This window comes from Mustelus asterias, chromosome 23, assembly GCF_964213995.1.
Source record: "Mustelus asterias chromosome 23, sMusAst1.hap1.1, whole genome shotgun sequence".
Taxonomy (NCBI): Eukaryota; Metazoa; Chordata; class Chondrichthyes; order Carcharhiniformes; family Triakidae; genus Mustelus; species Mustelus asterias.
Window position 1 is genome coordinate 3,197,614 of NC_135823.1, and position 72,089 is coordinate 3,269,702.

The 72,089-nt window shown below is 44.3% G+C and overlaps 1 protein-coding gene across 1 annotated transcript; it reads right to left on the reverse strand.

Moving 5' to 3' along the window:
- Positions 1 to 17,787: 17,787 nt before the first annotated feature.
- LOC144510472 (immunoglobulin gamma-1 heavy chain-like) lies at positions 17,788 to 33,338 on the reverse strand. The gene is made up of 7 exons (XM_078239920.1): positions 33,198 to 33,338; positions 32,119 to 32,457; positions 31,733 to 32,035; positions 30,833 to 30,946; positions 30,639 to 30,697; positions 20,487 to 20,575; positions 17,788 to 20,374 (listed from the first exon to the last, which is right to left on the reverse strand). Exons 1-6 carry the CDS (start codon positions 33,238 to 33,240, stop codon positions 20,531 to 20,533), a joined length of 903 nt encoding a protein of 300 aa, XP_078096046.1. The 5' UTR covers positions 33,241 to 33,338; the 3' UTR covers positions 17,788 to 20,374; positions 20,487 to 20,530.
- Positions 33,339 to 72,089: the final 38,751 nt, after the last annotated feature.

Here is a 72,089-nt window from a genome sequence, read left to right on the forward strand (position 1 = left end):
CCATTCCTGCCCTCACCTTCCCGTGGTACAGGCAGTAATCCTGAGATTACTACCTTTGCTTTCCTCTTTCTCAGCTGTCTCCCTAATTCCCTGTACTCCCTTTTCATGACCCCTTCTCCCTTCCTACCCACATCAGCGGTACCAATATGTACCGCTACCTCAGGATCCTCTCCCTCCCACCTCAGGATTTCCGGGACGCGACTAGCGACATCCTGGATCCCGGCCCCAGGGAGGCAGACCACCATGCGAGAATCCCGCCTACCTCCGCAGAAACGCCTGTCTGTCCCCTTCACCATCGAGTCCCCGATTAATACCGCCTTCCTCCTCTTTTCCTTAGCCCTCTGAGTTACAGGGCTGGACTCCACTGCGGAGACACGGCCACTGCTGCTTCCCCCAGGCGGGCTGTCCCCCCCAGCAGTACTCAAGCAGGAGTACTTGTTGTGCAGGGGCAAATCCACTGGGGTGCTCTCCACCACCCTAGCCTTACCCTTCCTGGCCGTCACCCACTTGGCCTCCTCCCGTGGCCCTGGTGTGACCACCTGATGATAGCTCTTGTCTATCACCTCCTCATTCTCCCTCATCAGCCGAAGATCCTCGACCTGCAGTTCCAGCTCCCTAACACGGTCCCTCAGGAACCGCAGCTCGACACACCCCTCACAGATGTGGATGTCCGGGAGGCCAGATGCCTCCAGGACCTCCCACATCCTACACTGGGAACAACACACTGGTTTCACACTCATACTGGACACTTTATGTCAAGTAAGACAGTGAAAAGTTAATAAGAATGTAAGGAAACAAAAACTCACCCCTGCTCGTCCAAGCCCTGTGAGCCAAAGCCCTGACAGCTCACTCAACTTCCCACTCACTCTGCTGCCCGCTACGATGCTGCCCGCTGTATACTTTGGTGCGCTTTTAAACCCTCCAAAAACTTCCCCAGGCCACTCCTGGCCCTACTTCCGGTTTTGAAAAAAACCTCCGATTTTAAACCCAAAATTAACTGAAAAAATAAATAATTAATTAAAGTCAGAAAACCAACTCTCTTACCCTCAGCCTGCTCCTGGGAACAATGGTTTAACAAGACGTTAAACAACACCAGGTTAAAGTCCAACAAGTTTATTTGGTAGCAAAAGCCACACCTTCTTTGACAAAGCCAGTTTTGTATCCACCTGGCCAGCTCATCTCTGATACCATGCGACTTCAATCCTACAGCTGCGATCTCTCCCCACAGTCAGGTATCAATCGTCAAACTAATCCCGCTGCCCTCTATCTCCACACAGCCTTGTATCAATATCGAACGAATATTATTGCACCACTCTCTCCATCGCCCAGTATAATTGCTAAAACGATCCCTACGGCAACACTCTTTCCAAATAGTGTGGTACCAATCCCCAAAATAATTCACTCTCTCCCAATGCCCTGCACCAATTCCCAAACAATTTCCTCTGCCCAGGTCTCTTGCCATAGTCCTGAATCAGTACCCAAATTAAACATACTGCCACTCTGTCTCCCCAAGGCCATTTGTCCAAATTAAAACAATTTCAGTGCGCCCTCTCCACACAGAAATCCGTATAAATCCCCAAATTAATCCAACTCCCCGCTCGCCCCCAAAGCCCCACATCAATCCATAAAATAATCCCACAGATTTCCCCCCCACCCCCATAAATTAGTATGAATCCCAAAATAGTCCCAGTGCCCCAGACTCTCGCGGTCGCCCTGAATAAATCTCAAACAAGTCCCAATGGCCTACTTTCCCCAATAGCCCTGTACCAACGCCCAAACTAATCTCACTGCTCCTCTCTCTCACCAGAGCCCTGGATCAATCCCAATATTATCGCAATTCCCCTGATAATGATGATATGCAGTTGTGCAGACTGGAAGACGGCTCCCAAACTTTCCTTTCCTGTTTCACAATAAAAAACTTGGTGGTACCAGCTTCTCGGTCCACGATGGACAAGAACAACGAACAAAGAATCATACAACACAGAACAGGCCATTCGGCCCACCAAGTCTGTGCTGGCACGGATACCTCCCTTATCTCATACTATTTTGTATCTATGTGGTCCATATCCCTCTATTCCCTGCCGATCCATGTATCGAACCAGATGCCTCTTGAACGTTGCTGTGGAATCTACTTCCACCACATCCTCTGGTTCGAGGCAGTCACCACCCTGTGTGTGACAAAAAAAAACTTGTCCCTTATATCTCTTTCACTTTAACCCTATGCCTCCGAGTAATTGAACCTTCGACCCTGGGAAACAAAAGACACTGACTGATCAAAGACACTCGATCCAACCTGTCATAATTTGTGAACATCTATTATGTTCTCCCGCCAATCCTCCGATGCTCCAATGAAAACAATCCAAGTTTGATCAATCTTTCTTCATAGCCCATATCCTTGATACCAAGCATCATCCATGAAACCGCGAAACGTCCTGGTAAATCTCTTGTGCACCCTATCAAATGCATCAGCATTCTTCTGGTAGCGTGGCGACCAGAATTGTACACAATACTCCTAATACGGCCTAACCAAAGCCTTGTACAGCTGCAACATAATTTTCCAATTCCTAAACTGAACATCCCGACCGATGAAGGCCAGCAGGCCACATGCCTTCTTGACCACCTTGTCCACATGAGTTGTCACCTGTGTACATTATTTCTGCAGTCGACCATCTAAATCACGTCACCTCACATTTTTTCGGATTAAATTTATACTGCCAGCTTTCGGCACAGGTCTCCAGCTGATTTCTATCTTCTTGTAGCGTCTGATAATCTTCCTCAGTGTACGCTACTTCCCCATTTTTTCTATCATCTGCAAATTTCCGACTCAGACCGCCTATACTTTCCTCCAAATCATTTATATATATTACAAACATCGGAATCCGCAGCACTGATCCTTGTGTAACAATGCGTGTCAGATACAGAAAAGTACCCTTCCACGACAACTCTCTGCTTTCTTTGCCCAAATCAGTTTTGTATCCATCCTACCAGCTCACCTCAAATCCCATATGACTTCACATTCTGTATCAGCCAGCCATGAAGACCTTATTGAAGGCTTTACAAAAGTCCATGTACAGAAAATCTACTGTCCTGGCCTGGTCAATTTATTTGTCACTTCCTCAAAGAACTCAATCAAGTTAGAACATAGAACATAGAAAAACTACAGCACAAACAGGCCCTTCGGCCCACAAGTTGTGCCGAACACACCCTACCTTCTAGACCTACCTATAACCCTCCATCCCATTACGCTCCATGTACTCATCCAGGAGTCTCTTAATGGGCCCTATTGAGTTCGCCTCGACCACCACTGACGGCAGCCGAATTCCACTCGCCCACCACCCTCTGTATCAAAAACTTATCCCTAACATCTCCCCTGTACCTACCCCCCAGCACTTAAACCTGTGTCCTCTCGTAGCAGACATTTCCACCCTGGGAAAAAGCCTCTGAGAGTCCACCCGATCTGTGCCTCTCAACATCTTATACACCTCTATTAGATCTCCTCTCATCCTTCGTCTCTCCAAGGAGAAAAGTCCGAGCTCCCTCAGCCTATCCTCATAAGGCATGTCACTCAATCCAGGCAACATCCTTGTAAATCCTTCCAATAGTGAGGCAACCAGAACTGAGAACAGTACTCCAAGTGGGGTCGGACGAGGGTCTTATATAGCTGCATCATTAACCCCGGACTCCTAAACTCAATCCCTCGATTGATAAAGGCCAGCACACCATACACCTTCTTAACCGAGTCCTCCACCTGCGGGGCCCATTTTAGAGTCCTATGGACCCGGACCCCAAGGTCCTTCTGATCCTCAACAGTACTAAGAGTCTTTCCCTTTATATTGTACTCCTTCATCCCATTTGACCTACCAAAATGGACCACGACGCAGGTATCTGGGTTGAAGTCCATCTGCCACTTGTCCGCCCAGGGTTGCATCCTATCTATGTCCCTCTGTAACTTCTGACATCCCTCCAGACTATCCACAACCCCACCAACCTTCGGGTCGTCGGCAAACTTACCAACCCATCCCTCCGCTTCCTCATCCAGGTCATTTATGAAAATGACAAACAGCAAGGGTCCCAGAACAGATCCGTGGGGCACACCACTGGTGACCGACCTCCATTTAGAAAAAGACCCATCTATTCCCACTCTCTGCCTCCTTTGAGCAAGTCAGTTCTGGATCCACCGGGCAGCAGCCCCTTGGATCTCATGCCCTCACACTTTTTCCAGAAGCCTTGCATGGGGGACCTTATCGAACGCCTTGCTAAAATCCATATAAACCAGTTGATGAGAAGTTGATGAGAACAGCCTCCCCGTCACAAAACCATGCTGCCTTTCGCTAATAAGCTCATTCTCTTCCAGATGTGAGTGCATCATGTTCAATAATTTCCCCACAACAGATGCAAGGCTGAAAGACCTGTAATTTCCAGGATTGTCCCTTCTGCCCTTCTTAAAAAGAAGAATAATGTCAGATGCTCTCCCATCCTCTGGTATCTTGCCCATGGCTAGAGAGGACACAAAGACTTTGGCCAAGAACACAGCACTTTCTCCGCTCACCTCTCTGAGCTAGCTGGGATAGACCCTATCTGTCCATGAAGACTTGAACAGCTTAACGTTTTTCAAAACCTCCAATTACTCCTCCATTTTTATCTCAACATAGAACATAGAACATTACAGCGCAATACAGGCCCTTCGGCCTCCAATGTTGCGCCGACCATTGAAACCAAGCTAAAGCCCCTCGAATCTACACTATTCTCATATCATCCATATGTTTATCCAATAACCATTCGAATGCTTTTAAGGTTGACGAGTCCACTACTGCTGCAGGCAGGGCATTCCACGCCCTTACTAATCTCTGAGTTAAGAACCTACCTCTAACATTTGTCCTATATCTCTCACCCCTCAATTTAGAGCTATGTCCCCTCGTGTCAGCCATCACCATCTGAGGAAAAAGGCTCTCACTATCCATCCTATGGAATCCTCTGATCATCTTGTATGTCTCTATTAAGTCACCTCTTAACCTTCTTCTCTCTAACGAAAAAAACCTCAAATCCCTCAGCCTTTCCTCATACGATTTTCCCAGGATACCAGGCAACATCCTGGTCAATCTCCTCTGCACCCTTTCCAATGCTTCCACATCTTTCCTTTAATGCGGCGACCAGAACTGTAAGCAATACTACAAGTGCGGCCACACCAGAGTTCTGTACAGTTGCAGCACGACCCCAGGGCTCCGAAACTCAATCCCTCTACCAATAAAAGCTAACACACCGTTTGCCTTCTTCACAACCCTATCAACCTGGGTGCCAACTTTCAGGGATCTATGCACATGGACACCCAGTTCCCTCTGTTCATCCACACTACCAACTAACTTACCATTAGCCCAGTACTCTGTATTCCTGTTGCTCCTTGCAAAGTGAATCACCTCACACTTTTCCGCATTAAACTCCATTTGCCACCTCTCAGCCCAGCTCTGTAGCTTATCTATGTCCCTCTGTAACCTGCCACTTCCCTCCGCACTGTCTACAACTCCACCGACTTTAGTGTCATCTGCAAATTTACTAATCCATCCTTCTACGCCCTCATCCAGGTCATTTATAAACATGACAAACAGCAGTGCCCCAGAACAGATCCTTGCGGTACACCACTAGGAACTGAACTCCAGGATGAATATTTCCCATCAACCACCACCCTCTGTTTTCTTACCGGGAGCCAATACCTGATCCAAGCCACTAAATCACCCTGAATCCCATGTGTCCGTATTTTCTGCAGTAGCTTACCATGCGGAACCTTATCAAACGCTTTGCTGAAGTCCATAAACAACACATCAACCGCTTTACCCTCATCCACCTCTTTGGGCACCTTTTGAAAGAACTCAATAAGGTTTGTGAGGCACGGCCTACCCTACACAAAACCGTGCTGACTATCCCTAATCAAATTATTCCTTTCTAGATTATCATAAATCTTATAATCCTTTCCAACAGTTTGACCACAACAGAAGTAAGGCTCACCGGTCTATAATAACCAGGGTTGTCCCTACTCCCCTTCATGAACAAGGGGACAACATTTTCGATCCTACATTCTTCTGGCACTGTTCCTGCAGACAATAGCGACACAAAGATCAAAGCCAAAGGTTCTGCAATTTCCTCTCTAGCCTCCCAGAGAATCCTAGGATAAATCCCATCCGGTCGAGGGGACTTATCTATTTTTACTCTTTCCAGAATTGCTAACACCTCCTCCTTATGAACCTCAATCCTGTCCAGTCCAACAGCCTGCATCTCAGTATTCCCCTCGATAACACTGTCCCTCTCCTGTGTGAATACCGACGAAGAATATTTATTTAGTGCCTCTCCTATCTCTTCAGACTCCACGCAAAACTTCCCACTACTATCGTTGACTGGCCCTAATCGTACCCTAGTCATTCTTTTACTCCTGACATACTGACAGAAAACTTCAGGGTTTTCCTTGATCCGACCTGCCAAAGACTTCTCATTTCCCCTCCTGGCACTTCTTCACTCTTTCGTTAGGTCCTTCCTGGCTAACTTTTAATTCCCAAGCGCCCTAACTGAGCCTTCACGTCACAACTTAACATAAGTCTCCTTCTTCCTCTTCACAAGAGATTCAACCTCTTTCATGAACCACGGTTCCCTCACACGACTGCTTCCTCCCTGCCTGACAGGTACAATTTATCGAGGAGGTGTTGCAGCTGTTCCTTGAACAAGCTCCACATTACAATTGTGTCCATCCCCTGCAGTTTCCTTCCCCAACCCATGCCACCTAAATCTCGCCTAATCGCATCATAATTCCCTTCCCCCCCCCCCCCTCGCTGTAACTCTTGCCCTTCGGTGTGTACCTATCCCTTACCATTGCTGAGGTGAACGTAATCGAATTGTGGTCACGATCACCAAAGCGCTCACCTACCTCCAAATCTAACACGTGGCCTGGTTCATTACCCAGTCCCAAATCCAATGTGGCCTCGCCTCTTGTTGGCCTATCTACATACCCTGTCAGGAAGCCTTCCTGCACACATTGGACAAAAACTGACCCCTCTAAAGTACTAGAACTCTAGCTTTTCCAGTCAATATTTGTAAAGTTAAAGTCCCCCATAACAACGGCCCTGGTACTTTCGCTCCTATCCAGAATCGTCTTTGCAATCCTTTCCTCTATATCTCTGGAACTTTTCGGAGGTCCATAGAACATTCCCAAAAGGGTGACCTCTCCTTTCCTGTTTCTAACCTCAGCCCAAACTATCTCAGTAGACGAGTCCTCATCAAACGTCCTTTCTGCCACCATAATACTGTCCTTGACTAACAATGCCACACCTCCCCCGCTTTTACCATCTTCCCTGCACTTAATGAAACATCCAAACCCTGGAACCTGCAACAACCATTCCTGTCCCTGCTCTATCCATGTCTCCGAGATGGCCACAACATCGAAATCCCAGTACCGACCCATGCTGCAAGCTCACCCACCTTATTCCGGATGTTCCTTGCGTTGAAGTATACACACCTCAAACCAGCTTCCTGCCTGCCAGTACACTTCTGTGACCCTGAAACCTCATCCATGATCTCACTACTCTCAACCTCCTGTCCGCCGGAGCTACAATTCAGGTACCCACCCCCCTGCTGAATTAGTTAAACCCTCCCGAAGAGCATTCGCAAATTTCCCCCCCAAGATATTGGTACCTCTTTGGTTCAGGTGCGGACCATCCTGTTTGTAGAGGTCCCACCTACCCCAGAAAGAGCCCCAATTGTCCGGGTATCTGAAACCCTCCCTCCTGCACCATCCCTGTAACCACGTATTCAACTGCTCTCTCTCCCTCTTCCTCTCTTCACTATCACGTGGGACGGGTAACAAACCAGAGATAACAACTTTGTTTGTTCTCGCCCTAAGCTTCCACCCTAACTCCCTGAATTTCTGACTTTCATCCCCATCCCTTGTCCTACCTATGTCTTGAGTGCCTATGAGAACCACAACTTGGGGCTGATCCCCCTCCCCCTTAAGGATTTCGAAAACACGATCCCGAGACATCATGGACTCTGGCTCCTGGGAGGCAACACACCAAACGCGAGTCATTCTCGTTCCCGCAGAATCTCCTATCCGTCCCTTTAACTATGGAGTCCCCAATGACTAAACCTCTACTCCTCTCCCCCCTTCCCTTCTGAGCAACAAGGACTGACTCCGAGCCAGTGACCTGTGCACCATGGCTCACCTCTGCTATTTCGTCCCCCCCAACAGCATCCAGAAGTGTACTGTCCCCAATTTAATGTAAGGCAGGAGAACAGTGACCACGACACCACACAACCCTGCCACAGGAACCTCTGCAAGACGTGCCGGATCATCGACACGGATGCCATCATCTCACGTGAGAACACCATCTGCCAGGTACACGGTACATACTCTTGCGATTCGGCCAACGTTGACTACCTGATACGCTGCAGAAAGGATGGCCAGAGGCATGGTACATTGGGGAGATCATGCAGACGCTACGACAACGAATGAATGAACACCGCTGGACAATCACCAGGCAGGAGTGTTCCCTTCCAGTCGGGGAACACTTCAACAGTCACGGGCATTCATCCTCTGATCTTTAGGTAAGCTTTCTTCAAGGCTGCCTTCACCAAACACGACAGCGCAGAATCACTGAGCAGAAACTGGTCGCCACGTTCCGCACACATGTGGACGGCCTCAACCGGGATCTTGGGTTCATGTCACAAAATATGTCACCCCCCACGACTTGCCTGGGCTTGCAAAATCTCACGACCTGTCCTGGATGGAGACAATACTCATCTCTTTAGCCTGTGCTTGGCCCTCTCTCCACTCACATTGTCTGTACCTTTAAGACTTGATGACCTGTAAAGACTCGCATTCGAACAATTATCTTGTGAATTGAGTTTGTGTCTTTATATGCCCTGTTTGCGAACACAAGTCCTCACTCACCTGATGAAAGAGTTTGAGACTCCGAAAGCTTGTGCTACCAAATAAACCTGTTGGACTTTAACCTGGTGTTGTGAGACTTCTTACTGTGCTTACCCCAGTCCAACGCCGACAACTCCAGATCTTAAATTCTTAGGTCACCCCTTCACGTGTTATACAGCCTGTCGACACTCTATACACCCTGATTTTACATAACTGCTTGCACTCATCTCTTAGCACTCATGATTTGAAGTAAAGACTTGTTTCTCTGCCGGCCTACACTGTACTGCACTCTCTGTACTTATCTGCTGACATTCTTGATCAGCTGTAAGTGTCGGGCTGTCATCACTCCGCGTATTTATTTTGTGCCTGCACACCTTTTTGCACTTCACCTGACAAACGAGAAGCACTCCAAAAGCTTGAGTTTTACAATAAACTTGTTGGACTATAGCCCGGTGTTGTGTGAAGTCTCATCTTGTCACCCCAGCCCAATGCCAAAACAAATAACCACTATAATCTTAACAGGTTTCCTCACACGCTGATTGAAATTGGCGATTTATTAACTGCTTATGGTGTCATTTTTCTCCCAGTAACTGAATAGTTCACCAAGTCTCAATTCATCGGATGATTGCAGTGCATGTCGACTGCCACCGTGTCTAACATGGTGAGCAAAATGCTTACACCATTTGGTAAACTTTAAGTGAATATTTGGACAGAGAGCCAAAACCGACATCGATACATTCAGCAACATGTGAACCAAATGAAGCATGTGCTAATGACAGCATTGCGTCAGGATTCCAGATCTTACTGCTTTGCTGAATAAATGGTTTGCACAATTAAGACACCAAATATGAAGTGCAAAGAAGCAGAACAAGATCTCCGTGTATTCATATTATTGCTGAGGGCGACATTTTTCGTCATGCATTACTCGTCACCAGAACCAATCATGTTTTAGAACGCAGGTTTTCAAGCCATTATCCATAAAGAAAATTCAAAATATAGAAGGAGTTGCTCGAAAAAAAAAGAGAATTAGGATGGTGCATGATGAGCATATGGATTTCGTGCTGTATAGACTGCACATGGTGCTTAGCTGCGGGTCATACATCCAAACCAGGGAACGCACTTCTTCATGCAACTATTAAAAACGTGTAGCAAGCCTAGACCCTGTGAGTTGTAATATAGATTGGGCAAGATTAATGGTAAGCAGAAACCATGAGGAATTGCCCAGCACTATTGCATCCAGCACTCAAATTGCATCTGGAGTACATTCAAGATTAATTCAGAGGGTAAAATTATGAATGATCACCATGAATAAATTCAGCATTTTGAATATGCCAGGCTGATAATCGACCTGCAAGTCATGAAGTTCAAATGAAGGACTGCCGATCTCAGGAAGGAGAACCGGGAAAATGCATCTACCCTTCATATAGATGTTCAAAATCATAAATAATGGAGCGTGACCTATATTCCCTTTAATTATGCTTCTAAAATAGCTTACTGAGTATGTTCCTCTTTGTGCGTGTTATGTTACCTCTGGCTAAAGGAAGGGTGTTGTCATACCAATGTAAGAGATATGAGAATTCTGTTAATTTGTCATTGGTGAGGCCATAACTCGATTACTGAATGCAGTTGTGGTCTCTTTGTCTGAGGGAGGTGCTCTTGCTCTGTAGGGAGTGCAGTGAAGGTATACCAGGCTGATTCCGGGGATGGTCGGACTGATGTATGAAGAGAGATTGACAGGGTTACGATTGTCTTCGCTGGAGTTCAGACCAATGGGGGGGGGGGGGGGGATCTCACAGAGACTTATAAAATTCGAACAAGACTAGGCAGTGTAGATGCAGGGAGGGTATTCCCAAGGTTGGGGGAAGTAGGGTTCACAGCTTGAGGATTCAGGGTTGAGGATTTTGGAAGTAAGTGATGAGACATTTCTTCACCCAAAGAGTGGTGAGCCGGGGGAATTCATTATCACAGGAAGTAGTTGTTGCCAAACGATTGAATGCATTCAAGAGGCGGCTGGATAAAGCACTTGGGTCGAATGGGATCAAAGGTTATGGGGAAAAAGCAGGATTAGGCTATTGAGTTGGATGATCAGCCATGATTGCAATGAATTGTGGAGCAGGCTCGAAGCGCTAAATCTCCTCCTCCTTCCTTTATCTTCTATGTCTGTATGTTTCCGAGAACCAGGACGCAAAATTAATTGAGACGAGCATGGTGCGTTCTGATAGTGTTCATGCTGGTTGTTGTTAGGTGCTGAATAGCAGTTTCCTGAGCTCTCCTCTGGCATATTTATAAAACAGCTATATTATTCAATTAAATATAACCATCCTAGAAGTGACCAACCCTGCCTGTGTGATTGGTGAGCTTGTGTGGCAAAGTATAAAGCACACCATGGATTAGATAGACAACAAAGCTACATTCAACCTGTATGAAACATTGATGATGTGACTGCTGGAGAATTATATTCAAATATCACGTTCAGAATGAATTGTTGCCCCTTCATCATCAACAGGTGTACCATCCTCAACATTTCCTCTTCAGTCATAGATATTATAGAGTTCACTCTGAAATGCGCTTACTGCAAGCAAGGGCAGAGTCATCTTGTAAGAATTGACGAAAACAATGTGTTGCATCCCACCCCATGCTCAAATTTATCTTTGAAATCCAACAGCCTAACGAGCTCCCTGTCCTCGATGATCTATCTGAGAAATTTGCCAATCGGTTCTCTACTGCTGCCTGTGTCAAGTCTACCTTCGATGGGCAACACTTGTCAAAATTTTGAGATTTCTAAAACTCCATCTGCGGTAAGATTACCCTCACTGACAGCGCTCTAAAATAGGACCCGGCCCATTCACTCCATGTGTAAGCTTGATACAGAAATAGTGTGCTACTGCTGTTGAATCATGAGCAATATTTTCCAAAATATTGAATGCTGTTGTGATACAATACCACATTCTATCTGCCCCACAAATAAATGCTGCGTAACTGCCTTTCACTGCCAGTGTGATGCCAGTCACGTGGGCCATACATCACTATATGACAGCTGGCAATTTGATTTTTTGACTTCCCTGGCTTCAATTGTGCAATTAGGCTGGCAACTATTCTATAATATAAGCCAACTGACTCGGCCAGCTGAGCCAACAGCTGCTCCTCACATCCATCTTCCCAATAGGGCTCTATTCAATTCCCTCAATTTCTCCATCTCCGAAACATTCATTCTGATGATGTCTTCCCTTTCCGCCAATGATAAATCATGTTCCCTCCCCCTCCCCTCCCACCCCAAATGTTGTTGAGAAGTGCATTAACTGTGCCTGACCATTGCCCCTCACATCTTTTCTTTCCTCACAGATTTAATGTGGCGTCTCCCTTGTCTTAACTTGCACCTCAACAGCTTTCATTTTCAAATGATCATCCTCTGCCGCTCCACTCCAGCTCGAACACGGTGCCGCTATTGAACTTCTCTCGCCCAATCCTCCCCTGTTGGCATTCACTGGAAAGCATCCAAGTGGCTTTCTCTATCACCCCACCTTCCTTCTAACGTTCCCAGAAAACGTTGTCATGGAATTGCAAGAGTTCTTGACATTTTTGATGTCTTCTCGCCTCAGTGTGAAGCATCAATACACTTCTGCTTGTGTTTTAAATTTAGTGCACCCCATTCTTAGCTCAGAATCTGGCCTGCTCCACAATGTGGTGACCAGACAATGACTGTGTGACTGTTCATGATGGAACAACATTCACTCAGTCCATGAAGTGAACTCGGATTTTGCCATTTCAATTCAGCAATATGTTATCAGTTCTCACATTTCTGTCTGAAGTGAAGAACAATAGCATATCTTGAGATTCAACATTGCGTTCAGCAACTGTGATGTGCTGGGTTTCCTACTCTTAATTGTTGTTCCTTTTCTCTTTTGAAATGGTTACCAGCCCGTATGCTTTCTGTTCCTACAGTATTATGTGTCATCTTCACCGATGTTAATGCTGCATGAAAAAAGATGTACGACTGCATGTTCACAAAATTCAAAAGGGTGGAATGAAAAACTGAAATCTCACTCCTTAGATGGTCTGTGAATTACGCTTCAAAGCATTGAATGGCAGGGCGGGTGTGAGGGGGGGAGGGGGGGCGGGAGAGCGTGGGGTGGTGCTTAAAGAGGACAAATCCACGAAATGGGCAGCTTAGAGCAACTACACTGCAGTACTAAAATTACAAGTTTAAAAGAACAAAACTTGCTTCCTGCCGAATCTCACTATTAACACAATAAATACCCATTGTCCTTCTTGCACACGGTGCATTAACAATATTTGTCCCACTTGTATACACATATTCCCAAAAGTGTTAATTGTAAGTAATTCCCTGAGGACAAATTCTATACTGTGGGTATATGATGTGTGCAAGTCAGATTTATCAATTTGTAGTTTTAGATTTGAGTCCATGGAACGGCAAGCACAGTGCCTCCAACACTCTATTTGAAGTTGCAGTATCGTTGACTTACCAGAGCATTATTCCTGTTACTTTTTTTGCTATTCAAAAATCGGGCCTAATTTCCAAATTGTCATTTGTCGTCCTTTTATTCCACCCTTCTCTTTCCAGTTATCACAGGCCGATCTCATTTCTAACTGGAGACCCATAAAATGCCCACAGTGCACATGGAGGCCACTCGGCCCATCGAGTCAACACCGACTGTCAGAAAGGGCACTGCATCCAGGCTCTCCCACTGCCCTATCACTGGAACTCATATATTTAACCCCCGCTAATCCACCGAACCTACACATCTGGGACACTAGAGAGCAATTTAGCATGGCGAAATAACCTAATCTGCACATTTTTGGACAGTAATGGACAATTTACCGGAGCCAATCCATCTATCAGACACATTTTTGGACAGGGAGGGGGCAATATATTATGGCCAATTCATCTAACCTGCGTATCTTCGGAGATTAAGGGGCAATTTATCATGACAAGTGCACATTACCTACACAGCTTTAGACACTAGGGGCAATTTAGCAAGGTCAGTCCACCTAACCTGCACGTCTTTGAACTGTGTGAGAAAACCGGATCACACGGAGGTAACCCACGCAGACCCGAGGAGTGTGAAAACTTCACACAGACGGCTGATGTAACCAGGTCCCTCATGTTGTAATCGGTATATGTATTGGTAATCAGAAAAGCTTGGGTGGAAAAGAGAGAAGGGTGGGAGGTCACCTGTTGGAAGAATGATACATTACTTATAAAGTTATACAGAAGACATGTCTACTTCTTCGCAGACCAAGCTTTGTGGAGTTTGTACATTCTCCCTGTGTCTGCGTGGGTTTCCTCCCGGTGCTCCGGTTTCCTTCCACAGTCCAAAGATGTGCGCGCTAGGTTGATTGGCCATTCTAAATTGCTGCTTAGTGTCCCGGGATGCATAGGTTACTGGGTAAATATGTAGGGATATGTGGATAGGGCCTGGGTGGGATTGTGGTTGGTGCAGACTCGATGGGCCGAATAGCCTGTTTCTGCACTGTAGGATTCTCATGATTCTATGATTCAAGCTTTGTGGAACATGACCAAAAAACGAAGAACAAAGAACAATACAGCACAGGAACAGGCCCTTCGGCCCTCCAAGCTAGACCATTCTTTTGTATCCCTCCATTCCCACTGCGTTCATGTGGCTATCTAGATAAGTCATAAACGTTCCCCGTGTGTCCGCCTCCACCACCTTGCCCGGCAGCGCATTCCAGGCCCCCACCACCGTTTGTGTAAAATACGTCCTTCTGATATCCGTGTTAAACCTCCCACCACCCCCCCCTCACCTTGAACATATGACCCCTCGTGAACGTCAACACCGACCTGGGAAAAAGCTTCCCACTGTTCACCCGATCTATGCCTTTCATAATTTTATGCACCTCTATTAGGTCACCCCTCGTCCCCCGTCTTTCCAGTGAGAACAACCCCAGTTTACCCAATCTCTCCTCATAACTAAGCCCCTCCATACCAGGCAATATCCTGGTAAACCTCCTCTGCACTCTCTCTAAAGCCTCCAAAGTCCTTCTGGTAGTGTGGTGACCAGAACTGGGCGCAGTATTCCAAATGCGGCCGAACCAACGTTCTGTACAACTGCAACATCAGACCCCCACTTTTATACTCTATGCCCCGTCCTATAAAGGCAAGCATGCCGTATGCCTTATTCACTACCTTCTCCACCTGTGACGTCACCCTCAAGGATCTGTGGACTTGCACACCCAGGTCCCTCTGCGTATCTACACCCTTTATGGTTCTGCCATTTATCGTATAGCTCCCCCTACGTTAGTTCTACCAAAATGCATCACTTCGCATTGATCTGGATTGGACTGCATCTGCCATTTCTTTGCCCAAATTTCCAGGCTATCTGTATCCTTCTGTAGCCTCTGACAATGCTCCTCACTATCTGCAAGTCCAGCCATTTTTGTGTCATCCGCAAACTTACTGATCACCCCAGTTATACCTTCTTCCAGATCGTTTATCTAAATCACAAACAGCAGAGGTCCCAATACAGAGCCCCGCGGAACACCACTAGTCACAGGCATCAGCCGGAAAAAGACTCTTCCACTACCACCCTCTGTCTTCTGTGACCAAGCCAGTTCTCCACCCATCTAGCCACCTCCCCCTTTATGCCATGAGATCCAACCTTTTGCACCAACCTACCACTCGGAATTCCAGTGCAACAACATATTTAGGCGAGCAGTAGAAGATGGAATTTAATGCCCACACGGAATCTTTGAAGCCAAAAGCTCAGGTGCTGTCAGGGAGGGTTGAATATCTGAATCATCGAAGATGACATTTCTATTGCTGGATGAAATAAATGGTGCGAATCGAGGGAGGAGTTCTCATCGTGGATTTGACCTGAATGCAGTAATGTCATTTTCCTCAGCTGCTTCGCGATAGAAAGCATCCATGAAAGGTTCCCAGGAAAGTGATTGTGTTTTTCAGGAAAAAAAACAAGCAAGGCATCAAATGGAAAAATAATTAAGTTACGGTAATTGAAAATGTAAGTGCCTTTTATAATTATTTGCTGGTAGAAATTAAGATGAATTGAATGCCCAATTGTGTACCTCGTTGAACTTATGAACGATTGCAAATGTTTGACATTGATTGACATGAAGTGGATCAGACCTTAAGGTCTGTCTGTGCAAGGGACAGAATGTTGGTAGCAAAGAAACCCATTGACCCTGGCATGTGATTAACGTATTTAAATATACAAACGCAGCAAGAAAACATTCTGTTCAGGTAATTTACGAAAATATTTGAAAAACGCAGCAACTGGCGGATATTGTGGCCGTGATTCTTATGAACATGCTCTTAAAGCGAACAGTGTTTCTCTTGGTAAAAGTTCTCTTGTGGTTTCCTGTTTATTGGAGGGAAGGTGCTTGCATTACTTTCTGCAAAAGTCATGCAGGCAAACTTCGTGTTGAACAAATGGTCCCCCAGATTAGACTCAAGTCAACAGAGTGTGGTCTCGTTTACATTAACCCTTTCAATGCCCAGCGGGGGTTATCTGCATTTCCTGAACTTATTATGGACGTCGTTAATCCTGTTCTGATGTTCAATATAATTTGCTAAAGAATCATTTAGTCACAAGCGGGCTGGGCTGCAGTCTTCACAGTACGTGGATACAATGCAATGCAATGGCGTTCAGGAGCTGGAAACTTAGACAATCAGGATGACATGGGAATACCTCCACCTCTAAGATATCTTCCTGTTCACAAATTGCTTTCACACACATCTGCCCTTTGTATCCTCAAGTAAAACCGTTTCTGCCACTTCTAGCTGCGCTGGTATTTGTTCCCGCTTTTCAGCTGTACTTAAATAATATTGTATTCTTTGTTATCTCAATGGCGAATCCAAAACATTCCCACACATCCCAGCACAGCAGAACCACGATATATCTGACTTTTCTTTTAAACAACAAGCAATGATCTGGAGAATAAGATAATTAGTTGCAATGTTTGCAGTTGCAGAAGGGATCTCCGGCTAAACTCTTGATCAAGAGTTTGCTACACGTCAGAGCTGGTGATATGTACAATGGAGGTTTGCATTCTGTTTTAGAGTCGGTTCAAATAGTTCATTCGCACGTAGCACCTGACGCCTATAAGTCAAACAACTTGATCGGGTACATAATCTTATCTGTCTGTCTGCCTGTCCATCTGCCTGTCTGTCTATCGATCTATTTATCCTTCAATTTGTTTTAACAAGTACTAGCCCTGTGGACAAAGAGAAATGCCTGTTTGATTGAGAATGAAAGTATCGAATGGAACTTGATCCAGAAACCGGTTTGTGATGTATTTTGGGAAGTGACAACACAGGAAGATACACAATAGAACAGATGAAACTGAGTCTCCTGGAAGAACAGAGGAACATCGGTGTGTGTGACCACTAGTCCTGGGTGGTCGCAGGACAGTTAGGTCATTTGAAGAAGAATCCAGATGGCGTGTTTTCCTTTTGAGGCGAGTTGCAGAACAAAATTTAAAGAGGTCATGTGAGAAGTGCATAAAGCATGATGGAAACAAAAACTGTCTCGCTGCTTTTAGTTCTCACCACCCCCACTGAAGCGCGGAGCTAAGATTATGGATTAGATGGAACACAGGATTAGAGAGGCTTTTGATTGACGGTGGAGTAATGGATTATGGAGGCCAGGCAGAAACGTGAATTTACATGAGGTAGATCATGACGTTACTGCCTATGACAGAGGCTCCAGGGGCTCGATTTGTGCCCTGACATTATTTTGTATGCTCTTACGTTAAAATTGCGGAGAGTGCAAAGACGATTCCCAAGGTTACAGAGTCATGGAGTCAAAGAGGGTCATAGAATCATTGAGTGATAGTTTGGTCGCTGCCAGGACAGATGGAAATGACTATCAGGAAACATTGAAAAGGAGGGGTTAAGATTTACTTGGATCTGAGGAGACTGACGGCTCATTTAGTTGACATGTACAAAGTTATGACGTGCCGACATGGTATAAATGAAGACAACATGCTTATTTTGCCAGTCGGATCAAATACAGCGAGCACAAACTTCAATTAATTGCTGGAAGAATGAGCAAAGTGGCGGGACGACATACGCTTAGAGAGAGCTAGGGATGCAGGACTCCATTGCCTGAATAAATAGTTGAGGCAGGAAATCTCACCACATTTGGAAAATACTTGGATGTATTCTTGAACAAACATGGAATCAGTACTCCCGATTGACGAATCTGGGATGATTGTGGCCTTGGTGAGGTCATACCTAGCATACTGTATGCAGTTTTGGTCTCCTTTTCTGAGAAAGGATGTTCTTGCTCTCAAGGGACTGCTGCAAGAGTTTACCAGGCTGATTCCGGATATGGCCGGACTGATGTATGGGGAGAGATTGTCTAGGTTAGGATTGTTTTCGCTGGAGTTCAAACGACTGAGGGGGGGTCTCATCGAGACGTACAAAATCACAACACGGTTGATGCAGGGAAGCTGCCCAGAACCAGGGGTCAGAGAACTCGGGATAGACCATTTAGGATGAAGGTGAGGAGACATTTGTTCAACAGTGATAGGCCTGTTGAACTCATTACCACAGGAATTAGCTGATGCGAAAATGTTGAATGCATTCAAAAGGCCGCTAGATGTAGCACTTGGGGTGAATGGGATCAAAGGAATATGGGGAGAAGCAGGATTAGGCTATTGAGTTGAACTATCAGTCATGATCGTAATGAATGGCAAAGTGGGCTCAAACGCCCAAATGGCCGCCTCCATCTCCTATCTTCTATGTTTCTATGTTTCTATGAAGCCGAGTAACGCTTTGTCAATAAGCACAGAAGTAACTTTGAACCGAACGTCTTTGTTCTGTCACATAAAATTGCTATTATTCTATGTTATCCGTTTAAATAAACAGCACGCAGTTCCTGAATTAGGTACAATTTTCCCAGATAATTATGCTGGGTTTACTTACATTCAATCGTGGGACGTGGGCGTCGCTGGCTGGCCAGCATTTATTGCCCATCAATAGTTGGACTTGAGAAGGTGCTGGTGAGCTGCCTTCTTGAATCGCTGCTGTCCGTGTACTGTGGGTTGACCCACAATGCCGTTAGGGATGTAATTCCAGGGTTTTGACTGAGCGACTGCAAAGGAAGGGCGATTTATTTGCAAGTCAGGATGGTGAGTGGCTAGGAGGTGAACTTGCAGGTGGTGAGGTTCCCATTTATCTGCTGCTCTTGTCCTTGCAGATGGAAGTGATCGTGTGTTTGGAAGGTGCTGTCTAAGGATCATTGGTGAATTGCTAACATTGCAAGTCCAGTGACAAGTCCACGAGGACATTACCTCCCAACGCGCCCAGCTAGCTCAACTGGGGCCCTTACCTCAGCCTAATCATATCCAGATGCTGGGTCAATTACCTTTCTTTCATTATAATGCCAGAGGTGGAGAGGTGTCCTTCATAACTGGATAAATTACACACTCCTTTTCAGCACGCTGCAACAAGTGGACAACAATCTGACCACGGCTGGATAATCCAATAAACATTTGCACCGCTGAAATGCAATGAACACCTCAAATATAACACTGCTACCAATCACTGCTTGACATTGACACAGGTTTCCGTCCTTGAATGCTTAATTGCTGAGACCCCGGGGGCTTTCATCGACAGGAACCTATATGTGTCATAAATGCTCTGGCCAAAATAGATACAGTAAAACAGGACAGAGGCTGGAAATATTATACCTCGTAAATCAACTCCTGAATCCTAAAGGACAATCTACATACAATCTGAAAAGTGAAAGGCAGGAGTGTGTTGGAATAATCACCATTTAACTGGATGAGCACTGCTCCAACAACGAAACAACAAGAACAATTCCAAAGACAAATTAAGTCACTTGATTTGGCTCGCTCTCTCTGAATTTAAATCCTAACCCACGTATGTACCCCAACCCCATCTCTATGATCAGCACAGCGGCTGGGATGTTTGCCACCTATATAATGCCCTGCTGATTGTCAGGTGATTGAATGATGCCAGAGCCGCAATAGTACCAGTTATAACACCATAGCTAGCAGGAATTGCATCTCTTCATTACAAACTATCGTATCTGTGAAATGCATTGACGTCTGATGAATGTTGCTGATTCAATGATCGAGGACTCCCCATTACTGACACTTTGGCTGAACCTGCACCACAAAAGCTTCAATGGGGTAACTGCCGTCACTTTCTTTGCAGCAATTACCAACTAGAAATTTGCATTGCTGGCATCTCAGCAATGCCAACACACTTTGACAGATGATATTACTAACGAGGATGATAATTGCAACAAGGATGCCGAATCCACAGCAGGTGCTCAATAGCTACTATATTGTAAAATCCCCCTTCGGGGTCATTCGTTAATGACAATTAAACATTTCAAAATGGAGAATATGCACTATCTCATGGAAAAGCTTGCACCTTCAGATCTTCAAGCGCTCTTCTGTCTTCCAAATTAAATTTCTACATCCATGTCAATGAGTCTACAAACAAAAGAACACTGCATAGAACCGAGGAAATACTGAAGAAATTATGAGTGAACAATGCTTGTTACTGACTTACGAAAGATAATTATATACAAAAATGGCAATGTACTTCAATCTGTCATATCCTAATTCATCTGGATCTTGTTCTTCCCATCAAAGTGTCGAGGCCTCAGTGAAGTCCAAGTGAGCGTAAAGAGTCTGTGAGAGAAAGCAGAAACCAGTTATCAACATTCTAACGCAGAAAGGGGTACTTGGACATTCAACCCTTGAGCCAAAATCCCCCATTTAGTAGGATCAAAGCTGGCCCAAATATCACAATGGTGTCCAATTCAAACTAAACGTTCAAATCTCTGCTAGGACCTCCAGTCCTATTCTAATACTTTATATTGTTTCTACAATGCTGCATCTAATTGGAATGTTTTATCACTTGAAATTGACGTCTGCATCAGTGCAAGCAGCTTCTTTCCTTTCACCGAGTCAGAGATTTGAAACAACATAGATTATGGCATTTGTGGTGGTTGCATATAGACTCCCCACAAGTAGCGATGATTTTTTGCAATGGCTTAAAACAGGAAATTAGAGATACACGAGATAAAGTGACATGTGTAATTAGAACATAGAACATAGAACATAGAAAGCCACAGCACAAACAGGCCCTTCGGCCCACAAGTTGCGCCGATCACATCCCCACCTCTAGGCCTATCTATAGCCCTCAATCCCATTAAATCCCATGTACTCATCCAGAAGTCTCTTAAAAGACCCCAACGAGTTTGCCTCCACCACCACCGACGTCAGCCGATTCCACTCACCCACCACCCTCTGAGTGAAAAACTTACCCCTGACATCTCCTCTGTACCTACCCCCCAGCACCTTAAACCTGTGTCCTCTCGTAGCAACCATTTCAGCCCTTGGAAATAGCCTCTGAGAGTCTACCCTATCTAGACCTCTCAACATCTTGTAAACCTCTATCAGGTCACCTCTCATCCTTCGTCTCTCCAGGGAGAAGAGACCAAGCTCCCTCAACCTATCCTCATAAGGCATGCCCCCCAATCCAGGCAACATCCTTGTAAATCTCCTCTGCACCCTTTCAATGGCTTCAACATCTTTCCTGTAATGAGGTGACCAGAACTGGGCGCAGTACTCCAAGTGGGGTCTAACCAGGGTCCTATAAAGCTGCAGCATTATCTCCCGACTCCTAAACTCAATCCCTCGATTAATGAAGGCCAGTACGCCGTACGCCTTCTTGACCGCATCCTCCACCTGCGAGGCCGATTTAAGAGTCCTATGGACCCGGACCCCAAGGTCCTTCTGATCCTCTACACTGCTAAGAATGGTACCCTTCATATTATACTACTGCTTCATCCCATTGGATCTGCCAAAATGGATCACCACACACTTATCCGGGTTGAAGTCCATCTGCCACTTCTCCGCCCAGTCTTGCATTCTATCTATGTCTCGCTGCAACTTCTGACATCCCTCCAAACTATCCACAACACCACCTACCTTGGTGTCGTCAGCAAACTTACCAACCCATCCCTCCACTTCCTCATCCAGGTCATTTATGAAAATGACAAACAGCAAGGGTCCCAGAACAGATCCCTGGGGCACTCCACTGGTCACTGACCTCCATGCAGAGAAAGACCCCTCCACAGCCACTCTCTGCCTTCTGCAGGCAAGCCAGTTCTGGATCCACAAGGCAACAGCCCCTTGGATCCCATGCCCTCTCACTTTCTCAAGAAGTCTTGCATGGGGGACCTTATCGAACGCCTTGCTGAAGTCCATATAGACCACATCCACCGCTCTTCCTTCGTCAATGTGTTTGGTCACATTTTCAAAGAACTCAACCAGGCTCGTAAGGCACGACCTGCCCTTGACAAAGCCGTGCTGACTACTTTTGATCATACTAAACTTCTCTAGATGATCATAAATCCTGTCTCTCAGGATCCTCTCCATCAACTTACCAACCACTGAGGTTAGACTCACCGGTCGGTAATTTCCCGGGCTGTCCCTGTTCCCTTTCTTGAATATAGGGACCACATCTGCAATCCTCCAATCCTCCGGAACCTCTCCCGTCTCCATCGACGATGCAAAGATCATCGCCAAAGGCTCCGCAATCTCCTCCCTCGCCTCCCACAGTAACCTGGGGTACATCCCATCCGATCCCGGCGACTTACCAACCTTGATGCCATTCAATAGTTCCAACACATCCTCTTTCTTTATGTCCACATGCTCGATCCTTTCTGTCCACCGCAAACCAGCAGTACAACCACCCAGATCCCTTTCCACCGTGAATACCGAGGTAAAGTATTCATTAAGCACCTCCGCCATTTCTAACGGTTCCGCACAAACTTTTCCCCCTTCACCTTTTAAGGGTCCTATGCCTTCACATCTCATCCTTTTACTCTTGACATATTTGTAGAAAGCCTTGGGATTCTCCTTAATCTTACCCGCCAAGGCCTTCTCATGACCCCTTCTCGCTCTCCTAATTTCCTTCTTAAGCTCCTTCCTACATCCCGTATACTCCTCTAAATCCTTAACACCTCCTAGCTCCCTGAACCTTCTGTACGCCTCTCTTTTCTTATTCACCAGGTTCATCACAACCTTCGTGCACCACGGTTCCCGTACCCTACCAACACCCCCCTGTCTCATCGGAACGTTGTCATGCAGAGCTCCAGACAAACATTCCTTGAAAATCCTCCACTTTCCTTCGGTACTTTTCCCCAAGAATGCCTAGGAGCGATGTTAATCTGTATATATATTGAGCAAATCGAATTCTTAGTGTCATAGTATCCCTGCAGTGCACAAAGCGGCCATCTGTGCTGATCGGGTCAGCACCGACTCTATGACAGAGTATCGTTCCCAGGCCCACCCTATCCCTGTAACCCCACATATTCATCATGCCAATCTCCCGAACCAATACATCTATAGGTAGTAAGGTGCAATTTAGCCTTGGAAATCACATTAACCTGCATATCCTTGGACTATGACAGTAATCTGCATCACCTGAAGGAAACGTACACAGACATGAGGTGAATGTGCAAATTCCCGACAATCACCCAAACACAGAATTGTACCCAGGTCCCTGGATCTGGCAGGCAACATTGCTAACGGCTCTGCAATCGTACCATCTATCGTGAATTAGAAACATAGACATAGAAACATAGAAAAGCTACAGCACAAACAGGTTCTTCGGCCCACAAGTTGTGCCGAAGAATTTCCTTATCTTCTAGGCTCATCTATAACCCTCTGTCTTCCTAACCTCCATGAACCTATCCAAAAGTCTCTTAAAAGACTCAATCGAATCCGCTTCCACCATCACTACCGGCAGCCGATTCCACACACCCACCACCCTCTGAGTGAAAAGATTACCCCTAACATCTCCTCTATACCTACTCCCCAGCACCTTAAACCTGTGGCCTCTCGTGACAACCATTTCAGCCCTGCGTAAACGCCTCTGAGAATCCACTCTATCAATACCTCTCAACATCTTATACACCTTATCAGATCACCTCTCATCCTTCGCCTCTCCAAGGGAATTGACCGAGCTCTCTCAACCTATCCTCATAAGGCATACCACTTAATCCCGGCAACATCCTCGTAAATCTCCGCTGCACCCGTTCCATGGCTTTCACATCCTTTCTGTAATGAGGCGACCAGAACTGGGCACAGTACTCCAGGTGGGGTCTGACCAGGGTCCTGTACAGCTGCAGCATTATCTCCCGATTTCTAAACTCAATTCCTCTATTGATGAAGGCCAGTATTCCAAACGTCTTCTTAAGCACAGCCTCCACCTGCGACGCTGCTTTGAGCGTCCTATGAACCCGGACCCCAAGATCCCTCTGTTCTTCCACATTGCCAAGCGTCTTACCCTTAATAGTACATTCTTCCATCCTATTCGACCTGCCAAAATGAACCACCACACACTTATCTGGGTCGAAGTCCATCTGCCACTTCTCCGCCCAGTCGTGCATCTTATCTATGTCTCGTTGCAACTGCTGACGTCCCTCTCCACTATCCACAACACCTCCAACCTGTGTGTCATCAGCAAACTTGCCAAACCATCCTTCCACTTAGTTATAGTTCGTCACAATGGAATTAGTCACAATATCCTCGAGGAGAAGGGGTTCCTGGAGTGCATGCGAATTTTTTTTTGTCGGCCAACACATTGAGCAATTAACTCGGGAGCAGGACATTGTTAGCTTGGTATTATGTAATAAGAAACAAATCATTGGAAATCTCATTGTTTGCGACCCTCAGTGCATGAACGATTATAATAAGGTAGAATTATCCATCAAGATGATTGTGGGACCAGGGTCCTCAATCTTAATAAAATAAACTGCGGAGGTATGAGGCTCGGGTTGGATATGTTGGATTGGGAAATGTTCCCTAAAGGTGGAAAAGCAATGGTAAATACTCGAAGGGTGCAAGAGATGACTTGCAATAATTGTTTGCTCCTGTCCGAAGCAAAAGTAAAACGGGAAAGGTGGCCAAACGATAGCTTACAAGTGAAATTAGCGATAGCATTAGATGCACTAAACGGACATACATTGGCCAGATCAATAAAAAAACCCTAAGCATTTGCAGCAGTTTAGACTTCGGCAAAAGATGTCTGAAGGATCGATAAAGAAGCAGAAAATTTGATTTGATTTGATTTCATTTATTATTGTCACATGTATTAATATATAATGAAAAGTGCTGTTTCTTGCGCGCTATGTAGACAAAACATACCGCTCATAGAGAAGAAAACTAGAGAGTGCAGAATATAGTGTTGCAGTCATAGCTGGGGTGTAGAGAAAGATCAACTTAATGCAAGGTAGGTCCATTCACACGTCTGATGGTGGCAGGGAAAAAGCTTGAGTCGTTTGATACATGACCCCAGATTTTTGTATCATTTTCCCGACGGAAGAAGGTGGAAGAGAGAATGGTCGGGTGCGTAGGGTCAGGAATTATGCTGGCTGCTTTGCTGAGTCAGCGGGATGTGTAGAAGGAATCAATGGACGGGAGGCTAAATTCACAATCTTTTGTAGTTACTTGCGGCCTTGGACAGAGCAGGAGCCATACCGAGCTGTGCTTTAAGCAGAAATAGTGCTTTCTATGGTGCATCTGTAAACGTTGGTGAGAGCCATAGCTGACATGCCAAATTCCCTTAGTCTTCTGAGAAAGTAGAGGCGTTGTTGGGCTTTCTTAAATATAGCGTCGGCATGGGGGATCAAGACAGGTTGTTGGTGATCGGGCCAACTAATAACTTGAAGCTTTCGACCCTTTCTATTTCGTCCTCTTTGATGTGGACATGGACATGTTCTTCACTACGCTTCCTGAAGACAATACCCTTCGAAAATAGGGTACGATTTGAAGTTTGCATGGAATACAAAACATCATTGTGAAATTGTCGACAGGTGTTTGAAGAAAGAAAGATTGTTGGAGAAATGGAGGTTCCTTTCAGCCAGAAACACGGGAGTTTATAATGGGGAACAAAGTAATAGACGACCATCTAACTACATACTTTTTACCTGCCTTCACAAAGGTGGCCACAAATAATTTAATGGAAATGATTGAGAGTACAGGCTTTAGTGGGAGGGAGGAAAGATAAGTACTCATAAGAAAATAGTGTTGGGTAAGTTGAGAGGATTAAAGGCAAATAAATCACCAGGGCCTGAAAATATCCATTCCAGATTACTTACGGAAGTGGTCCAAGAAATTGTGGGCGCTTTGGTGATCATCATCGAAGATTTTATAGACTCTGGAACACTTCCTATAAATTAGAGTGTAGCTAATGTAACCCTATTATTGTTTTAAAAAGGTTGTAGAGTGGAAACAGTGAATTAAAAAACAGTCAGCCTGACGTCGGTAACGGGGAAAATTCTAGGATCCATTACCAAAGATTTTCAAAACACTTGGAAAGCAATGGAAGGAGGGGGACACAGTCGGCATATAATTATGAAAGGGAAGTCATGCTTGACAATTTTTCTGGAATGCTTGTGGGTGCAACTAATAGAGTTGATTGTGAACGGGGACTTTCAGAGGTCTTTCGACAAAATCCCACATAACACATTAGCGTGTAAAACAAAAGCGCATTAGATTGGGGAAAGTATATTGAGGTGCATAGAAAACCGGTTGGCAGACAGGGAACTAAATTTAGGATCTCTAACTTTGATGACTATTCAAAGCTGAGTGGGAGGGTGAGTTTTAAGGACGGTGCATAGATGCATCAGTGTGATGTAGATAATTTCAGTGAGTGTGCAACTGCATGGCAAATACAATATAATGCGGATAAATGAGAGGTTATTCCCTTTGTTCGCAAAAACGACGGGTGGATTACATTTTGGATGGCTATAAATTGAGAGTGGAACGCGCATCATCACTGAAGATAAGCATGTATGTACAACAAGCGATAAAGAAGACAAATGCTTTATTGGCATTCATAGTGAGAGATTTTGAGTGGTGGAACAAGGATACGATTTTGAAATTATATATTATCTTGTTGAGGCCACAATAGTGTGTGCAGTTTTGTTTTCCTTATCTAAGGAAGTATTTTCTTGCTCTGGAGGGAGTCCATACATTGTTTACATTGTTCACTAAACTGATTCTTAGGTTTGCAGGACTGACATATGAGGAGAGGTTGAGTCGGTTAGGATGTGTTCGCCGGAGTTCAAAAAAATGAGGGGGAAATCACATAGAAAACTGTAAATCTCTGACAAGGCCAGACAGGGTAGATGTATGAAAGATGTTCCCGATTGTGTGGGTGTTCAGGACAAGGGATCATAGTTCGAGCGTACAGGGTAAACCATTTAGGAAAGAATGACGTGAAATTTCTCCACCCAAAGAGTTGTGTGTGGAACTTGCTAAGTAGATGAGATCAAAACATTGAATGTCTTCAAGACGCAGTTAGATTCAGCCATTGAGGTCAAGCGGTTCAATGAATATGCCGGGATGTCCGGATTTGGTTATTGAGTTGGATGATCAGCAATGATAACAATGAATGGCAGTGCTAATATGAAAGACAAAGGAACGAAGAATAATGCAGCACAGGAACATGACTTTCGGCTCTTCAGGACTGCGCTGATCATGATGCCTGCCTAAACTAAAACTGTATGCACTTACAGAGGCTGTGTCCTTCCTTTCCCATCCTATTCATGTATTGGTCTAGATGCCCCTGAAGTGACACTGTCGTACCTCCTCCCACGACCGCCCCAGGCAGTGTGTTCCAGACATTCACCAACCTCTGTGTAAAACATTTGTCTCGCACATCTCCTCTAAAGGTTTTCCTCACGCACCTTAAACCTATGCCCCTAATACTTTACTTTTCGACACGAGGAAGGAACATCTGATTATCCACTCTGTCCATGTCGCTCATAATCTTGTAAACGTCTTCACGTCGCCCCTCAACATCCGTCGAACAAGCCGAATGTATCCAAACTCTTCATAGCTAATACCCTCCAGACCACGCAACATCGTAGTTAATCCCTTCCGCACTGATTCCAAAGCATCCACATCGTTTTCGTAGTGTTGCGATCAGAATTGTGCACAATACTTCAAATGAGGTCGAGCTAATGTTCTGTACAGCTGCAGCATGATATGACATTTTTTTATGCTCAATGCTCCGACCGATGAATGCAAGCATGCTGTTTTCCTTCTTGACTACATTATCCACCTGAGATGCCACGTTGAGTGGTTGGTGGACACATACGCCCAAATTGCTCTACCTTTCAATTCTCCTCAGGGTGCTATCATTTAGTGTGTTATTTCCACTTGCATTGGACGTTCCAAAATGCATTACCTCACAAACTCGATCTGCCATTTCTCTGCCCAAGTCTCTAACCGGCCTATATCTTGCTGTGTCATCAGACAATCCTCTTCACTATCCGCCACTCCATCAATTTTTGTGCCATTTGCGAAACTGTTAATCACACCAGCTATATCTACCCCCATATCATTTAGTTTGATACCGGAGATGAGGGGTGTAGATTATGAGGAGAGATTGAGCAGATTATAGAAAATAGAACATAGAACATTTCAGCGCAGTACAGGCCCTTCGGCCCTCGATGTTGCGCCGACCGGTGGTACCAAACTAAAGCCCTTCTAATCTACACTATTCCAATATCATCCATATGTTTATCCAATAACCACTTGAACGCTCTCAACGTTGATGAGTCCACCACTGCTGCAGGCAGGGCATTCCACGCCCTTACTACTCTCTGAGTAAAGAACCTACCTTTAACATCTGTCCTATATCTCTCACCCCTCAATTTAAAGCTATGTCCCCTCGTGCTCGATTAGTTTTGTACTCGTTGGAGTTCAGAAGGCTGAGGGGTGATCTTATAGAGGCATATAAGATAATGAAGGGGCTGGATAGGGTAGAAGTGGAGAGATTCTTTCCAGTTAGAAAGGAAACTAGAACTAGAGGGCACAGCCTCAAAATAAAGGAGGGTCAGTTTAGGACAGGGTTGAGGAGGAACTTCTTCTCTCAGAGGGTGGTGAATCTCTGGAATCCTCTGCTCACTGAAGTGGTGGAGGCTACGTCGTTGAATATGTTTAAGTCACGGATAGATGGATTTCTGATCGGTAGGGGAATTAAGGTTATGGGGAGCAGTCGGGCAAGTGGAACTGATTCACTGATCAGCCATGATCTATTAAATGGCGGGGCAGGCTCGACGGGCTAGATGGCCTACTCCTGCTCCTATTTATTATGTTCTTATGTATACACTATGAACATCAAAGACCCCAGAAAGGATCTCTTTGGAACACCGTCAACCACAGCGTTCCATTCGGAAAGTGATCACTTTACTGCTACGCTCTGTCTTCTATGCCCAAGGCAGTTCTGTATCCATCTTGTGATCTCCCCTCTGATCCCAGGTGACTTCACCTTTTGTCCCAGTCTACCATGAGGTACATTGTGAAAGGCTGAACTGAAGCCCATGTATAAAGCATCTAAAGACTATGCCTACTCTCTCATCTTTCTCAGTTTCTCGAAAAAGTGGATCCAGTTAATGGCCCCACGTCCTCTTCACAAAACCATGCTGTATATCACTAATAAGTCCATTTGTTTCCAAATGTGAGCAAATCCTGTCCCTGAGAATCATTTCCAATAATTTCTCCACTGCTGACCTAAGGCTCAACGGCCTGTATGTTCCTGCATTTTCCCTGCCTACCTTTTTAAACAGTGGAACAGCATTGGCTATTCTGCACTTCTCTGGAACTTCACCTGAAGGCAATGAGGATGCAAAGATTTCAGTCAAGGCCCCAGCAATTTCCTTCCTTGCCCCCCTCAGTATTCTGGGGTAGATTCGATCAGGCCCTGGGGACATATCTACTGTAATGCATTTGACGACGCCCAACACCTCCTCCGTTTTATATCGAAATGAAATAAAGTGCCTCGGATCATCATGCACCAAGTCCTTCTATTTGTTGAATTCTGAGGCAAAGTATTCATTTTGCATCTCGCACATTTTTCTCTGCCTCTATGCAAATATTCCCTCCACTATCCTTGAGTGGATCAATCATTTTCTTGGCTAACCTCTTGCTCTTTATATATGTTTAAAAGGCCTTGGGAATTTCTTTGACCGTGTTTGCCAATCCCTTTTCATTAATAGCATACTCCTGCTTGTACTTGATATGTTTATATGTTTGTCTTCAGTAGACACGGGGATATGGGTAAAATCTTTGCGACCTTTCTCAGAATCCAATTCCATTTGAAACCCATAATGCTTAATTTGAACGACATTCTGTCATTATATCTACTTTAGAATCATAGAAACCCTACAGTACAGAAAGAGGCCATTCGGCCCATCGAGTCAGCACCGACCATAATCCCACCCAGGCCCCACCCCTATATCCCTACATATTTTACCCATTAATCCCTCTAACGTACACATCTCAGGACACGAAGGGGCAATTTTTAGCATAGCCAATCAACCTAACCCGCACATCTTTGGACTGTGGGAGGAAACCGGAGCACCCGGAGGAAACCCACGCAGACACGAGGAGAATGAGCAAACTCCACACAGACAGTCACCCAAGCCGGGAATCAAACCCAGGTCCCTGGAGCTGTGAAGCAGCAGTGCTAACCAGTGTGCTACCGTGCCGCCCTGAGATTAATCCTCCATACCTATATTTTACAGCTACTTTCATTTGCAGCAAAATGGTAAATAACACAATGAAACTTTTAATAGATTTTGTAACCATCATGATCCATATTAAGCATTGTTTTCAAAAGTCAGAGCAATTAAACAACGTATATTAAGAAAGACAATCTTGCATTTACCTCTTCATTTTGTTCACAATACCACGAACCCGTTTGTGCATTGCGTGATGTCTTGGTGCCTAGTGTATATAAAAAAGGCATTACAACTTGCACGGGGAACAGGTTAATTATTGTGTAGAGGAACAAACACATGTCAGCAAAGATATAGGGATGCTGAGCCGCACAGAACAGCAGAGTAGGCAGACACTTCCTACCTGAGCGCCGATTCCTGCAGTTCCAACCTGCCATAACAGCAAATATCATGAGAAGGACAATCATTACCAAGGAGCCTCCATAAAGCAGCCAATTGCAGGAGGATTCTAGTGGATCTGATGAAGAGGGGTAAAAATAACTTTGAAGAATTGTTTTACTCAGGCCAGCGTGCACATGCCGAAATTTCAAGGACACCCACGAACCGTCAACTCAAAATTGAATGTCTCAAAGCCACGTTTTCAACTTTCACCAATGCAACAGTTAGGAAGACAGGGAGGCTCATGAGCGATACTTAAGAGACAACAATGCAATCAGAGAATAATATTATTGGCAAAGTATCCAATTGCACAGAAGGAGGCAATAAAGGTTTCAATTCTTTGCTAGATCCGAGCTCTATCCCATTGCTTGGATGTCTCTGTGTAAACTTGCATCTATCTGAATAATCTGCCTTTAGCTTTTGCGAAAAAAAATGAATAATCTCTCATTTATCCGCATTATATTGCATTTGCCATGCAGTTGCACACTCACTGAACTTGTCTAAATCACACTGATGCATATCTCCACCGTGCTTAAAACTCATCCTCCCACTCAGCTTTGAATCATCATTAAAATTAGAGATACAAAATTTAGTTCCCTCATCTCAATGGGCAATATATATATATGTTTATATATTTATATATATTCATATATATATATATGTATATGGTAACTCAGTTTGCAGCTGGCGCAGACACGATGTGCCGAATGGTCCCTTCCTGTGACAGAGTCCTTTTACAGTTATGTGATCGCATGATGCCTGCATCCACACGTCAAAAAATTGAACAACCTTTAACATTAAATACACTATTGCTTACAACGGATCTCACAGTAGCAATACATAAAGTGAATTTGCAAATAGTTACCTTGCTGACATGAGAACCCCTCGCTTATGAGGTTTTCAACTGTGGTGGTTTGAACAGAACAAATAAAAACAGCCCCCTTGCTGCAGCTTTCTCGGGGGACTGTGAGCTGACTTCTGATACTGTACACCCCGGTGGAGTCTATTACTCCAGAATCCGTCCTCCCCTCTGTCTCCCTTGTGGAAACATTCCAGTGGACAGGAAGAGTAAGCGAGGTTGCGCCGCTCACCAAACACATCAATGGGACAGTTTCCATGGACAGAATCTCAGCCGGCGGTGGACCCAAGAGGAATATTGTCGGAGGACCTAGTTCGGGAAGATGAAATTACTTTTCAGTATCAATTCCTACTTTTTAATGAGGAAATTAACTTATTTTTATTTGTTTCTACCTATCGTGAGCAACTTCGAGCCGTTTCCGAATATAAAGGACATCCCGTTAGATTTCCTTGCTGCGCAGTAATAAATGCCCGAATCATTTCTCTCAACATCTTCAATGATCAGAGTATAAACGGTCGAATCGCTGTTAACAGCACCCGAAAATCGCCCGTCTCCAGGGATGTGTTTTCTGACGATATGAACAAACTGCAGATGTTCATGGTGCCGCTGTTTATACCAGTAAACCACTGCACTTGCGAACCAGCCTGTGTGGCAATGCACCTCAAAGCGACTTCCAGCCGAGACGGTCAGGACCGCTGGCGTTTGCGGGAACACCACCTGGGAGAAAATAACTGAGAAAAGAGGGCACATCAGCAGAAATTCCCCTTTTGTGAGCAAAATCCAAATTTTGACACAGAGAAATACAGAATTCCTCCTATAGCCGGGAGGTTAGTGATCCCAATCCGAAAATTAATCCTAACTTCCCGTTGGGTAAAGGACTGAGTTAATGTTTCGGTTAATATCTGATAAGACAGCTGGAGAGGCAGGAGAGGAGAGACATAAAAAGAGAGCAAGAGCATTGGAGCTAAGAGAGCACACATAAAGTAAGACAAAGGACTTGAAAGAAATCAAAGGATAGATAAAAGAGCAGAGAGAGAGAGCAACAGAGAGAAGGGACCGAGAGACATAAAAGAAAAGAAAGAATGGAAGGAGAAGAAAAGGAGCGAGGTAGGGGGAAAGTTATTTTCAGAGGCAATACTTTTGCAAGTTCAGTTCCTCTTGTATTGCAAGAAATGCAGCGAAGAATTTTTCACCAGCAAAATTCCACAAAAATAATGTGAGAACATCAGAAATTGAAGTTCTTTTGATGGGAGAGGTGAACTCAGGATGAAGAAAACAACTCCATGATTTGTGTATAATCGTGATGAGGAGATGCGAATGTTTGTTCTATTTTATTTGAGCTTTTCATTATTGATTCCTTAAACATAGCACTATTACTACAGAATGCAGCAGTGTGATCTGCCACATACCTACGTTTCTCGGTAATCTGAGCCGGTTTGTCTCCCATGCATTAAAAAAAAACTATTCTCACCTGGAAGGAGATGGAAGAGGGCACCGAGAGCCAGGAGGCCCATAGTCTGCAGCCCGGGTCCCAGGCGTGAGCTTCAAACCTGACTCTTGTCTGTATGGATCCAAATCCAGAGGCGTGATGATGTGAAGTTTTGAAATGCCCAAATGCAGAAACTCGAAGCTGCACTGAAAAGAACGTAGCTGGTTGGAAAATTCAGCACAATGTAAATGGTCTCGGTGAGCTTCCTGTTTCCATGTGCAGCGCCCACGCACATATCTGTCTGCAAACAGCAACAGCGTGGCAACTCTTTCTCAGCACGCCTGAAACGTGGGCTGCAATCTAATCTAAAAGATAAGTTGTGCAGCACTCAGTTTAACAGCTTTTATCACTTGTGTTCTCAGTGTAGGCGGATCTTTCAAAGACCAAAAGGCGGTCATGTATCAGCACATACAAGTGCCAACAACAATCTGCCTGATTGCATACTTTTTACTTCTTAATTCAAAAACTATTTTCCACCCAATGTCCATTCCCCGTCATTATCCTCCCGTTTTTGGATTTGCTCCTGTTTCACATTCTGTCCTCGCCAGATAGGCAACCCTGTTTCCTCGAAGATTTTGGGATCATGTTTTTCTCTGGAGATTTGAGTACAAAGCTTCAGAGACATCGCTTGGTCTCTGTTGTGTGGAAAGGTTGCACACCTTCCAGGTGGATCTGTTTTGGGAGTGACTGTTTTGTAAAAGGCATACTTCCTGCTTTCCACAGTCACATGGGCACACCATGCAGGTGAGTTCTCCCGAAAAATCTCAACACAATCTTTCCCGATCACATCATGACTAGAGCAATTCTGATAATGGTGAGAGCTGGCCTTATTCACTGCGTTAGTGACGGTCCTTCGTAATTTTGTTTTCTTTATTCATCCTCCGGCATGGGGGACTCTGGCAGGCCAGAATTAATTTCCCATTACTAGTTGCCCTCGGAATGCAGTCGTGACAACTAACAGTCTTGCTGCGCCATTCCAGAGGGTCATTGAGAATTAGACATATTGTTGTGGATCTGAAGTCACAGGCAGGCCAGATGACGTAAGGACGGGAGATCACCTTCCCAAAGGGACATCAGCGAACCAAATTAGTTTCTCAAACATCGACAATGATTTCAATGTCATCAATGGGTTCTTAATTCCAGATTTTGTTGTTTGTATTCAAATTCCACCATCTGCTGTGGCGGCATTTGGAAATGGGTCCCCAGAATATTAGCTGAGTTTCTGTATTATTAGAAAATTGTACGAGACCACTAGGCCATTGCCCCCAAAAGGCGTTAAAAAAGTATTCTCTATATAACTAGAATATTTTCTTTAGTTCTCCTCCCTTGTTTATTCCGAACTGTTATTAACCAATGATTACTGATGTGATCGTCAGGTGATCATCCCTTATAAAAACTCCGATTTATGGTTAAGAACGTAAGAACTTAAGAACATGAGCATTAGGAGAAGGAAAAGGCCATCTCTCCCCACGAGTCTGCTCCATCATTTAATAAGACCATGGCTGATGTTTTCCTGGACTCAGCTCCATATACCCTCCCGCTCACCATACCGTTAATTCATTTACTGTTCAAAATGTATCTATCATTGCCTTTAACACAATCAATGAGGCAGCCTCAACTGCTTCACGATGCAGGGAATTCCACAGATTCACAACCCATGGGTGAAGAGTTCCATCCTTAAACTCAGTCCTACATTTGCTCCCACTTGTACTGAATTCATGCCCCCTCGTTGCAGTTTCACCTGCCAGTGGAAACAGCCTCCCTGTGTCTACCTTATCTGTACCATTCAGAATTTTATGTGTTTCAGTGAGATCTTGCCTCATTCTTCTGAATTCTACTGATTATTGGAATGAATCTGCTCAGTCTCTCCTCATAGGCCGACCCTCTCAAATCCAGCATCAACCTTGTGAGTCTCCTCTCCTCTCCTGACTTAATTGCACCACCATGTTCATTGCTCTATGTTGCTGCAATGACAGAATAAATCCACAGGCTGTTGTACAGATAGTTTGCAACACAGCCTTGTCGTGAAAACTGCAATCTTCAGTGACAGCAGCTCTGGACAACTGAACTGGTGTAATGTCGACTGAATTAATTTAAAATAAAGAATCAGACAATAATGAGGTTTGATCGAGCTTTCCTTTCTTGCTTAATCTGTACTTGGTAAGTATATTCCCCCCTTGAAACAGAAGAATGTGGAAATGTTGAGTGCATTGGAGTTAAATGCAATATGAATTAGCATTTTTTTCAATTGTTACCAAAGGCAACAAAGTGGCTCAGAAGGTTTTCACCACTGTGTCAGGGGAGTGATATAGGAGAGCAGAGGATGCGTTATTCCCCATTTTGAATATGTAGATGGAAAATGAGCATGATGGAGGTTTGAGCGCGTTGGTTCCATCTCAGAAGATAATAGGATATTATTAATGCAAATTAGAGATGTTTTATTCTATTTAGATATAACCATAGAAAAGCTGCACTCCAGACGGAGATCATTCGGCTCATCTTGTCAATGTGAGCACGATGACTTCCAGATGTCTTTTCGAATCCCAAATTGCGTATGATTTTGTGTTGTTGAATTTAGTTTGCATGCTTATTATCTGAATTTCGCAAACACTACTTACTGACAGCCCACTATAAGAACTTACCTGGAGGTCCATTCGTAGAGATGATAGTTACATTGCAGGATGTAATCGAAGCTCTTGGAGAGAGATGCTCTAACAATTTTAATGAAATTACTGAACGGTCGCAATCGAGTGAAATACATCACCGTAACACTTTAAGATCCAGGGATACAATTGATTGTGTCTGAATGGACGCACCATTGGTGGGAGAATGCAGACTCTAATTTTACGGGTTAAATAATGCGATCAGATTTGCTATCATTCAGCTCAATCCCTGAAATAAATATTTTCTACCACGATCTCTATGTCAGAATCTGTTCAATGTCAGAAAATCGACGTTGAACGATACTGCAACACGATTGTCCCAGAGGTGATCCCAGAGAGTATGAATGAACGTGTTTGGGAATGTTTTACAACAGAGTTTAAAAGAGAGAGATTGCCGAAAGCACGAAGAGACTTTTCACATCAAACTGAAAAAATTTAGAATCATTTGAACTGATCACTAAAATATTCTACTTGATTCTTGCCATAACTCGTGTTCCTGGTAAGTGACTACAAACATTGATGCTGTGCAAATTTGATTTTTGACTTGATGTGTTATTCTCAAATGTATTGTTATACAGTGGATAGTATTTTTTCTTGTGCACTCCACAGACAAAATATATCACTCACTATATACATAAGAAAGCAGGAAAGGAGAGGGTGCAGAATCCATAGAAATCCAACATTGGAGAAGGCCATTCGGCGCATCGGGTCTGCCCCAACTACAATCCCACCCAGGCCATATCCAGGAACCTCATGCATTTAACCTAACTAGACCTCCTGACACTCAAGTGCAATTTAGCATGGCCACTCTATCCAACCCTCACATCTTTGCACTGTGGAAGGAAACCGGAGTACCCAGGGGAAGCCCACGCAGACACGGGGTGAATGTACAAACTCGGCACAGTGACCCAAGCTGGGAATCGAACCCACGTCCCTGGAGCTGTGAGGTAACAGTGCGAACAACTATGCCACTGTGCCAACTATGACGAAAATTGTGTTACATTCATAGCTAGTATGTAGATAAAGATCATCTTAACATATGGTAGGTCTATTCAAAGTTTGATGGCAGCATGAACAAAGCTATTCTTGAGTCAGTCGGACTGTGATCTCAGATTTTATTATCCTTTCCTGACAGAAGAAGGCGGGAGACTGTATGTCCAGTGTGCGTGGGTCCTTGATTGTGTGTCTGCTTTTCCAAAGCAGTGGGAATTGTCGCCAGCGCCAATCTATTGGAGGCTGGCTTGCATGATAGATTGGGCTCTGTTCACAACAGTTTGCAACTTCTTGCCGTCTTGGTCAGAGCAGCCGAACAAGCTCTGATAAATCGGGGCAGAATTCTTTCCGTGGTACATCTTAAAAAATGGAGTGTGAGCTGGTCTCCGTGACTGAAATATTTATGTGTTGATGTAATGGTTAATAAGGCAGAAACACCAAAACTGTGATAATGTGTTCAGAAATCAGGTGTCGTAGATTATCTGTTCAGCGACATCCGATTTCCTCAGATCGTAAGAAACCTGTTTGTTGCTCACATACTGTCGGAATTTTCCACTTATTGTGTTTTTTGGAACATTGTCCAATCACAGAATCAAATAATTGTTCGAGCCAGAAGCAGGACATTCGTTCAATTTTGTTTGGTCCAGCTCTCCGAGTAATCATTTCACATGATACCATTCTCCTGCCTCCACCTCTTAACCCTTCACATTGGTTTTATTTCATATCATCATTTAATTAACATTTAACTGCCTCGATTAAATCACCTTGTACTAGTCAGGAGACCAACCACTGGATAATTTGATCCCGACGTCCATTGATTCAAGTTTTGCTCAGGTGCCTTAATGACACACTTGTCCCTGACGTCAAGCGCAGTAACTATTTGTCGGGGTAGGGGTATTAGCAGTGTAAAATATGTGGAGTTACGGGACAGTGCCAGGGATTGTGGTCGGTGTGCAAACTGAATTGTCTGAATTGCCATCTTCTGCACTGTAGGGATTCTATGATTATTTTCTATGAACTGTCATCTCACCAACGGGTTTTGGCCCTTTTGTTCATGTTTGAACCAAGGCTGTAATGAGGCCAGCAGCTGAGTGACGCTGGCGAAACTAAAACTGGGGGTCACTGAGCATGCTAGTACTGAGCATGTGCTGCTTGGAGGCACTCTCAATGACCACTTCCATCACTTAGAAACATAGAAACATAGAAAAACTACAGTACAGAACAGGCCCTTCGGCCCCACAAGTTGTGCCGAACATATCCCGACCTTTTCGGCCTCCCTATAACCCTCCATCCTATTAAGTCCCAGGAGTCTCTTAAAATACCCTATTGAGTTTGCCTCCAACGCCACTGACGGCAGCCGATTCCACTCGCCCAGCACCCTCTGTGTGAAATACTTCCCCCTAACATTTCCCCTGTACCGACCCCCCAGCACCTTAAACCTGTGTCTTCTCGTAGCAGCCATTTCCACGCTGGAAAAAAGCCTCTGAGAGTCCCCCTGATGGTAATTATAGTCCGGTTATTCTTACATCGGTGGTTGGTAAATTGATGGAAATGGTCCTTAGGGATGGGATTTACGACCATTTAGAAAGATGCGGATTAATCCGGGATAGTCAGCACGGATTCGTGAAGGGCAAGTCGTGCCTCACAAATTTGATTGAATTTTTTGAGGAGGTAACTAAGTGTGTTGATGAAGGTAAGGCAGTTGATGTCATATACATGGATTTTAGTAAGGCGTTTGATAAGGTCCCCCATGGTCGGCTTATGATGAAAGTAAGGAGGTGTGGGATAGAGGGAAAGTTGGCCGATTGGATCGGTAACTGGCTATCTGATCGAAGACAGAGGGTGGTGGTGGATGGAAATTTTTCTGACTGGAGGCAGTTTGCTAGCGGAGTGACACAGGGATCAGTGCTTGGTCCTCTCCTCTTTGGGATTTTTATTAATGACTTAGAGGAGGGGGCTGAAGGGTGGATCAGTAAATTTGCTGATGACACCAAGATTGGTGGAGTAGTAGATGAGGTGGAGGGCTGTTGTAGGCTGCAAAGAGACATAGATAGGATGCAAAGCTGGGCTGAGAAATGGCAAATGGAGTTTAACCCTGATAAATGTGAGGTGATTCATTTTGGTAGGACTAATTTAAATGAGGATTACAGGGTCAAATGTAAGGTTCTGAAGGCTGTGGAGGAACAGAGAGATCTTGGGGTCCATATCCACAGATCTCTAAAGGTTGCCACTCAAGTGGATAGAGCTGTGAAGAAGGCCTATAGTGTGTTAGCTTTTATTAACAGGGGGTTGGAGTTTAAGAGCCGTGGGGTTATGCTGCAACTGTACAGGACCTTGGTGAGACCACATTTGGAATATTGTGTGCAGTTCTGGTCACCTCACTATAAGAAGGATGTGGAAGCGCTGGAAAGAGTGCAGAGGAGATTGACCAGGATGCTGCCTGGTTTGGAGGGTAGGTCTTATGAGGAAAGGTTGAGGGAGCTAGGGCTGTTCTCTCTGGAGCGGAGGAAGCTGAGGGGAGACTTAATAGAGGTTTATAAAATGATGAAGGGGATAGATAGAGTGAACGTTCAAAGACTATTTCCTCGGGTGGATGGAGCTATTACAAGGGGGCATAACTATAGGGTTCATGGTGGGAGATACAGGAAGGATATCAGAGGTAGATTCTTTACGCAGAGAGTGGTTGGGGTGTGGAATGGACTGCCTGCAGTGATAGTGGAGTCAGACACTTTAGGAACATTTAAGCGGTTATTGGATAGGCACATGGAGCACACCAGGATGATAGGGAGTGGGATAGCTTGATCTTGGTTTCAGATAAAGCTCGGCACAACATCGTGGGCCGAAGGGCCTGTTCTGTGCTGTACTGTTCTATGTTCTATGTTCTAGATTCCATATTGTTCCAGTGGCATTTGCCAATTAAACATGACCATTCAGCAATTAGATGCCAGATGTTAAGTTGACCCTCCGCAGTTCTACTGATCTGTGTGTGTTAATTTCCTCTTTAACTGTGGTGAATCCGCGATAGATGAAGTGGTTTAGGGGTGACTATTCATTGTGAAATTCAAAACAAATCCCTGGAACTACATAAAATCCCCAAAAAGTGATTACACGATGACTGTCCAATTGATGCAATGCAGTACATGGATGGATGAAAACACATTGAAACAGTAAGACAGCTAACAAAAGTTAGAGCTTATAACAGACATAAACAGATCAACTACTACATCAAACGGATACAAACTCTGACAAATGAATGAACACGTTTTGAAAGTGAAAGTTCAGATTGATTTGCTTATCAAAATCTATATGGAGTGGGTGGAATTTGCTACCACAGGGCATTGCGTTTTTGTTATTTCAGAGACTACTCTCTGATAATACTGCTGTTCAATATTAGAGGGGAAAGTAATGGTGAATAATAACATAAATACATTTGTATTTTGCGGCTCACGATGCAGATAATAGACCCGGCGGGAACTGATTAGGGTGGAAATTTTCTGATAAGGGACAAGATGCTGCTTTGTCCATCAGACCTCACTGTTAAAGGTTCTACCTACTCCGGCCCTGTCGTTGTTCTAAACATGATAACTTAATCATTGTATATGCGTATGAATGTCGACTGGGCAAGTGCCTTCAGGAAGCAAAGCATTATTTTTGCTGTTGGCATGAGCTAATAATTGTACTAGTCGAAAAGCTATCACAATATTGAACTGTAACTGATCAGAAAGGCTGTCCAACAGTTTGTCTGAGCTCCTCTCTCCCTGGAATGATCTTGAAGAAACAGCTGGAGAGAAGTTCATTCTTGTCTGGTCTGTGGAGTCCTGGAAGAAGAATGTTCTCCGATTCAAACTTGTGCTCTGTGGGGAACAGGACTGAGATTCATCTCCAAGTTCGCCTTTCCATGCTCCAACTGATACAAACCCTGTATCTGGTACAGACAATCCAACTGATACAGACCATCCAACTGATACAGCGCACTCAACTGAATAAACCATCCAAATGACGCTGATCGTCCAACTGATACACACCCTCGAATTGATACCAAACTGACAACAAACATCCGACTGACACAGTCCATAGAAATTATGCAGAAAATCCAACTGATACACACAATCCAACTGATACAGCCCATCCAACTCATGGAGTTCATAGAGATGATACAGATCATCAAACTGATACTGACTATTCAAATGATACAGGCCACGAAACTAATGTGGACAATTGAACTGCGGCAGACAACCCATCTCTTAGAGACCATCCAAATGATACAGACCACCCAACTGATACAGCACATCCAATTTTGTTTGTAATTTATCCATATCAACCTGATAAAACTCTGATTATATTCCCACTTGAATTTAACCTGCAACTCGAGCGTTTTAGTTTACTTATAAATGTCAATTAGTCATTCGTCAAAAATCTCTCGAAAATCGGCCCCGCAGGTGCAGGAGGTGGTTAAGAAGGGGTATAGTGTGCTGGCCTTTATCAATCGATGGATTGAGTTTAGGAGTCCGGGGATAATGACGCAGCTATATAAGACCCTCGTCAGACCCCAATTGGAGTACTGTGCTCAGTTCTGGTTGCCTCATTACAGGAAGGATGTGGAAAAGATTGAAAGGGTGCAGAGGAGATTTACAAGGATGTTGCCTGGATTGGGTGGCATGCCTTATGAGGATAGACTGAGGGAGCTCGGTCTTTTCTCCTTGGAGAGACGTAGGATGAAATGAGACCTAATAGAGGTATATAAGATGTTGAGAGGCATAGAGCGAGTGGACTCTCAGAGCCTTTTCCCCAGGGTGGAAATGGCTGCTACGAGGGGACACAGGTTTAAGGTGCTGGGGGGTAGGTACAGGGGAAATGTGAGGGGAAAGTTTTTCACACAGAGTGTGGTGGACGAGTGGAATCGGTTGCCGTCAGTGATGGTGGAGGCAAACTCAATACGGTCTTTTAAGAGACTCCTGGATGAGTACATGGGACTTAATAGGATGGAGGGTTATAGGTAGGCCTAGAGGGTACGGATATGTTCGGCACAACATGTGGGGCCGAAGGGCCTGTTTTGTGCTGTAGTGTTTCTATGTTTCTATGTCATAACTCGTTCTCCCAGGATCCTATTTAGAAAATTCAAAAGGCATTTTGCAGTTCAGCCACTTAAGTACCCCGCTGTACAAACTGCTGAGTGCAGTCTACTCGTTTTGGTTGCCTTTGGATTTACAAACACTAACCTAATAAGGGATGTTTTTTTTTAATATTCCCACACGACCCCCAAACTTTCTGATTAATCAGATATTAATTGCTGACAAAACGAAATGCTGACGGGGAAAAATGTATTTGTATTTTTGCATTGCGATAAGGTGCAAAACGTGCACTGGATTCAGAAGTCACGAATTCAAGCCTGCGATGGCCGAGTGATTATCGCTGGACTATTATTCCAGAAACTCAGCTATTAGTCTGAAGACACGATGGCAGGTGGCGGAATTTGAATTCATCAAAAAAAAAATCTGGAACTATAGATCTGCTGATGATCATGAAACCATTGTCAATTGTCAGGGGGGAAAGCATCTGGTTCACAAATGTCCTTTAAAGAATGATGGCTGCCGTCCTCAACCAATCTGCCCTATATGTAACTCCAGAGCCACAGGAATGTGGTTGGCTCTCAACTCCCTCCGGGCAACTTGGGTTGGGAAATAAATGCTGGCCACCCAGCGTCGCCCATGTCCCACGGTTAAATGAATAAATTCAATGAACATTTCCAGGACATTAAACAGTTAATGGAAATTTAATAACAAAATAAATTACAGCTTAAACTCAGATAGAGTCATAGAGTCGTAAAGATTTACAGCACGACGCAACACTGCCATGACAACTTCTGCAAGACATGCCGGATCATCTCCATGGATACCACAATCACACGTAAGAACACAACCCACCACTTACACGGTAGATACTCAAGCGACTTGGCGACCTCATCTTCTGCAGGAAAGCATGTCCTGAGGCGTGGTACATCAGCGAGATTATGCAGACGCCAGGATAATGGACGAACAGACACTGCACGGCAATTGCCAGGCAAGTGTGTGCCCTTCCAGTCGGGAAACACTTCACCAGTCAAGGGTAGTCAGCATCCGATCTTCCGGTAAGTGTTCTCCAAGGCACACGACAATGCAGAATCGCCACGCAGAAACTGACAGCCAAGTTGCGCACGCCTGAGGACGGCCTCAACTGGGTTCTTGGGATCATGTTAAACTACATGTAACCCCCAACATTTTGCCTGGGCTTGCATAATCCTACTAACTGTCCTGGCTTCAGACAATTCACACCTCTTTATCCTGTGGTCATCCCTCTTTCCACTGACACTGCCTGTACCTCTAAAGACTCGATTATCTGACAATACTCACATTTCAAACATTGTCGTGGAATTATGTCTTTGTCCACATATGCAGTATTTGTGAAACATACCTCTCCACACACCTGGCGAATGAGCAGCGTTCCGAATGCTCATGAATACAAATAAACCTGTTGGAATTTGACCTGGTGTGAGACTTGTTACTCAAGGAACTGAGTTAAAGGCAGAGATTGGACAGGCTAGAACTTATTTCTTTGGAGCGTAGAATACTGAAGGGTGGTCTTATAGCGGTGTATAATCTCATGAGAGGCATGGATAGTGTGAATGCACTGAGTCTGTTTCCCAGGGTTGGGAAATCTATAACTAGAGAGCATTGGTTGAAGTTAAAAGGGGGAACAATTAACGGGAACCTGCGGAATAACCTTTTTACACAGAGGGTGTTAGCATGTGAAATGAACAGCCTGAGGATGTGGTTGAGGCATGGATATTGAGAACATTTCAAAGGCACTTGCAGAGACTCATAGATAGGAAAGGTTTAGAGGGATGCGGGCCAAATGCAGGCAAATGCAATCAGCTTAGATGGGTTCTTTGTTCGGCATGGATTAGTTGGGACTGAAAGTCCTGTCTCTGTGACATATATTCTGCGATTCTATGATTCTAATAAGCAGCCCAGATTGGCCGATGGCCTCTTCCAATTTTTACTTTCTATATTCATCAGTTTCTATCCCACAAACAACGGATTATATATAAGTTTGGTTGTCCTGCCATATCCAGACGTGAATGGAGGTGGACAATCACGCAGCTCACTGGAGCAGGACACTCAATAAATGTCCCCATCCTCAGCGATGGAGGAGCACCACAGTGAAAAAAAAACATAAGGCTGATGCATTCGCTAAAACTTTCAAACAGAATTTGATTTCATGATCTGCCTTGCCCTCTTCAAATAAGTTGAAGTGGGCACCCAGACTTCCAGTCGCTTATTGCACAACCGTCTGGTCACTTGCCCTTTTCAGTTGGTACCTTGCCCACATGCACACATGTCCTTCCTTTGCCTTCTGCAATGTTACAGTGAAGTTCGCTGCAAGCTGAAGGAAATTCTGTCAATCTTCCAGATAAGCTCTTTGCAGCTCTTGGCACTGAAATATGACATTGACAGCTTTTGATTGTCATCTTTCTCGTCATTTTTCCAAATATTCCATGCATGTATTCGCACAAGGCAAGCGATATCCCCTCCCCCAGGAGGCCATCTGCCTTTTGTTCTTTATGATTAATCATGTTGTTGCATTCTCTCTTCTTTCAGGCACAACACATTCCCCCTCTCTTTGGTGCCAACGAGGAGTCGAAAGGACTCGGAGCTCCAGCCTTCCTCTGTTCCCTTGCCAGAATTGCTGCATCTTTATAGCATTTTTTGTCTTTGTTGAAGATTCCAGCTTCCACAATATTCTGCTCATGGAATTGAACTTGTGTTGTACTATGTATTTCAGGGTGCGGTTCAGGAGGCTAAGTGTCCAGTCTTCAGGCATGGTAGTGGACATTTGCCAACATCGTGTACAGTGCATGGTCAGAGCTGAGAAACGTTTTGATTCCCGTACATCCGCCGCCACCCTCAGCCCGCCCTCTCCCCGCCCATGCAAGGAAGGCAGAGACAATTTGAGTGATAGCACAGAATTTAAATGCGCCGGGAACACAGTCTAAATAATTGGGATTGGCTACAAAGCAATTACAATTGAAACAATTGTAATAGGATAAAGACACGATAAAGCTTGTATTTAATTTATTATAAAAGGAAAGAAGAGAGAAGCAAAGGGAAGACAGAGAAACAATGACATAACAAAATGAAAGAGAGAGAGGCAAAGGGGTGTGTGAGAGAGAGCAGCAATGACAAAAGAAAGGTAAAAGAGGGCGAGAGGCCATGATGGATCAAAAGCAAAGAGGTAATTGGAAAGGAAAGAGAGGAAACAGCAATGGGAAAAAAGAGCCTTTTGAATTTCAGGAACTGGACTGCAAAGCGAATGTAGAAAAAATCTGAGAATTCGTAAGAGTGCATAAGAAAATCATTCGGACCAATGGGTCTTCACCGACCCAGGCCCTTTCTCCCAATCTATAACCGTAACACCACACATTTCACATGGTTAATTCATCTCTTTTACAGATCTTGGGACACTCAGAGGTAATTTAACATGGCTATTCCAACCAGCCTGCACAGCTTTGATTCATCAGAAAATGGTGGTGGCAAGGGCAAACATGAGAAAATTGCCTGACTGATAGCAGAAAAGGCAGATGTTTCTGAATTAAGTCATAAATCAAGATTTATTATTCGCCATCAAGTTCAATTGCTGAATATTGGAAACTGGGTCACAAAAAAATCTGCAGGCAGTCAAGACAAACGAGGTCTCCTTGAGGATAGCAAAGGAAATTTGCCCCTGGTTAAAAAGGAAACATATGAGGGTCGAAGAGAGAGGGCAAATATTAAGGGCTTCATACTTTGTCAGCGGAATCATTCAAAGAACAAAGAACATTACAGCACAGAAACAGGCCCTTCGGCCCCCCAAACCTGCACCGACCATATTTGCTGACTTAAATAAGACCCCCGACCCCTCCAGGGACCATATCCCACTATTCCCATCCTATTCATGTTGCTGTCAAGATGCGCCTCAAAAGTCACTACTGTATCCGCTTTCATGACCTCCACCGGCAACGAGTTCCAGGCACCAACCAAACTCTGTGTAAAAAATCTGCCCAAAGCATTTCCTTTAAAACTTGCCCCTCGCACCCTAAAGCTGTGCCCCCTAGTAATTGAATCTTCCACCCTGGAAAAACGTTTCTGACTGTCCTTTCTATCCATGATTCTCATAATGTTGTAGAATTCTATCAGGTCGCCCCGCAACCTCCGTCATCCCAGTGAGATCAAACTAAGTTTCTCCAACCTCTCCTCATAGCTAATGCCCTCCATACCAGGCAACATCCTTCTAAATCTTGTCTGTACCCTCTCTAAAACCTCCACATCCTTCTGGTAGTGTGGCGACCAGAATTGAATACAATATTCCAAGTGCATTCCAACTAAGGTTCTATAAAGCTACCTTTGTACTACGGGGCATAGAGTATAAAAGTTGGGGTCTGCAGTTGCAGTTGTATAGAACGTTGGTTCGGCCGCATTTGGAATACTGCGCCAGTTCTGGTCGCCACACTACCGGAAGGACGTGGAGGCTTTAGATAGAGTGCAGAGGAAGTTTACCAGGATGTTGCCTGGTATGGAAGGGCTTAGTTATGAGGAGAGATTGGGTAAACTGGGCTTGTTCTCACTGGAAAGACGGAGGATGAGGGGTGACCTACTAGAGGTGTATAAAAATATGAAAGGCATAGATAGTGTGAACGGTGGGAAGCTTTTTCCCAGGTCGGTGGTGACATTCACGAGGGGTCATAGGTTCAAGGTGAGGGGCGGGGGGAGGTTTAACACGGATATCAGAAGGACGTATTTTGCACAGAGGATGGTGGGGGGCTGGAATGCACTGCTGGGCAAGGCGGTGGAGGCGGACACACTGGGAATGTTTAAGACTTATCCAGATAGCCACATAAATGGAGTGGGAATGGAGGGATACAAAAGAATGGTCCAGTTTGGACCAGGGCGTGGCGCGGGCTTGGAGGGCCGAAGGGACTGTTCCTGTCCTGTATTGTTCTTTGTTCATTGTTCTTTGTTCTTTTTGCCTGGATTGAGTGGCATGCCTTATGAGGATAGGCTGAGGGAGCTCGGTCTTTTCTCATTGGAGAGACGTAGGATGAGAGGAGACCTAATAGAGGTATATAAGATGTTGAGAGGCATAGATCGGGTGGACTCTCAGCGGCGTTTTCCCAGGGTGGAAATGGCTGCTCCGAGAGGACACAGGTTTAAGGTGACGGGGGGTAGGTACAGGGGAAATGTTAGGGGGAAGGTTTTCACACAGAGGGTGGTGGGCGAGTGGAATCAGCTGCCGTCAGTGGTGGTGGAGGCAAACTCAATAGGGTATTTTAAGAGACTCCTGGATGAGTACATGGGACTTAATAGGATGGAGGGTTATAGGTAGGCCTAAAAGGTAGGGATATGTTCGGCACAACTTGTGGGGCCGAAGGGCCTGTTTTGTGCTGTAGTTTTACTATGTTTCTATGTTAACATGACTTGCCAATTTTTAAACTCAAAGCCACGGCCGATGAAGGCAAGCATGCCATATGCCTTCTACACTACCTTCTCCACCTGCATTGCCACTTTCAATGACCTGTGCATCTGACACCCAGATCCATTTGCCGATCAATCCTCTTAAGGGTTCTGCCATTTACTGTGTATTTCCTATCTGCGTTAGGCCTTCCAAAATGCATTACCTCGCATTGGTCCGGATTAAACTTCATCTGCCATCTCTCTGCCCAAGTCTCAGTGAGGTCGTTATATTCACTCTTGTTGAAGATGCTCATTGACTGGAAGTTGTGTAGATGTTACTTGCCACTTATCAGCCCAATCCTGTGTATTCTGTTGGTATTACTGGCTTTATGTTGTTTCTGCCTCAGGATATGCCCATTTCGATGCAATCGATTGGTTTGCTGAAGAATACATAAATAGACTTGATGGCAATATGTTATACTCAATCTGGTCAATGCATGTTGTTCAGCTCCACTCATGTTTCCTTCCATCCCTCTTTGCTTCGGATGTTACAGTTGCAAAACATAATTGTGGCGTCATTTAGCTTTTGCAATTGACGGTGGTCCAAAAGTTTCAACAGATTCAACTCTGATTTATCACAGTTATTTTCTCTGATGGTTTCCAACAGCTTTTATTGAGGTACTGGTGTGGTAAATGGAGGGAAAGGAAGGGGGCACTGCTTTTGGAGCAAAAGAAAGTCTCTCTCTTTAGCACAGTTGGTCGGCACTGTGGCACAGCGGTTAACACCGCTGTCTCACAGTACGAGGATGCCAGGTCCAATTCTGACCTTGCATCACTGTCTGTGTGGGGTTTCCGCATTTTCCACGTGCCTGCGTGGGTTTCCACTGGGTGCTCTGGTTTCCACCACAGTCCAAAACGTGTGGGTTAGGTTGATTGGCCAGGCTAAATTGATCTTAGTGTCAGGGGGATCAGTAGTGTAAATATGTGAGATTATGTGAATAGGGCCTGGGCGCGTTTGTGGCCTTTGCAGACTCGATGGGCCGAATGGCCTTCTTCTGCACTGTAGGGTTTCTTAAATTCTATGATAAATGTTGCAGACAAAAATGCAAAATGAGAACAGTTTTCAAAGTTCTTCTTTCCTGGGTCAGAACAGTCAAACAGGAAATAAAAGCTGTAAAGATTTTAAAAATAAATCTGTGCCATGAAATGTTTAACTGAGTTTTTAAAACTGAGAAAATTGGCTTGGAAACACTAAAACAAGTCCTCAAAATTCATTGTGTATGGTTACGTTTTATGCACTCCCCTTTGTAAAGGGGTTACCGCCGATCACCTGCAACAAATTAACATATTTCTGTCTGGCAGACACACCAACTGGAAAGAGCAGCTACAAATCTCCAGTAGGGAATGAGTAGCAGAGTTCATGTAGTGTTTGGTGATAAAAAGCGAATGCAACGTTGCAGAGAAGGTCGCTCAATCCTTTGTACAATATTGTGCAATATTTACCTTAAACGATTCGGTACCCTGGTGCCTTGAAACCGGCACAGAACAGCGCCTGCAGTAGTTGTGAGCTGCCAGACGGTGGTGGCATTTCATCATTTTAATCATAAGATGGTCAAACAAGTTTGAGGATACGAGGCCTTGAATCTGTTTAATTCATTGATACAGAGACAAGAGAGAAGAAAAACCTTTAATAAAGCCACACACACACACAAAACTTTATCAATCTGTTTTCTCTTGGACATTGTCACAATTGCACTCGGTGACATAGTGAGTACAAAAACATACATGAAATGATGTGACTGGAAAATGGTAGTTAGGCCACAGATGGAATTGTGCGTATATTTCTGGCGATTGCCTTGCAGGGAGCACAAAACTGCTCTTAAGACAATGCAGTGGATGTTTACAAGATTGCCGCGATGGCATGAAGAATTATGAGGGGAGATTGATGAGGCTCGAGCCATGTTCCTTAGAACTGAAAAGCCTCAGCTGTGACCAGTCGAGATGTACACAGTGATCAGGGATGGAATTCGGATAGTCAGCGAAATTGTGTTTACCCTCGCTGAGGGGTATGTGACCAGAGTGCATAGTTTCATAGTGATTGGTAGAAGCATGAGAGGGCGCGTGATGATAGCATTTTCACCCAACGGGTGTTGGGTATTTGAAATCCTTTGCCTAAGTTGCTGATTAAAGTTGAAACGTTCAACTCATTTAAAAGTCTGCATCTGAAGTTCTGGAATTTGGAAGGCTACGGAGTATGCTGAATGGTGAGAATTGAAGTAGCAGCTCCTTTATTTCCTGTCTTTCTGATCTGGTGAAGATACGATAGACTGAATGGCTTCTTTCTACACCGTAACGTTTCTACGTTTTTATGGTTCTCGTGTAACATTTAAATAAATAAACGCTGCACTGTCAATATACATTTCTTAAAGAGAACCACGAGGCACTGAGGGAGGACATTCATTCCATATTGCTTGGACTAGTTATTTTGAAGATCTGTCCAATCAGTTCGCAATCTGATCTTCTCCCCTTCAGCTGTTTACCAGATTCCACCTTGAAATACATGACTGAATCTGCTTTCATTTTCCTTTCAGGTAACAAGACCCAGGCACCACATTCTGACGACAACAACTGATTATATAAAAATAAAACTTTTCTCACCTCTCTGGTTCATTTACTGATTACACTCAACCGAAGTCCCTCTTGTCACCTACGCTCCTGCCAGTGGTGGTATTTGATCTGGCCAACCCCTTCTCCACTCTATCTGGATATCAGAAGAGATGGAAAAATGCAGAGTCACTGAAATAGCTCATTGACAGTGACCAAGATTGGGCCCATCCAAATTTCCCTGAGAACCCACAGTTATTCTGTTACTCACTCTGAGCATTTGAGCTGTCAGGTATGCAGATTGAATGCCGGCCTTTTTTTATTAATAAATACAAGATTAAATACAGTCCAAAGATGTGCGGGTTAGGTTGATTGGCCATGCTAAAATTGCCCATTCCTGTCCTGAGATGCATAGGTTAGAGGGATTAGTGGGTAAATATGTAGGAACATGGGGGTAGGGCCTAGGTGGGATTGTAGCCGGTGCAGACTCGATGGGCCGAATGGCCTCTTTCTGTATTGTAGGGTTTCTGTGATTCTATGATTCTATGATTAGCGATAGGGCACTTTACTTTTTAGTCAGCCCTCCGTGGTATTCCTGTTTATTGCAGGTCACACATTGGGTATCCGTAAACTCGTCATGAGCTCGCTTTAATTGTGCAACACTTGGAATACCGAACACAGTTCTCCGTATTCGAACATGCACAGAGAGACATTGCAAAATGTGCGGTCGAGGTTTCACAAGAATTATACCAGAACTGAGAGATGATAGCTATCAAGAAAGAATAAATAGGTTGGACATCTTTCCTGTGAAAGAAGAGGATTGAGGACGACAAAATCATGAAATGGGTTAAGAAGGCATGCGTTTGGAAGATAATTCTAACTGATTTAGAGTTTTAAGGAAGAGGTCACCAATATGATATATTCATTGCTAAATCCAATGTGGAATTCAGAAGAAATGTTTCACTGAGAGAATCAGGGGAAGGTGGAACTCGTGACTGCACGAAGTGGTTGAGGTGAAGAACAGACATGTACAGCAGAGGGAAGTTGGGTAAAGTCAAAGGGAACACAAAGGTAGAAACACTGTTAAAGAGAGAGCTGAAAATTGAGTGGGAGATATCTCGTTCGGGAGGAAAAGTAGAATCAGGGAGCAAAACCGCTGATTTGTTGGTTTCTGTGCTGTACAGGTGATGCAATTATATTGTCAGAAATAAATTGAAATTTGTGCAGAGCCAACGCTGTAAAGAGATGTATCATATTGCAGTTAGTACTGCCTCTTTTTATTCTCCAGCGTACTTATGTATCTGTCCCTGAATATACAGTAAATGACAGAACGTTTAAGGTATTGATAGGCAGAGGGGTTTGGGCATAAAGGTACACAGGTCACTGGAAGTGGCAACAAAAATGGAGAAGGTAGTCAAGAAGGCACGGGGTGGCACGGTGGCACACTGGTTTGCACTGCTGCCTCACAAAGCCAGGGGCCCGAGTTCATTTCCGGCCTCGGGTCCCTTTCTGTCTGGAGTTTGCTCATTCTGCCCGTGTTTCCTCTAGGTGCTCCAATTTCCTCCCACAGTCCAAAGATGTGTGGGTTAGGTTGATTGGCCATGCTAAATTGACTCTAGTGTCAGGGGGATTAGCAGGGTAAATGTGTGGGGTTACGGGAATAGGGCCTGGATGGGATTGTGGTCGGTGCAGACTCGATGGGCCGAATCTCCTCTTTCTGCACGGGAGGGATTCTATTCTATTCTAAGGCACGTGGTATGCGTGCCTTCATCGGTCGGGGCTCTGAGTTTAAAATTTGGCAAGTCATGTTACAGCTTTACAGAACCTTAGTTCCGCCACATTTGGCATATAATATTCAATTCTGGTCGCCACACTACCAGAGAGGCTAGAGAAAAGATTTACCAGGATGTTGCCTTGTATGGAGGGCATTAGCTTAGAGGAGAGGTTGGAGAAACTTGGTTTGTTCTCACTGGAAAGACGGAGGTTGAATGGCGACCTGATTTATTTCTGATTTATTTGTTTGAATATGAGACGTTCACACGTTATAAAATGCAATTAGAGTTGGTTATTGGAAGATTCAAAATTCCAAAACTCTTTGCGCTTATTAAATTCATCCGAATCAGAAATATGAATTGTTGCTTTTAAAGCTGTGGATTCGCTGAAGAATATCGCCCTGAATCATTGAATAGTGTCTCACAGTGAGAAAATGATGAAATTGAAAGGATCGCAGCATTCTATGGCTGGTACATACACGCAATTGTTGACGGGGTAATGGAATGTTCCCACCTTTCGTGTCCTTCCAAAACTATCCAGAGGATATATTCATCCGATTTTTGATGTAATCAGGTAAAATGCAATTGATGTAAAATACAGACACTCCTGCAGCAGTGAAGCTTCCAGCTGCAGCCGACATGAGAAAATGTTGTGTTATTAATCTTGATGTTGCAGTTCTCTTAGCCTCTGGTTATGTTCATGCCAAACATATACTAGGAGAGAGCAGGATGTGGGTGGGTGTGACAGCTTCTTAACAACCCTAGTGAAAATGTGACGTGGCACAGTGACATGGTGGTTAGCACTGCTGCCTCATGGAAGCAGTGACCTGGTTTCAGTTCTGGCTTCGACTGCTTATCTATTTGCACGTTCTCAGTGTCTGTGTAGTTTTCCTCTGGATGCTCCGGTTTCCTCCCATAGTCCAAAGATGTATGGGTTAGGTTGATTGGCAACGGTAAATTGTCCCTCAATGTCAGAATGATTAGTAGGGTAGCTACTTGTGGTTAAGGGGTAGGACCTGGGAGTTTGTTGTCGATGTCGGCTCAATGGGCCAAATGGCCCCATTCTGCACTGTTGGGTTCTATGATTCTAGGATTCTGACGAAAGAAAGTAACTTGAAGAAAGTCGGCAACCAATTTGCACACATCAGGATGCTATGGATAGCAACTTCAGGCTCTGTGCCTTAATGCATGAAGCATTTGCTGCAAAGTGGATGAACTAATTGCGCAGATAGAGGTAAATGGGTACGATAAAATTGGGAATATAGAGATGTGGCTGCAGGGTTACCAGGGATGGGAACTGAATTCCCCAGGGGATACAGTATTTAGATAGGGTAGGCATTAAGAAAACGGTGGTGGAGTGGCATAGCTGGTTAAAGAGTAAATTAACACACTACTGAGAATGGCTATTAGCTCTGACAATGTGGATTCTGTATGGGCAGAGTTGAGAATTAACAAGGGGCAGAATATATTTGTGTGTGTCGTATATAGGACCCCAAACTGCAGGGGTGATGTTGGGAATGGCATTAAACACGAAATTAGGGATGCATGTGATAAGTGAATATCGCTGATCATGGGTTATTTTAATCTGCACATAGTTTGGGGAAATCGAATTCGCAACAATGCCATGGAGGAGGAATTCCTGGAGTGCATACAGGATTTTTTCGTGAACAATATGTGGAGGTACCAACTAGAGAACAGGCCATCTTAGACTGGGTACTCTGTAATGAGCAGGCAAACATTGCCAATATAGCTGTATGAGATCCCTTGGGGATGGGCGATCATAACATGATAGAATTTCTCATCAAGATGGAGGGTGAAGTAGTTGATTCGGAGACGAGATGCTGAATTTAAATAAAGGAAAATATGAAGATTTGAGGCAAGAGTTGGCTTTAATAAATTGGGGAGAGTTACTTAAAGGGATGACAGTGAATACGCAATGGCAAATATTTAAACAACGCGGGGTGGGGGGAGTTTCAGCACCTGTTTATTCCTGCCTGGCAGAAAAGCAAAATGGTAAGTGGATGACTTCATGGCTGACAAAGGTAATTATAGATGCATGGAAGAAGAATACAGGTTGGCCAAGAAAAATAGTAGGCCTGAGGAATACCAGCAGTGTGGCTTTCAACAGAGAAGGGGAAGGGATTGATCAAGAAGGGGAAAATACAGCACAAAATAAAGTTGGCAGGGGCTGTGAAGACTGACACTAAGAGTTTCTATAGATATGTAAGGAGAAGGAGGTTGGTGAAGACAAATGTACGTCCGCCACAGACAGAATGGGGGGATGTGTAATAAGGAACAAATAAATTGCTGAGTAATTGAATATATACTTTTATTTGTCTTCAGAGAAGAGGACATAAATCAGATACCAGTAATGTTGGAGAAGGCAAGTTTAAGTGAGGGGGAATAACTGAGGGATATCAACATTAATAGAGAAATGGTGCTGGGAAAATGATGGGATTGAAGGCGGATCAATCCCCAGGGGTTGATAATCTATATCTGAGAGTAGTTAAGGAAGTGGTCTTCGAAATAATTGATACATTGGCGGTCATCATTCATGATGTTGTAGACTCCAGACCAGTCCCTGCAGATTGGAGTGCAGCGAATGTCACTGCAAGATTCAAACAGGGAGGTAGAGAGAAAACAAGGAATTATAAACCAGTAAGCCTAACATTGGTGGTGGAGAAAGTTCTCGAATTCATGAGCGAGCACTTTATAGCGGAGCATTTAGAAAGCACTGACAGGAGCAGATAAGTGTCAGCATGGATTTATAAAGGGGAAACCATGCTTGACAACTCTATTGGAATTCTTTGACGATGTAACTAGCAGAGGTAGCAAGGGGGAGCCAGTGTATTTCGTATATTTGAACTTTCAGAAAGTGTTTGACAAAGTCCCGCACAAGAGATTAGCATGCAAGATTACAGCGCATGGGATTCGAGGATGTGTAAATGAAATGGATAGAATATTGGTTGGCAGAGAGGAAACAAAGAGTAGGAATGAATGGGTCCTTTCCATATTGGCATGCAATATATAGTGCGGTGCCACAAGGATCGGTCCTGGGTCCCTAGCTATTCACAATATATATTATTGATTTGGATGAAGGAACAAAATGTAACATCTCAAAGTTTGCAGATGACACCAAGTTGGGTGGGATGGTGAACTGCGACGAGGATTCAGAGATCTCTACAGGTTGGGTAAGTGGGCAAATCAATGGCAGATGCAGTATAATTTGGATAAATGTGAGGTTATTCACTTTGGAAGCAAAAACAAGAAGGCTGTAAATTGGGAGAGGGGAGTGTGCAGCAGAACCTGGTGCCTTTGTGTTCCAGTCGATGAAGGTAAGCATTCAGGTACAGCAGACGGTAAAGAAGGCAAATTGTCAGGCCTTCATTGCAAGAGGTTTCGAGTACAGGAGCAGTGATGAGTTGTTGCAATTGTACAGGGTCTTGCTGAGGCCCCACCTCGAATATTGTGTGCAGCTTTGGTCTCCTTCTGTCAGGAAGGATGTTCTTGCTCTCGTGGGAGTGCACCGAAGGTTTACCAGGCTGATTCCGGGGATGGTGGGACTAATGTATGAGGAGAGATTTACTGGATTAGGATTGTTTTCGCTGGATTCAAGCGATTTAGGGGGCAACCTCATGGAAAATTACAAAATTGTAACAGGACTAGACAGGGAAGGTGCAAGGAGGATAGACACATAGAAACATAGAAAAACCTCGGCACAAAATAGGCCCTTCGGCCCCATAAGTTGTGCCGAACATATCCCGACCTCTTAGGCCTACCTATAACCCTCCATCATAGTAAGTCCCATGTACTTATCCAGGAGTCTCTTAAAAGACCCTATTGAGTTTGCCTCCACCATCACTGACGGCAGCCGATTCCACTCGCCCACCACCCTTTGTGTGAAAAACTTCCGCCGAACATTTCCCTTGTACCTACCCCCCAGCACCTTAAACCTGTGTCCTCTTGTAGCAGCCATTTCCACGCTGGGAAAAAGCCTCTGAGAGTCCACCCGATCTATGCCTCTCAACATCTTATATACCTCTATTAGGTCTCCTCTCATCCTACGTCTCTCCAAGAAGGAAAGACCGAGCTCCCTCAGCCTATTCGCATAAGGCATGCCACTCAATCCAGGCAAAATCCTTATAAATCTCATCTGCACCCTTTCAATCTTTTCCATATCCTTCCTGTAATGAGGCGACCACAACTGAGCACCATACTCCAAGTGGGGTCTGACGAGGGTCTTATATAGCTGCATCATTATCCCCAGACTCCTCAACTCAATCCCTCGATTGATAAAAGCCAGCACACCATACACCTTCTGAGCCACCTCCTCCACCTGTGGGGCCGATTGTAGAGTCCTATGGATCCGGACCCCAAGGTCTTTCTGATCCTCTGCTGTACCAAGAGTCTTTCCCTTTATAGTATACTCCTTCATCCCATTTGACCTGCAAAAACGGACCACTACGCATTTATCTGGGTTGAAGTCCATCTGCCACTTCTCCGCCCAGTCTTGCATCTATCTATGTCCCTCTGTAACTTCTGACATCCCTCCAGACTATTCACAACCCCACCAACCTTCGTGTCTTCGGCAAACTCTACCAACCCATCCCTCCACTTCCTCATCCATTTATGAAAATGACAAACAGCAAGGGTCCCAGAACAGATCCCTGGGGCACACCACTGGTGACTGACCTCCATTTAGAAAAAGACCTATCTATACCCACTCATTGCCTCCTTTGGGCAAGCCAGTTCTGGATCCACAGGGTTAGCAGCCCTTTGGATCACATGCCCTCTCACTTATTCTAGAAGCCTTGCATGGGGGACCTTATCGAACGCCTTGCTAAAATCCATATAAACCACATCTACCGCTTTCCCTTCGTCAATGTGTTGAGTCACATTTTCGAGGAACTCCACCAGGCTCGTGAGGCAAGATCTGCCTTTGACAATGGTTCCTGATGGTGGGGGATTCCAGAACTGGGGGCCTGTCTGAGGATTCGGACAGTTCATTAAGAACAAAGGTGAGGAAACATTTCTTCACCCAAAGAGTGCTGAGCCTGTGGAATTCATTGCCACAGGAAGCAGTTGATGCCAAAACGTTGAACGCATTCAAGAGGTGGCTTGATATAGCACTTTCGGTGAATCGGATCATATGTTATGGGGAGAAAGCAGGATTATGCTACTGAGTTGGATGATAAGCCGTGATCGTGATGGATGTCGAAGCAGGCTGGAAGGGCGAAAGAGCCTCCTCCTGCTCCTATATTCTATGTTTCTAATTAGGAACTGGCACATTTCTTTTCGGATCATTACGAGGCACGAGCAGCTCATGGTGAACTGTGTGGATTCTCCTCGGCATCTGAGAAGACAGTTCAAAATTCCATTCAAGAGATGACGCTTCTCACCTGCGTTAAGCCATTAGTCACGATGAGAACACCACCCTGGACTATGTTATCAATCGACAAGATACACTGGGTCTTGGAAATTACGGAGACAGAGTCTTAGATGGTGCAAGTTGCCTCAAATTCCACAAGAGAGGAGAAAAAGAGTCTGGCAATTGACAATCAGCTTGTTGGGTGTTGCAGAGATTCCGACATATAAACAGTGAGTATATTTTAAAACTGTCTCGAAACCTTTTTGGAACATCCTGAGATCTGAACTGGAGCTGAAACCCACATTTATTCTCACAAGGAATTACGTATGACATTAGGATGTTCAATATTTTGAATCATACTGAAATCAAACTATTCCCAATATTCTGGGCAAGATCCCCACCACCGCCCACCAGCTTTAATATTGGAAATATAACTGATGTCAGCATAATTTCTGAAGAAGTAAGTCGATTTAATAATTCATTCTTCAATCAATTCCATTGAATTTTAGTCAAATATTAATTGATTTTCCAGCCTCCATCATTCTTGAGAGATTTCTTGACGGGATTGGCAATAATTCTAAGGTTCTTCCACTTGTAACTTTCAACCGCCTCCCTCACCAGAGTAAGTAGTTGAACTCTTCAGATCCTGTTGACTTTAATTATCCTAAACATAATTGATTATGACTATTTGGATCTTTGTTGAGTGTATCAGGTGTGTTACATGCAAAGTATTATTTTATTCTCCGATTGCAGTGGATCCGTTTGAAATGCTTTTAGAATTATTTTGACTATTCATTCTCTCCCGTCTTCTTATTGGTGATGTTTTTACTGCAGCAAATGCATCCCTGGGTAAAGAGTCAGCTGGTGCACCCGGCCCGAAAACAGAAAATATGAATAATCAGTGAAAGATGTCGCCAATTCAATAGGTTTTATACCAGTTTATTCGTTCTCCAAAAGCCACAAATCAGGTTTTCAGTTTACAGTCAAGAGGAGATGAATACTAATCATTAAAAGTTAATAAAATAACCCAATACGAGTTGCTTGCGAATCAAAACATACTTTCATAGAACTGGGCTGTTTGACTGGTGGTGAGGATCAACCAATCGAAGTAAACCGTTCTTTTGCATCACCTGTCAGAACTAGTATTCCTACTTATCAAGGGAGCTGTTCCGAATTAGTCAGTCAGTTCCTTCCTTCAAAAGTGTGGAAACCAGCTTTATGGTTCCCCAGAAGTATGACAACAATTCGTTCTGCATGGGTCTCAATTGAAAAACATCATTTGGGCAAAGGTGGTCAACTGCTCTTCCTAGTGTGTGCATGCTCACACACACAAACACACACACACTAACGCACACAAACACACCCCACGCATACACATATAAAACACTTGTACTCGTGCACATGTGACCTCACTTGTACTCGTGCACTGCGCCCAGTTCTGGTCGCCACACTACCGGAAGGACGTGGAGGCTTTGGTGAGAGTACAGAGGAGGTTTACCAGGAAGTTGCCTGGTATCGAAGGGCTTAGTTATCAGGAGAGATTGGGTAAACTGGGGTTGTTCTCACTGGAAAGACGGAGGATGAGGGGTTACCTAATAGAGGTGTATAAAATTATGAAAGGCATAGATAAGGTGAACGGTGGGAAGCTTTTTCCCAGATCGGTGGTGACGTTCACGAGGGGTCATAGGTTCAAGGTGAAGGGGGGGGGGGGCGGTTTAACACGGATATCAGAAGGACGTATTTTACACAGAGGGTGGTGGGGGCCTGGAATGCGCTGCCGGGCAAGGTGGTGGAGGCGGACACACTGGGAACGTTTAAGACTTATCAAGATAGCCACATGAACGGAGTGGGAATGGAGGGATGCAAAAGAATGGTCTAGTTTGGACCAGGGAGCGGCGTGGGCTTGGAGGGCCGAAGGGCCTGTTCCTGTGCTGTATTGTTCTTTGTTCTTTGTTCTTGACACATTAACGTTTACAATGGCTGCAGATACATGGGGAAATCACCACTGAAATGTTTCAAAAGTTCATAAGATCTCAGAGCAGAATTAGGCCATTCAGCCCATTTAGTCCTCTCCGCCATTCGATCATGTCTGCTATGACCCTCATCCCCATGGTTGTATAACCTTGCAACCAATTGCCAATTAAAACTCTGTCTAACTCCTCCTTAACGTTACTTAGTTTCCAAGCATCCGCCTCACTTTTTGGAGCGATTTCCACAGATTCACAACTCTTTGCGAGAAGTAGTTTCTCCTCAACCCTGTTTTAAATTTCCTATCCCTTATCCAAAGGCTCTGACCTCTATTCCGACATTGCCCCACCAGTGGAAGCATCCGCTCCACGTCTACTTCATCCATACCTTTTATCATCTTGAATACCTCCATTTGATCTCCCCTTATGCTTCTCAATTCCATAGAGTATAGGCCTAAACTCTCCAATCTCTCTTTGTACGAAAAACACGTCATCTCGGGAATGAATCTAGGGAACCTCCTCTGAACTACCTCGAAGGCTATTACATCTTTCCTCAAATACAGGGACCACAACTGTGCACAATACTGCCGATGTGGCCTCATCAATGCCTTGTATTATGGCAATAATACTTCCTCACATTTACATTCTATTCCTTTATCTATAAATGCCAATATTCCATTTACTTTCTTTATTTTTTGCTGTACCTGCATACTAGTTTTCTGTGACTCATGAACGAGGACAACCAGATCCCTCTGCACCAGAGCACCCCGAAGTCTCTTCCCATCTTTGCGACCAAAATGTATCACCTCACACTTAACCACGATAAGCTCCATCTGCCACATTTTGGCCCACTCTCCAAACTTATCTATATCCATTTGCACAGGTCTTGCTTCCTCATTGCAACTCACTGTTTTTGTGTCATCTGCAAATTGGGCAATCGAGCTTTATATCCCTGTATCCAAGTCATTAATGCAGATTGTAAATAGCTGGGGCCCAAGGATCAGCCCTGTGGCACCCCACTAGTTACTTCTTGCCATCCAGAGAAAAAAACATTTCTCCCGACTGCCCATCAGCCAGTCACCTAACCAAGCCAATAAATTACCCCTAATCCCATTTGAACTAACCTTGTGAATTAACCTTTTGTGTGACACCTGATCAAACGCCTTCCAGAAATCCAGATACAATACATCTACAGAATCTCCATTATCCAATTTGCCTGTTGCATCCTCAAAGAACTCTAGCAAATTAGGCAAACGTGATTTGCCTTTCATAAAACCACACTGAGTCTGATGGATAGTGTTTTGACTTTCTAAATGTCCTGATATTTCATCCTTGATAATTGATTCTAAGACTTGACCAACAACAGATGTTAAACTATCTGGTCTGTAATTTGCCACATTTTGCCTCCCTCCATATTTAAATCAGGGCTTTCAGTACCATTTTTCCAATCCATTGGAGCCTTTCCTGTGTCCAGGGGATTTTGGAATATTATAAACAATGGATCCACTATCTCCGCCGCCACTTATTTTAATACACTAGTATGGAGGCCATAAGACCCGGGCGTCTTATCTGCCCTCATTCCCAATAGTTTGCTGAGTACCTATTTCCTGTCGATGTTGACTGTTCTAAGTTCTACCCTTTCTATCATGTCTGACTTGCCTGTTCCTGTAGGATTGGTACTAGTGTCCTCCATTGTAAAAATTGAGGCAAAGAATTGTTTTAGCATCTCTGCCATTTAAGGGTTCCCCACTATTCGCTCTCCGGCTTCATCTTCCAAGGGACCAACGATCACCCGAGCGACTCTCTTCGCTTTTATATATCTACAGAAACTTTTGCCATCCTTCATGATATTTTGAGATTGATTTCTTTTCTAATTTTTCTTCGATCTTTTTATTACTTTTTGTTTATGTTTTTATTACTATTTGTTTATGTTTGAAAATTTCCCAAATTTCCAGCCTGCAACTGGCCTGTGCAGATATGGTATATGTTAGTTTTTGTCTTCATATTGTCCTCGACATCCTTGGTTAGCCACGGATTTTGTTTTACTCCCCTCACCATCATTCCTCCTCACTGGGATATATTGTAGTTGTGAGGGCTTGAGAATATCCTTAAGCAACTGCCACTGTTCATCCGCTGACCAACCTTTTAGCCTTCCTTCCCACTGTACTTGGGCCAAATCTGTCCTCATGGCTATGTAATATCCTTTGTTTAATTCCAGAACGCTCGTGTGGAACTCCAAGTCACACAAGATCCTACTTGAAACTATATCAGTTTACTCAGTATCAGCGAGTAAACATCCAGGCAGTCTCCTTCTAAGAACACTTTGTGTTTACTTACACAGCAGACACTGCAGCAACACATGAAGGAAGCTCATTACCACCTAAATCACAGGCTAGGCTTTTATCCACTGTAGTTTAGAAGATTCAAGAGGCGGCTTGATACAAATATGTTGGATCCTGGAAAGTCTTGAATAGCTGGATGTGGAGAGGATGTTTCATCTTCATGGAGGATCTGGGGTTACAGTTTAAACAGAAACACAAACAGGATACAATTCAAACAGAGTGAGGCAATTTGTTTTCTCCCTGACACGGTCCTGATTCGTGGGAACTCTCAACCCAACAAGTAGACAGAGGTAGATAGATTCTGTGTTACCAAAGGGGTCAATTTTTATTCGAGGCGGGCCCCGTGCAGATTTGAGATTACAATGAGATCAGTGTGATCTTCTTGAGTGGAGGAACAGGCTATGTAATATGAATGGCCTCGTCGTGCTCCTGATTCCACTGTTCGTGTGAATTTTCCCAGGGGCAATTATTGATGTGTAATTTATGCTGTCAGCATGCGTGATACACGCACACCCTAAATTAATAAAACACACATGCAAACGCAGAGACATTACATAAGTACACGCACGGATAGCCATGCAAACTTGTGGGCACGGACATATGAACAGGCATTACAGTTCTGCAAAAAACATAAATAGATTAAGTGAGTGCATGTATCTGGCAAATGGAACAGAATGTGGGAAAATGTGAAATTGCCCGTTGTGGAAATTTGGGCAAAGAAATGGCAGATGAATGCGAAGTGATGCATTTTGGTAGAACTAACGTAGGGGGGAGCTATACGATAAATGGCACAACCATAAAGGGTGTAGATACGCAGAAGGACCTGGGTGTGCAAGTCCATAGATCCTTCAAGGTGACGGCACAGGTGGAGAAGGTAGTGAAGAGGGCACATGGCAAGCTTGCGTTTATAGGACGGGGCATAGAGTATAAAAGTTGGGGTCTGATGTTGCGGTTGTATAGAACACTGGTTCGGCCGCATTTGGAATACTGCGCCCAGTTCTGGTCACCACACTGCCAGAAGGACGTGGAGGCTTTGGAGGGAGTGCAGAGGAGGTTTACCAGGATGCTGCCTGGTATGGAAGGGCTTAGTTATGAGGAGAGATTTGGTAAACTGGGGTTGTTCTCACTGGAAAGACGGAGGATGAGCGGTGACCTAATAGAGGTGTATAAAATTATGAGAGGCATAGATAGGGTGAACGGTGGGAAGCTTTTTCCCAGGTCGGTGGTGACGTTCACGAGGGGCCATAGGTTCAAGGTGAGGGGTGGGGGGGGGGGGAGGTTTAACACAGATATCAGAAGGACGTATTTTACACAGAGGGTGGTGGGGGCCTGGAATGCCCTGCCGGGCAAGGTGGTGGAGGCGGACACACTGGGAACGTTTAAGACTTATCTACATAGCCACATGAACGGAGTGGGAATGGAGGGATACAAAAGAATGGTCTAGTTTGGACCAGGGAGCGGCGCGGGCTCGGAGGTCCGAAGGGCCTGTTCCTGTGCTGTACTGTTCTTTTTTCTTTGTCTTTGTGGTCGGATGCACTGATAAAAAGCACATAACCTAAATCCTCTACGACACAGCACTCGATGACTTCCTATAATAGAAAGCAAACTCCTTGAATTATACTTTGGTTCAGTGTTCAAGATATGACTCTTTAAAGCATAGCTTGTCCTTTCATTATTAGATTCAATTGTGCTTCCAGTCAGAGTGATAATGGACATTAAGCGAACAACTACCGAACAAAGACAGGATGCTAATCTGCTCTATTCCTGGCAGGAGATATTTCGTACAATTACCACACAGAAAAAAAAATCAAGCAAGTGTTGCTGGCTTTAAATCTCACAGTGAGCGTTGAACATTTTTTGCAACCTCCTTAATACGGTTGAAAGTTACTTTTAGAAATTTGCGAGGAATGGTTCTGGATTTTCAACTTAAAGAAAGGAGCTAGTAGGATAAATATGTGGGGCTCTGGGGATAGGGACTGGGACCGATTGTGGTCGATGCAGGCTCGATAGGTCAAAAAGCCTCCTTCTGCACTTTCTGCACTTATGAAAACATGGGGACTGAGCTGGCGAAAGTGCGTGGGCAAATTGGGCAAGGGATCGCTCAATTGTGATGCAATGCAAAGCTTTTTTTTATTCTTTCAAAGGACATGAGTGTCGCTGGTTGGTCAGCATTTATCACCTTAGTTGGCGAAAGACAATTGAGAGTCAAACACACTGCTGTGGTTCTGGCGTCTCAGGAAGGCTGGAACAAGGAAGGACAGCATATTTCCTTCCCTAAAGGGCATTAGTGAGCCAGATGGGTATTAAACATTGAAGTGGATCGCTTAAAATACAGTGAAAATACTTACTAAGAAGCCTTCCAAGGGACTGAACAACAGTTCATTATCAACTGGAACGGTTAAGTGTAGTATCAAACTTCAGAAAAAGAAATATAACTGCAAAGACAGATGCCGGGGTTGGTGGTGGCGTTGGTGATGGTGGGGGGTGGGCGTGGCGGGTCGGAGGGTGGGGAGCGGGTAGGTGGATGACGGAGGGGGGGGGGGGGTATGAGATGGTGGCTGGAATATTGGACAGAATATGAGTAACATCATGGGATGATTAAAAGATTAAAATAGATACAAATTAGAGAAGAATGTAAAGCTAGCTATAAACATTAAAAAGAGTAAGGTTTGAAAAAAATCATCACAAAAATAGTTAACACATTGAGTGTTCGTCTTATAGAAAGTGAGTCTTGTGAATTAGTAATGGCGATCAAGGATCTAACAGATGAATTGAACAAGTATTTTTCATCACTCTTCATAATCGAAGGTTCAAGGTCTGTGCTAGGTCATAGAAACCCAGAAATATAAAAAAGGAGGGATGAACTCAGCTCAAAGGCAGATCGTGCTTGCGAGCCTGGTAGAGTTCTTCGAAAATGTGACGAAACACATTGACGAAGGGAAAGTGGTAGATGTGGTTTATATGGATTTTAGCAAGGCGTTCGATAAGGTCCCCCATGCGAGGCTTCGAGAAAAAGTGAGAGGGCATGGGATTCAAGGGGCTGCTGGGTTGCCCAAAGGAGGCAGAGAGTGGGTATAGATGCGAAGTTAATGCGGAAAAGTGCGAAGTGATTCACTTTGGAATGAGCAACAGGAATACAGAGTGCTGGGCTAATGGCAAGATACTTGGTAGTGTGGATGAACAGAGGGATCTGGGTGTCCATGTGCATAGATCCCTGAAAGTTGGCACCCAGGTTGATAGGGTTGTTAAGAAGGCTTTTAGCTTTTATTGGTAGAGGGATTGAGTTGCCAAGCCAGGAGGTCATGTTGCAACTGTACAAAACTCTGGTGCGGCTGCACTTGGAGTATTGCATACAGTTCTGGTCGCCGCATTATCGGAAGGATGTGGAAGTGTTGGAAAGGGTGCAGAGGAGATTTACCAGGATGTTGCCTGGTATGGTGGGAAAATCGTATGAGGAAAGGCTGAGGGGCTTGAGGTTGTTTTCGTTAGAGAGAAGAAAGTTAAGAGGTGACTTAATAGAGGCATACAAGATGATCAGAGGATTAGATAGGGTGGATAGTGAGAGCCCTTTTCCTCGGATGGTGATGGCTAACACGAGGGGACATAGCTTTAAATTGAGGGGTGATAGATAGGACAGATGTTAGAGGTGGGTTCTTTACTCAGAGAGTAGTAAGGGCGTGGAATGCCCTGCCTCCAGCAGTAGTGGACTCGTCAACATTAAGAGCATTCAAATGGTTATTGGATAAACATATGGATGATATTGGAATAGTGTAGGTTAGATGGGCTTTAGATTGGTTTCACTGCTCGGCGCAACATCGAGGGCCGAAGGGCCTGTACTGCGCTGTAATGTTCTATGTTCTATGTTCTAGGTGGGTATTTTTCTAAATGGAGGTCAGTCACCAGTGGTATGCCCCGGGGATCTGTTCTGGGACCCTTGCTGTTTGTCATTTTCATAAATGACCTGGATGAGGAAGTGCAGGGATGGGTTGGTCAGTTTGCCGACGACAAGAAGGTTGGTGGGGTTGTGCAGAGTCTGGAGGGATGTCAGAAGTTACAGAGGGACATAGATAGGATGGAAGGCTGGGCGGAGAAGTGGCAGATGGACTTCAACCCAGATAAATGCGTAGTGGTCCATTTTGGCAGGTCGAATGGGATGAAGGAGTACAATATAAAGGGAAAGACTTTTAGTACTGTAGAGGATCAGAAGGACCTTGGGGTCCGGGTCCATAGGACTCTACAATCGGCCCCGCAGGTGGAGGAGGTGGTTAAGAAGGCATATGGTGTGCTGGCCTTCATCAATCGAGGGATTGAGTTTAGGAGTCTGGGGATAATGATGCAGCTATATAAGACCCTCGTCTGACCCCACTTGGAGTACTGTGCTCAGTTGTGGTCGCCTCATTACAAGTAGGATGTGGAAAAGATTAAAAGGGTGCAGAGGAGATTTACAAGGACGTTGCCTGGATTGAGTGGCATTTCTTATGAGGATAGGCTGAGGGAGCTCGGTCTTTTCTCCTTGGAGAGACGTAGGATGAGAGGAGACCTAATAGAGGTATACAAGGTGTTGAGAGGCATAGATCAGGTGGACTCTCAGAGGCTTTTTCCCAGGGTGGAAATGGCTGCTCCGAGAGGACACAGGTTTAAGGTGCTGGGGGGTAGGTGCAGGGGAAATGTTGGGGGGAAGTTTTTCCACAGAGGGTGGTGGGCGAGTGGAATCGGCTGCCGTCAGTGGTGGTGGAGGCACACTCAATAGGGTATTTTAAGAGACTCCTGGATGAGTACATGGGACTTAATAGGATGGAGGGTTATAGGTAGGCCTAAAAGGTAGGGATATGTTCGGCACAACTTGTGGGGACGAAGGGCCTGTTTTGTGCTGTAGTTTTTCTATGTTTCTATGTAACTCATGAAAATTACATTCCGCAGAATATTGGTACTGAGTAAATTGTTGGAGTTCAGGTTGAGAAGTGCTCAAGACCTGATGGATTTCATTCTCACGTCTTAAAATTAGTTGCAAGTGATGCACTGATTTTAATTTTTCCAAATCTCCACAGATTCTGGAGGAGCCCTATTACATGGAATATAGCATATGTAACTCCTATATTAAAAAATGGAGGGAGACCAAAACAAGAAAAATGCGAGTTAACTTACCATCTGTTATACAGAAAATGGTAGAAGATATTCGTAAATAAGTTATAGCATGTTGCTTTGATAAGTTGAACGAAATCAGACAGGAGCAACATGGTTTGTTGCAAGGGAAATCATATTCACCCACTTATTGTAGTTAAGTGAGGAATTAACGTGCTCTGGATGAAGGGGGACCAGCTGATGTACTGTACTTCGATTTCCAGAAGACTATTGAACCGTTTATTGCAGAAATTAAAAACTAAAGTTCTAACGGGAAGATATTGGCATGGATAGAACATTGGCCGGCTAACCGAAAGCAGAAACCAGGGATAACTCGGTCTTTTTCAGTTTGGAAATGTGCAAGTTTTGGTGTGCCACAGGAATCAGTGATGAGATTTCATATGTGAATAATTTGGATGAAGGCATGAAGGATATTTGTCACATTTTACGATGATGCAGAGATGTGTTGGAAATTGTGAACAGATTATATGGAAGCTAAAAATATAGGCAGTTAAAGCACGGATCTGGCAACTGGAACATAATGTGGTGGAAATGTGTAATGTGAAATTGTTCATTCTGGAAGGATGAGTTAAAATGAAGCACGTTACCTAAACGGTCGGATATTGCAGACCACTGAAGTGCAGAGAATATCTGACTGCACTAGGGCATGGATCAAACCAATGCTAATATGCTTTAACAGCAAGTAATTAGGGAAGCAAAAATAATGTTATCATGTATTGAGAGGAGAATTGTTTACAAAAGTATGCAGGTTATGCTTCAGCTAGCTAGGTTCCAGACAGACCACCATTGAAGTTTCGTGCACATTATTTATTGGCGATTGAAAATGCATTGAAAACGGTTCAAGGGTTCACTGGCCTAATGCCCACTTTATCTTATGAGTAAATGTTGGACTGGTTGGGCTCGAATCCACAAGAGTTTAGAAGGGTAAGAGCCTACTGCAGTGAAACTAATAATATCCTTAAGGTTCTTGAGTGAGTATGTGTCGAAAGGATGATCCTTTCCTTCTGGCAATCTAGGTATAAGGATCGAAATTTAACATTAATGTGACGTTCCTTTAAAATTGAAATGAGGATTTTTTTTATTGTATCACATCATTGTGAGTATTTTGAACTCGCTTCCTGAAAATGGTTTGAAAGCCGAATCTTTTAAAATGTTAAATGCAGAGATAGATGTATTAATTTTAAGCAAGTTGGTAAGTTAGCTTTGTTAAGTGGGATGCAGAATTGAGGTTATTATCAGTTCAATCATGATCCTATTCATGATGGAGCTGAGTCGAGAGTATACAAATCGATGTCATACCGGGTAAGAATGCAAACTGCCATGCCCAGAACTTGAATAAAAGTGAACCCACCATTATTCACAATAGCACAATCCTTTTATCAGCAGCCCACTGGAATCGCACAATGTAATGTCCACTTGTGCAAAACACGGCAACAACACAGAAAATCTGTCACATTCTGGAAGAAGGCAGCAATAGCATAAGGCATATGAGTGCACTAGATCCTCCAATTGCACTCCTCGCCGTGCAGCAACGTGATTTGCCAATTCATCCTGTTTCCTTGTTGTCGCTACCCCCCCCCCCCCCCGCCCCTCCTTTTGGGGAGCTGCCCCTTTTGCTTTGTCCTGACTTAATCTGGGTTTGTTTATTTGGTTTGACCTAAAAAGAGGCCTTGTTGTCGCTAGGTCAAAATCCCGGAACTGTCACTCGAAAAACATTGTTGGATTATCCACACGCTGTGGACAAGAGTGGTCAAGAATGCAGCTCCTGATCGCCTTCCTCAGGGGAAATTAGGAATGGACAAGCGATAGTCACATCCGATAAATGAATCGATATTAATTAGTTGTCTTTTGCTTTTATAAAACGATAAAAAGTCAACGGGTACATGCTTTTTCTACCCTCTACTGCCCGGTTTATATCCTGTGATGTGCTTTGTCATTACAACATCAAGGAGATTTTCTCTTCCCATCATGTATTCAATCACCTCTGAGAAATATTTTAATGGAATCCTGACCGGCTCATTTGGGAAAAGTTGTCTATTTCACTGGAAATTTCGACCACCAGAAAACGTCATTGCCGTTCAAACTAACAGATGACAGGCAAGGGATAATTCCCCCAATGTATTCCATGTTTACAATCGAGGTTTTATTGTGGTTTCGTTTTGAAAATCATGTCCACTGTTATTCTCCAGTGGAAAAACATTTTAATAGGTTACTTACGGGGAATGCAAGACGATCCTACCTCTGTTATTTGAAATGCAGAAACTCACTCTCCAACAGTCAGTGGGTGCACGATCACCTTTCAGAATAAAAAAAACAGATCAAAGAGAGGCCGCGGGTTCTGGACTGTCTAAAAAGCTGATCAAATGATTGGTTTATAGGCTGTGTCGATACTTTCAAAAGTTAGACCACATTTGTTGAACGTGTTCATGATATTGACGAGAAACATACAAATTAAGCAGTAAAGGAATGGTATTCTAACGCTCATCAGTTTATATGTTTTTACCTTATTTGGCACAGATTTGAATCCTTAGAGGAACTGTGCACATATCCGGCCCTGATTGTGCAAACAATTGAAACACTGACAAAGTGCATACACAATAATTCAACATTGATCGCAGGGCTGAGATATACACACAAAAAAAAACAGGGACGAACAGATTGGATCTCTACTAACTAAACAAGAGAATGCTGAGGGGCGACCTGATAAATGTATTAAAATGGATTAGCAGTGACAATTTGGGATAGCGACCCTTGAATTAAAGTGTATTCAGCATACATCAATTCAGTTTTTATTCTGTCGCGTACTCTGAAATGCACCCATTCAACTTTATTTAGACATTCTGCTTCTGGCACACTGTGACGTACAGAGGTTGACCACACTGTGCAAAATTCATGTTGCAATCACCGGGACAGGGCACACAGAAAGGTGTCACACTTTCCACAGCACAGCTCATCATAGTTTCCATTGAATCTGAAAGGGCAGCAAGTCAATTGAACTGAGCTCAGGTCAGTCTGCGGCCACTCCAACTGCAGTAACAACTCAGTGAGAGCAACAACAGGGGACACTCACCCGCGTGACTATGGCCAAGCCATCGTTAACACTGATAATGATTTTCCAAGGGGTTTATGGTAAGACCTGGGCGACAATTTTCATTGAAAACATTTTAAATGGTAATCAGCCACGTTGAGATTTTGCCGAGCTGAAAAGCTGACTCAGTCATCAGGTGAAGTCGTTTGACCTGGTCATCTGACTTTATTTTCTTTTCACGCCTGAAAAGCGAAATTGAAGAATAAACCTAACCAAAAATTATCATGGACAATAATGAGATTGTTATTATATTGAAGACGGAGATTTTTTTTTCTTAAAGCAGCTCCGTGATCATCCCCAGCATCCGTGTTTAGATAACAATAATCTCTCTATTTGCAGAATTATGTTCCTCTCTGTCTCAGAGTCCCTTCGCAATGACAGCTGAAGTCGGCCAGAAGGTAGAGTTATTCTGCCATTTAATTTACAAAGTGGAATTGGTGTCCAGCTTCGCTTGGTTCAAACAACATGTGGGCGAAGGGCCGATGCCAATAGATACTACTTCCTGCACTGGGGATGATTGTAAGTTTATTTCTAAAAAAGGGAATCGGGAAAATGTATTGATTCTGGAAATGCGCAATATCCAAGTGAATGATTCGGGATCCTACTACTGTGCTCATGTAGCTAGCTATGCACCGCTCCAGAAGGCAGTGACACTGCTGGTTGGAGGTAAGAGAGCAAAGAAAATTAATTCGGATTGTGCACAGTATTATCATTGTGTGTAAATTATATCATTAACTCATTGTCCAAATCATTGTCCAGATAGTTCCACCAACAAGTCGGCTGTGCTGGTATTTGTCCCTCCGGGTGAAGTGGATTTGAATGATGCCGTGCTCTTAGTGTGTATGGTCAGTGAAATCTCTTCCAACCAGATAGTTATTTTCTGGAATATTTCGGGCCTTGTCATTCATGGATGGAGCGATCCCGGGACAATGGAGGATGACGGGACATACAGCATCAGAAGTCACATCATAGTGCCGAGCGAAACCTGGAGAAGTGGTGGTGTCTGTACTTGTATTGCTCAACTGGGGACTCCAGGGAAATATTGGACAAAAAGTGTGTCGTCCCCCAAAACAGCAGCGACTGGCACAGGTGAGTTTCAGGGATCGATTCTGGGACTTTTGTTGTTTGAAGTGCATATAAATGATTTGGAGGAACATGTAGCTGGTCTGAATAGTAGGTTCCCAGACGACACAAAAATGGTGGAGTTGCAGATAGTGAAGAGGATTATCAGAGGAGAGAGCGAGACATTGACCGGTTGGAGACTTGGGCAGAGAAATGGCAGATGGAGTTTAATCTGGACAAATGTGAGGTTATCATTTTGGAAGGTCCGATCCATGTAAGTATTATAGAGTATATAGTAGAACCCTTGGGATTATTGACATGCAGAGATATCTGACCGCACATGTCCAGTGATCACTGAAAGTGGCAGCGCAGATTGATAAGATAGTTAGGAAGGCATACATCATGCTTGACTTCATCAGTCGGGGCATTGAGTATAAGAATGGGCAGGTCATGCGGCAGCTGTACAGAAAGTTAGTTCGGCCTCATCTGGAACATCGTGTAGAATTCTGGTCGCCATTCTACCAGAAGGATGTCGATGCTTTGGGGAGGGTGCAGAAGAAGTTTACCAGGATAGTGCCTGGCCTGGAAGGTATTAGCTTTGAGGAGAGGTTGGATGAACTCGGTTTGTTCTCACGATAAAGATGGAGGTTGAGTGGAGAACTGATAGTGGTTTGCAAGCTCATGAGCGGCATGGACATTGTGGATAGTCAGATGCTCTATCCCATGATCGAAAAGTCAGGTCCGAGGTTTAAGGTTAATGGGGAAAAGGTTAGCGGAGAAGTGCGAGGCAAGTATTGTGCACAGAGGGTGCTAAGTGTCTGGAACGTGCTGCCTAGGAGGCAGTGGGAGGAGGTACGAAAGCGCTATTTAAGTGGCATCATGATGAATAAATGAATGGGATGGCGATGGAAGCAGACACACTCCGTAAGTGCATACGGGTTTACTTTATGCTGGCATCATGATTGGCGTAGGCTTGCAGGGCCGAAGCGCCTGCTCCTGTGCTGTACTCCTCTCTGTTCTTTGTCTTGTTCCACAAAGATGGTTGAAATTCAAGTTATTATCAGTTGGAGTAATGCAATAGAATATAAACACCTGAAGTCCTTTAATTAAGCACAAGAGCTAGCCAACTAATATTTCTCCAGCGCCCTGTCATATATTCCTTCACTCAGAATATTTTTATGTTATTGGAAGTTGCTTTTGAATCAGCCTGCACACCTTCTTTCGGACAGTGGATTTTGGAACTGGGTTCTGCACATTCTACACTGGATGCGCTTTACACGCAGGCAATAAAGAAGAATAGAAGCTGTTTGTAACAACAGGCTTGTTTCCGAACACTGTCATTCATTTTTATTTTTAATTTCCAGAATCTAATTTCTCACGCTTAAAATTCTGCCTAAAATATGTTTG

Coding starts and splice junctions, on each gene's coding strand:
- LOC144510472 (XM_078239920.1), bottom strand. CDS start 33,240: ATGGGCCTCCTGGCTCTCGGTGCCCTCTTCCATCTCCTTCCAG. Junction 32,458..33,197: donor CCTCTTCCATCTCCTTCCAG/GTGAGAATAGTT, acceptor CTCTTTTCTCAG/TTATTTTCTCCCAGGTGGTG. Junction 32,036..32,118: donor CTCGAAGTTGCTCACGATAG/GTAGAAACAAAT, acceptor TTCCCGAACTAG/GTCCTCCGACAATATTCCTC.